Source organism: Balaenoptera physalus, assembly GCF_965194825.1.
Source record: "Balaenoptera physalus genome assembly, chromosome: 2".
In the NCBI taxonomy this organism is placed as follows: domain Eukaryota; kingdom Metazoa; phylum Chordata; class Mammalia; order Artiodactyla; family Balaenopteridae; genus Balaenoptera; species Balaenoptera physalus.
The window spans coordinates 72,740,770-72,812,858 of record NC_138883.1 but is presented as its reverse complement, the minus strand read 5'-3'; positions in this window follow the sequence as shown (position 1 = coordinate 72,812,858).

Below are 72,089 nucleotides of genomic sequence, written 5' to 3'. Positions count from 1 at the left end.
TGAGAGCATGGAGAGTGAATTGGAACAATTCTAAAATGTGTCTTTGAGTTTATTTATGCAGGTATAATATAAGCCCATGGAATCGTTATTTGATTGTAATTATATGTTGTCATTTAACAAACAGAAAACTGTCATTTCCTGCAAAATAAGGAACATGTTTCTTTTTTTTTTTTCCTGAATAAAAGAGATTTAGAAAAAATGACAAACTTTCTGGTTTTAACATTTTCATATGCATTATAAACTAAGGCAATCAATTTTTCTTTCTCTGGAATAGAGTGAAACAAATAAGAGCATCAAACAATGGTGAAGTGAAGTGACAGGGATCCTGAATGAGGCGGGGGTAGGGGTGTTGGGGGGATACTTGCTGTGGGAACTTGGAGACTGCCACAGAAGACCACAGGCTGGGAAGTTTTCAAGAGAAGGTGGGAGGAAAAAGAAGCTGAAAGTTCTCTCCATTTCTAGTAGTAGGTATTTTTGATAATGGAAGTAAATCTAGGCACTAGTAGCTTAAAAATTTAACACTAGAATGAAAATGAATTGTTTATGGACAATTTAGAGGTAAATTCATCCTCTTCTCTCTACAAGTACTTTTCAAGTGAGATGCGCTTGAATACAGCATACAGCAATGGACAAAAAAAATGAAGATTTATTTATTTTATAGAAATCCCGCAATACCCAGAAAAGTTACAACAAATAGTTTCAACCACTGTGGTTAGAGATCTATTATTAGGACAAAATAATTTTTCTTAAGCCTTAGTAAATATTGCACAGTAAGTTACAAAATGCTGAAACGAATAAGGGTAACTGAAATCACATTTCTCAGTTGAGAATAACGCTGCATAACGAGGACACACAAAGAAAAATAAGAAAGAAAACCTTTCATGTTTGTCTACCTTTTAGTTTTAATGAGATGACTCACTTGCTTATTTACTTTTAATTTGGTTTAATGAGATGGCCGTAAGGAACAGTCCTTACTTCACCTAAGTACATTTGGGACCTGAAAGTGCTAGTGACATCATTTCTGAGTCTTAATTTAAGAAAGTAAGATTTAGCACCTCTGTATGTAAAAGGAAAATAAATTACTGGGGAGATCATTTGATATTATTAAAGAGAAAAGGTACTATTTTTTAAGAGAAAGTATAGCTGTTATTTACCAAGAGGAATGAGAGAGCAGGGTTCTGCATAAAAAAGGCAGAGATGGAGGGATGGGGGTAGGGAGGAGACGTGGCATTGCTTCTGAGGGTTCAGGATGCAGAAAGATGTGGGACAGAAGTCATGTGGGGAAAAGGTGACGAGGAAAAAGGCGGTGGCAGCCAGAGAGGAAAGTTGGAGATGGGAGTGTCCTAATTATCTAATGTTGTGTATAAATCACCCCAAATTTAGTGACAAAATAATCATTTATTATGCTTGCAGATTCTGACAGTCAGGTTTGGTTGGGCAGTTGTCAGTGGCAGTTATATGCTGGCTGGGGCTACAGTCACCTGGAAACTTGACTGGGCTGGAGGACCAGCTAGCATAGTCAGTAAATCAGTGCTACCTCTTGGTTGGAGGCCTCAGTTCTCCACGTGGGCCCCTCCGTGGAGCTGCTTGAGCGTTTGCATAATGTAGTAGCTGGCTTTTCCCCGGACGAGCAATCCTAGAGGCCACGTTGGAGCCATAATGGCTTTTATGATTTAGCCTCAGAAGCACCACACCATCACTTTCCTCATCACTCAGAGCCAGCTCTGACTCAGTGTGGGAGGGGAATACACAAGGGCATAGATGCCAGGAAATGCAGATCCTTGCGGGCCATCTGGGAGGCTGGCTACCACAGGAGGGTACTGCAGAGATATTCCCTAGGGATTTAGAAGCCGTTTTTACATATAGTATACCATGTAGCCGTTCCCGAGACGCCTCACCCAATTTTCAGTAAATCTAAAACACTCACCAATGGTTCATAGAGTTGGATTTGTTTTTGAGTCTGGCTTTAAGTGGGTTCGAGATGAGACGAGAGGCTGCCTTCAGTTTTGGACACATCTCAGTTACATATATATATATTTGACATTTTTCCTTACATGAAGCAGTGAATCTGAATTATACTTATAGGAACTCTTGTAAAAATGGTGGGAGTATCTAACTAAGATTCCTTTCTTGTCCTCTTCCAAGGCAGACTGCCCTCATCTGCGTTGCCTAAGATTAAAGTGAGAACATCTAGTTATTTTCTTTGGGCAATGTGCTCCTGAGGGTGAAGAGATACCTTTCTTCTATATTTGACCTTTTATATTGAACCAGAAAAGCAGCGGGGGTGGGGGGTGGAATTCTTTCTAGCCCCATTTTGGCCATATTGACATCCTCAGAGGGCCTCTCCTTCCATGCAAGAACACTTTCCCTCCCTTCTCCTTCCCCTGACACCTGGAGGAGACTTGAGGAGTCAGAACAAGAACTCAGAAGAGTGAAGGAGGCCATGTCTTACTCAGCAGTGCTCTGGATGGGCGGAACTTCTTTCTCCCATTCAGTTTGTCTTCTGTTTCACGGGAAGATAATTAGTTCTGGAGAATGAGTTGCTCATCAAAAAAAGAAAATCAAGTGAAGACAAAAGTAGAGGGAACAAGCTAGATGCCATTGTGAAAAGGGCTGAGAGTCTGCCATCACTATTTCAGGTTTAGTCAAAGATGATATGAGCAGTTACTGGGTTTTATAAATGCACTCTGTGGCCCAAGCCTCCATGAATAGTCTCTCCCTAAACTGTTACTGTGAATTGATGAAATGCTTAATAGCATTTCCCTTTGGAACCCGTTTTAACAGAGCTATTATTGTGATGAAGAGAATATACTAAACACATAGACTATTATCCATTTGATTTTCTGCTGAGGAGAATTACTGCAAAGGTACCACAGCAGTTTGATCATCACAGGGAGACTTATTTTCAGCTTTGTCAAGCTATGTATTGAGTTGCTTTGCCTTCATTTAAACATTAAGTTCTGAAGTTAATTTACAGTACATCTAGGGAAAAGACTCCTTGGTGTAAAGCAAAAAGCTACAAAAATGTGGTAAATTTAGTTCCCTCAAGGACTTTGAATTAAATTTAAATTTAAATTCAATTAACACTTATTGAATGTATGCAGGGAGCATGGCACTGTACTAGGTACTAAAATTTGAAATAATGCAGAGGTTCAAGAGGGTTTCCAAGTTAGTTTTATGAGTTTGGGTAGAGAAAAATCAGAATCATTTAGACTGAAATCTTTTTGAGGTCTACGTTTCCTTGGATAAATTCTCAAAATACTGTTCAATTTGATTGGGAATTCCCTAGATATGGGGTGAGGAGAGCAGAAGCCATTCTTTCTTGTGCCTTAAACTTGGAATGAAGGGCTATTTCATACTGCTTCAGTAAATAGTTTAAATAATAGAAAAATTAGTTAAACTAAATTGAGCAAATGATAGTGTTACTTTCAGAAAGATACAAAGTAAGAAGACTCCTGCTATACACAGAAGTTAACATTTCTGATTTGGAACATATTTACCCTTTAAAGGACTGTTGTAAACAATAAGTTGAATAAAGGGTATTTCTTCTAGTATCACCAGGACCCAGGAATGATTTAGGAGGAGAGCATAGTAAGTCTTAGAACTGCTAAAATTTACCAAGAAACGTGCCAAAATTCAGCAAAATATGTCCACCTAAATGCCTCCGGAACTCTCCTTAACTGAAAATGTTTTACACACCTGCAGGTCCTTTTTCTGCAAAAATCAAAGATGGGCTTAAAAAGAAAGCAGATGCAATGAGTCCCTTTCTTAGAGTCAAAACCCACACCTTGTCTGCAACTGCTGGCAGCACTTGTCCCTAGCAGGTCCCCAGACACTAAACACTGTTTCTTTGTCTCTCTTACATTCTCTATTTGTCCTGTCGATACTATGGGATTCTTTTAAAGGGTTTTAATTTAATTTGAGTCGGTATCATTTATTGAAAAGAATTTTCTTTCCCACTACACTCTAGTGGCACTTGTTGTTGATTAGCTGACTGTAATGTGGGATTCTTAACCACTGCACCACCAGGGAAGTCCCAATTTTTATGATGTTTATTTCAAGTACAGCATCTTCATTTTTTTCTGTAGTTAATAATCATTTCATTTTTTTTTTCTTTAGTCTACTTTTCTTCAACTTAACACTGGGTCCTCCCACACTCTATGACAGTTTTGTAAAATGCCTCTCAATACAATTTTCCACCTGGTCAAATCTGTCAGTTAATCAGCTCCATGTTTTTCCTTTTTTTTTCCTGGAGACTGTTTGCATTCTTGCTAGGTATTTCTGGTCCTTCCCTTTGTCATCATTCTGGGAATTCCAGTTGCCTTCTCCTGGTTTCCAGAGGCTGTATCTGGTTCCTGGTTTCCATAGAGAACAACTTTAGCAGTTGCCTCTGGTGACCCAAGCTCACTGCATAGCAGGTGCCAGAGCAGGTCTATGGGAGCCTAGCTGGAGAAAGCAGAGGCTTGCCTGAGCTGAGGAGCTTTAGGACAGAAAGTGTGTAGGGGAAAAATAGGAAAAAACTGAAGAAAAATGGAAGCTGCCATGCTTCAATTCATGACAGTTATGAGGAGGCTTTTTTGATTAACACAAAATTCGGTCAATACCATATTTGAGTGTGTATTTTCCATACCACTTTCCAAAATGGCAGAAGCATATTTTAAAAGGTAAATTCAAGCAAAACATTTGTGGAGTCTCTGAAAATCACCATGATTTGTTAAACTTTGATTTCAGAATTATCAAAGACCCTGATGACCTTTCCTGTAAATAATGAATATCCATTTAACAAACAGTTATCCAGTCTTTTGTATGCCAGGCATTAATGAAGAAAATCGACATAAATCTCTGCCATCATGGAGCAAGACAAAAAGCATAATAAATAAGTTTATTCTATAGAATGATGGAAGGTGTTAAGAGATATAGGAAGGGTGTGAGCAATTAGGAGTCCTGGGCAGGATGCAAATGCAAAGTGCAATTTTAAATAAGGTGGTCAGGATGGGCTTCACTGAGGAGGTGATATCTGAGCAAAAATTTGAAGGTGACAAGTGAGTTAGATATGGACATATCTGAGAGAGGAGCACTGCAGGTGCGGGAAGCGTGTTTGGCGTGTTTGGGAACAGAGGGAGCTAGTGTGGTTGAAGCCGAGTGGAAAAGAGAGAGTACAGTAGTCCAGGTTCCAGGACCATATCCAAAGATGTTCAAGTCCCTTATATAAAATAGTGTAGCACAGTCGGACCTCTGTATCCGTGAGTTCTGCATCCAAGAGATGAGGTTAGAGAGGTGATGGGGGCTAACCCTTGTTGGGCCATGCAGGATATTATAAGTACCTGGGCTTTCAATATGAGTACAACAGGAGCCCTTGGTAGATTAGTAGCAGAGGAGTAACATGATCTGGCTTGTATTTCTTTATTTCATTAAAAAAATTTGAAGTGTAGTTAATTTACAATGTTGTATTAGTTTTAAGTGTACAGCAAAGTGATTCAGTTATACACATATATATATATATATTTTTTTTTTCAGATTATTTTCCTTTATAGGTTATTACAAGATATTGAGTATAGTTCCCTGTACTATACAGTAGGTCCTCGTTGTTTATTTTATGTACAGAAGTGTGTATATGTTAACCCAAACTCCTAATTTATCCCCCATACCTTCCCTTTTGGTACCATAAATTTGTGTTCTGTGTCTGAGTCTATTTCTGTTTTGTAAATAAGTTCATTTGTATCATTTTTTTTAGATTCCACATATAAATGATATCATATGATATTTGTATTTCTTTTTCTGACTTACTTCACTCAGTATGATTATCTTTAGGTCCATCTGTGTTGCTGCAAATGGCATAATTTCATTCTTTTTTATGGCTGAGTAATATTCCATCATATATATATGTATATATATATTTTTTTTTTTCACATCTTCATTATCCATTCATCTGTTGATGGACATTTAGGTTGTTTCCACGTCTTGCCTATTGTAAATAGTGCTTCTATGAACATTGGGGTGCATGAATCTCTTTGAATTAGAGTTTTCTCCAGATATATGCCCAGGAATGCAATTGCTGGATCATATGGCGACTATTTTTTTGAAGGGATCACTTTGGGTGCTGTGTTGATGAGCGACTGTAGGGGCCAAGGGCAAAAAGTTAGGTAGGCCCAGTAAGAAGCTACTGAGGTAATTCTGGTTGGTGGTTCCAATCAAAATGGCAGCAATGCAGGTGGTGGGAAGTGGCTGGGTAACACACCCCAAAACTTCGTGGCTTAAAATAATTTATTATCTCTTTTCTGTGGGTTGGCCAGCTGGTTCCTCTGATAGTTTCTTCTGGACACGCTCATGGGGCTGCATTCACTAGAAGGCTGAGTGGGTTAAAGGTCCACAACAGGTTTCTTCACATGCTGAGTGAGGATCCTTGGTTTTCCTCCACCCAGCTGCTCATCCTCCAGTACTAGACCAGCCCCCTTATGTGGAGGTTCAGGGCAGTGTTCCAGGAGAGCGAATGTGATGCTGCAAAATCCTCACCTCCAAGTCTCATAACATTCCTGCCACATCCTATTTTTTCAAACAAATCACAAGGGCAGTCCAGATATAACTGGTGGGAAAATAGATCCGTCTCTTGAGAAGAGCAGCAAAGTCACATTGCAAAGGGACCTGCATAGCAGGATAGAAAGGATTTGTATCCATAGTATCAATCCACCAAAACGCATTTAGTATTTTGAGTGTCTAGGTTGGGTATGTGATGTGGGAGGAAGACGCAGGAAGGATGACTCTGAGGTTTTGGGTTTAAGCAACAGGCAAAAAGGAGTTTTCACAACAAAGATGGGGAAGACCGGGTAGGTGAAGTCTGGGGCGAGAAAAGCAGGATCCAGACAGGGAAACTGAAGGGCAGGCTCCATGCATCTGCACTCAATTTGCAGCTTAATATTAAGTCGAAGTCTGTCCGAGGCAAGGTCTCCTGCCCTAGGCCACGGCTAGCCTTCGAGATGGGGAATCTGAGCAAGAAGAGGCTGATGACAAGTGGGTAGAGTTGGTTCAGTGGAAAGAGGGCAAGAGAAGGCCTCTGCCTAGAAAGTGAACCTACATGTAGATATGGTTTCCTGGGTGTGGACAGGAAGAGGCAAATCAGGCCACAGGCAGATTCCAGGATGGAGGCTTGCAAGAGGTTTATAAGACAACCTAGGGGTACAGTGCTGCAGAAACTGACAGAACGGGCTTGAGGGAAAACTGAGAGGAGCTCTCAGATAACTATTGCTCCTTGTTTCCATAGTAGTGGTTATCACATTTGCCTCACACTGTTGCTCCACTGTGGATCTAGAGTTCTTAACAAAAAAGAGATAGAGACGAGAGCATGGTAGGTTGAAAAAAAAAAATTCCCCACTGCCAAACCAGCGTCCACAGCAAAGCTGCTCCTGAATCTTCTAAATGTGGAATATGAACCACAATTTTTTTTTTTTTGTTAACTTTTTATTTTATATTGGAGTCGAGCCGATTAACAATGTTGTGTCAGTTTCAGGTGCACAGCAAAGGGACTCCGCCATACATATATATGTATCCATTCTCCCCCAGACTCCCCTCCCATCCAGGCTGCCACATAACATGGAGCAGAGTTCCCTGTGCTATACAGTAGGTCCTTGTTGGTCCATTTTATTATTATTATTATTATTTTTAAACATCTTTATTGAAGTATAATTGCTTCACAATGGTGTGTTAGTTTCTGCTTTATAACAAAGTGAATCAGCTATACATATACATATATCCCCATATCTCCTCCCTCCCGCATCTCCCTCCCTCCCACCCTCCCCATCCCACCCCCCAGAAGGTCACAAAGCACCGAGCTGATCTCCCTGTGCTATGTGACTGCTTCTCACTAGCTATCTATTTTACATTTGGTAGTGTATATATGTCCATGACACTCTCTCTCCCTGTCACATCTCAACTCTCCCCGTCCCCATATCCTCAAGTCCATTCTTTAGTAGGTCTGTGTCTTTATTCCCATCTTGCCACTAGGTTCTTCATGACCTTTTTTTTTTCCCTTAGATTCCATATATATGTGTTAGCATACTGTATTTGTTTTTCTCTTTCTGACTTACTTCACTCTGTATGACAGACTCTAACTCCATCCACCTCATTACAAATACCTCCATTTCATTTCTTTTTATGGCTGAGTAATATTCCATTGTATATATGTGCCACATCTTCTTTATCCATTCATCCGATGATGGACACTTAGGTTGCTTCCATGTCCTGGCTATTGTAAATAGAGCTGCAATGAACATTTTGGTACATGACTCTTTTTGAATTATGGTTTTCTCAGGGTATATGCCCAGTAGTGGGATTGCTGGATCATATGGTAGTTCTATTTTAGTTTTTTAAGGAACCTCCATACTGTTCTCCATAGTGGCTGTATCAATTTACATTCCCACCAACACTGCAAGAGTGTTCCCTTTTCTCCACACCCTCTCCAGCATTTATTGTTTGTAGATTTTTTGATGATGGCCATTCTGACCAGTGTGAGATGATACCTCATTGTAGTTTTGATTTGCATTTCTCTAATGATTAATGATGTTGAGCATTCTTTCATGTGTCTATTGGCCATCTGTATATCTTCTTTGGAGAAATGTCTATTTAGGTCTTCTGCCCATTTTTGGATTGGGTTGTTTGTTTTTTTGTTATTGAGCTACATGAGCTGCTTGTAAATCTTGGAGATTAATCCTTTGTCAGTTGCTTCATTTGCAAATATTTTCTCCCATTCTGAGGGTTGTCTTTTGGTCTTGTTTATGGTTTCCTTTGCTGTGCAAAAGCTTTTAAGTTTCATTAGGTCCCATTTGTTTATTTGTGTTCTTATTTCCATTTCTCTGGGAGCTGGGTCAAAAAGGATCTTGCTGTGATGTATGTCATAGAGTGTTCTGCCTATGTTTTCCTCTAAGAGTTTGATAGTGTCTGGCTTTACACTTAGGTCTTTAATCCATTTTGAGTTTATTTTTGTGTATGGTATCAGGGAGTGTTCTAATTTCATACTTTTACATGTACCTGTCCAGTTTTCCCAGCACTACTTATTGAAGAGGCTGTCTTTTCTCCACTGTATATGCTTGCCTCCTTTATCAAAGATAAGGTGACCATATGTGCCTGGGTTTATCTCTGGGCTTCTATCCTGTTCCATTGATCTATATTTCTGTTTTTGTGCCAGTACCAAACTGTCTTGATTACTGTAGCTTTGTAATATAGTCTGAAGTCAGGGAGCCTGATTCCTCCAGCTCCATTTTTCGTTCTCAAGATTGCTTTGGCTATTCGGGGTCTTTTGTGTCTCCATACAAATTGTGAAATTTTTTGTTCTAGTTCTGTGAAAAATGCCAGTGGTAGTTTGATAGGGATTGCATTGAATCTGTAGATTGCTCTGGGTAGTAGAGTCATTTTCACAATATTGATTCTTCCAATCCAAGAACATGGTATATCTCTCCATCTATTTGTATCATCTTTAATTTCTTTCATCAGTGTCCTATAATTTTCTGCATACAGGTCTTTTGTCTCCTTAGGTAGGTTTATTCCTAGATATTTTATTCTTTTTGTTGCAATGGTAAATGGGAGTGTTTTCTTAATTTCACTTTCAGATTTTTCATCATTAGTATATAGGAATGCAAGAGATTTCTGTGCATTAATTTTGTATCCTGCTACTTTACCAAATTCATTGATTAGCTCTAGTAGTTTTCCGGTAGCAGTTTTAGGATTCTCTATGTATAGTATCATGTCATCTGCAAACAGTGACAGCTTTACTTCTTCTTTTCCGATTTGCATTCCTTTTATTTCTTTGTCTTCTCTGATTGCTGTGGCTAACACTTCCAAAACTATGTTGAATAATAGTGGTGAGAGTGGGCAACCTTGTCTTGTTCCTGATCTTAGTGGAAATGGTTTCAGTTTTTCACCATTGAGGACAATGTTGGCTGTGGGTTTGTCATATATGGCCTTTATTATGTTGAGGAATGTTCCCTCTATGCCTACTTTCTGCAGGGCTTTTATCATAAATGGGTGTTGAATTTTGTCAAAAGCTTTCTCTGCATCTATTGATATGATCATATGGTTTTTCTCCTTCAATTTGTTAATATGATGTATCACGTTGATTGATTTGCGTATATTGAAGAATCCTTGCATTCCTGGGATAAACCCCACTTGATCATGGTGTATGATCCTTTGAATGTGCTGTTGGATTCTGTTTGCTAGTATTTTGTTGAGGATTTTTGCATCTATGTTCATCAGTGATATTGGCCTGTAGTTTTCTTTCTTTGTGACATCTTTGTCTGGTTTTGGTATCAGGGTGATGGTGGCCTCGTAGAATGAGTTTGGGAGTGTTCCTCCCTCTGCAATATTTTGGAAGAGTTTGAGAAGGATAGGTGTTAGCTCTTCTCTAAATGTTTGATAGAATTCTCCTGTGAAGCTATCTGGTCCTGGGCTTTTGTTTGTTGGAAGATTTTTAATCACAGTTTCAATTTCAGTGCTTGTGATTGGTCTGTTCATATTTTCTATTTCTTCCTGGTTCAGTCTCGGAAGGTTGTGCATTTCTAAGAATCTGTCCATTTCTTCCAGGTTGTCCATTTTATTGGCATAGAGTTGCTTGTAGTAATCTCTCATGATCCTTTGTATTTCTGCAGTGTCAGTGGTTACTTCTCCTTTTTCATTTCTAATTCTATTGATTTGAGTCTTCTCCCTTTTTCTCTTGATGAGTCTGGCTAGTGGTTTATCAATTTTGTTTATCTTCTCGAAGAACCAGCTTTTAGTTTCATTGATTTTTCCTATTGTTTCCTTCATTTCTTTTTCATTTATTTCTGATCTGATCTTTATGATTTCTTTCCTTCTGCTAGCTTTGGGGTTTTTTTGCTCTTCTTTCTCTAATTGCTTTAGGTGCAAGGTTAGGTTGTTTATTCGAGATGTTTCCTGTTTCTTGATGTAGGCTTGTATTGCTATAAACTTCCCTCTTAGCACTGCTTTTGCTGCATCCCATAGGTTTTGGGTCGTCGTGTCTCCATTGTCATTTGTTTCTAGGTATTTTTTGATTTCCCCTTTGATTTCTTCAGTGATCACTTCGTTATTAAGTAGTGTATTGTGTAGCCTCCATGTGTTTGTATTTTTTACAGATCTTTTCCTATAATTGATATCTAGTCTCATAGCGTTGTGGTCGGAAAAGATACTTGATACGATTTCAATTTTCTTAAATTTACCAAGGCTTGATTTGTGACCCAAGATATGATCTATCCTGGAGAATGTTCCATGAGCACTTGAGAAAAATGTGTATTCTGTTGTTTTTGGGTGAAATGTCCTATAAATATCAATTAAGTCCATCTTGTTTAATGTATCATTTAAAGCTTGTGTTTCTTTATTTATTTTCATTTTGGATGATCTTTCCATTGGTGAAAGTGGGGTGTTAAAGTCCCCTACTATGATTGTGTTACTGTCGATTTCCCCTTTTATGGCTGTTAGTATTTGCCTTATGTATTGAGGTGCTCCTATGTTGGGTGCATAAATATATACAATTGTTATATCTTCCTCTTGGATCGATCCCTTGATCATTATATAGTGTCCTTCTTTGTCTCTTGTAATAGTCTTTATTTTAAAGTCTATTTTGTCTGATATGAGAATTGCTACTCCAGCTTTCGATTCCCATTTGCATGGAATACCTTTTTCCATCCCCTCACTTTCAGTCTGTAAGTGTCTCTAGGTCTGAAGTGGGTCTCTTGTAGACAGCATATATATGGGTCTTGTTTTTGTATCCATTCAGCCAGTCTGTGTCTTTTGGTGGGAGCATTTAATCCATTTACATTTAAGGTAATTATCGATATGTATGTTCCTATTCCCATTTTCTTAAATATTTTGGGTTTGTTATTGTAGGTGTTTTCCTTCTCTTGTGTTTCTTGCCTAGAGAAGTTCCTTTAGCATTTGTTGTAAAGCTGGTTTGGTGGTGCTGAACTCTCTCAGCTTTTGCTTGTCTGTAAAGGTTTTAATTTCTCCATCAAATCTGAATGAGATCCTTGCTGGGTAGAATAACCTTGGTTGTAGGTTTTTCTCCTTCATGACTTTAAGTATATCCTGCCACTCCCTTCTGGCTTGCAGAGTTTCTGCTGAAAGATCAGCTGTTAACCTTATGGGGATTCCCTTGTGTGTTATTTGTTGTTTTTCCCTTGCTGCTTTTAATATGTTTTCTTTATATTTAATTTTTGATAGTTTGATTAATATGTGTCTTGGCGTGTTTCTCCTTGGATTTATCCTGTATGGGACTCTCTGTGCTTCCAGGACTTGATTAACTAATTCCTTTCCCATATTAGGGAAGTTTTCAACTATAATCTCTTCAAATGTTATCTCAGTACCTTTCTTTTTCTCATCTTCTTCTGGGACCCCTATAATTCGAATGTTGGTGCGTTTAATGTTGTCCCAGAGGTCTCTGAGACTGTCCTCAGTTCTTTTCATTCTTTTTTCTTTATTCTGTTCCATAGCAGTGAATTCCACCATTCTGTCTTCCAGGTCACTTTTCTGTTCTTCTGCCTCAGTTATTCTGCTATTGATCCTGTCTAGAGTATTTTTAATTTCATTTATTGTGTTTTTCATCATTGCTTGGTTCCTCTTTAGTTCTTCTACATCCTTGTTAAATGTTTCTTGCATTTTGTCTATTCTATTTCCAAGATTTTGGATCATCTTTACTATCATTATTCTGAATTCTTTTTCAGGTAGACTGCCTATTTCCTCTTCATTTGTTAGGTCTGGTGTGTTTTGACCCTGCTCCTTCACCTGCTGTGTGGTTTTTTGTCTTCTCATTTTGCTTATCTTACTGTGTTTGGAGTCTCCTTTTCACAGGCTGCAGGTTCGTAGTTCCCGTTGTTTTTGGTATCTGTCCCCAGTGGCTAAGGTTGGTTCAGTGGGTTGTGTAGGCTTCCTGGTGGAGGGGACTAGTGCCTGTGTTCTGGTGGATGAGGTTGGATCTTGTCTTTCTGGTGGGCACGTCCACGTCTGGTGGTGTGTTTTGGGGTGTCTGTGGCCTTATTATGTTTTTATGCAGCCTCTCTGCTAATGGATGGGGCTGTGTTCCTGTCTTGCTAGTTGTTTGGCATAGGGTGTCCAGCACTGTAGCTTGCTGGTCGTTGAGTGAAGCTGGGTCTTGATGTTGAGATGGAGATCTCTGAGAGATTTTCGCCGTTTGGTATTACGTGGAGCTGGGAGGTCTCGTGTGGACCAATGTCCTGAAGTTGGCTCTCCCACCTCAGAGGCACAGGCCTGATGCCTGGCTGGAGCACCAAGAGCCTTTCATCCACACGGCTCAGAATAAAAGGGAGAAAAAAATAGAAAGAAAGAAAAAAAGAGGATAAAATAAAATAACATAAAGCTATTATAATAAAAAATAAGAAAAAAAATTTTTTAAGTATAAATGTATTCAGAAAAAATTTTTTTTAATTTTTAAAAATAGATTTATTAATTTTTTATAGTAAAAAATAAGAAAAAAAATTAAGAAAAAATTTATTAAGAAAAAAACTTTTTTAATTTTTTAAAATAAAAAATATGAAAAATCTTATTAAAAAAATTTTTTAATTTCTAAAAATTGAAAATAAGGAAAAAATTATTAAGAAAACATTTATTAGGAAAAAAAATTTTTTTAAGTAAAAAAAACCAAAAAAAACAAAAAACAAAAAACAAAAAAACACGGACGGACCTAACCCTAGGACTAATGGTGAAAGCAAAGCTATACAGACAAAATCTCACCCAGAAGCATACACATATACACTCACAAAAAAAGGAAAAGGGGAAAAATTAATATATCCTGCTCCCAAAGTCCACCTCTTGAATTTGGGATGATTCATTGTCTATTCAGGTATTCAACAGATGCAGGCACATCAAGTTGTTTGTGGAGCTTTAATTCGCTGCTTCTGAGGCTGCTGGGAGAGATTTCCCTTTCTCTTCTTTGTTCGTACAGCTCCTGGGGTTCAGCTTTGGATTTGGATCCGCCTCTGCATGTAGGTCGCCTGAGGGCGTCTGTTCCCCGCCCAGACAGAACAGGGTTAAAGGAGCAGCTGCTTCAGGGGCTCTGGCTCACTCAGGCCAGGGGGAGGGAGGGGTACAGAGGAGGCGGGGAACCTGTGGCGTCAGAGACGTCGTGACGTTGCACCAGCCTGAGGCGCGCAGTGCGTTCTCCCGGGGAAGTTGTCCCTGGATCACGGGACCCTGGCAGTGGCGAGCTGCACAGGCTCCCGGGAGGGGCGGTGTGGAGAGTGACCTGTGCTCGCACACAGGCTTCTTGGTGACGGCAGCAGCAGCCTTAGTGTCTCCTGCCCGTCTCTGGGGTCCGTGCTGATAACCGCGGCTCGCGCCCGTCTCTGGGGTCCGCGCTGTTAGCTGCAGCTTGCGCCCACCTCTGGGGTCCGCGCTGATAGCCGCGGCTCGCGCCCGTCTCTGGAGTTTGTTTAGGCAGCGCTCTGAATCCCCTCTCCTTGCGCGCCACGAAACAAAGAGGCAAGAAAAAGTCTCTTGCCTCTTCTGCAGCTGCAGACTATTCCCCGGACTCCCTCCCGGCTAGCACCGAATCCCGAGCCTCAGCTCCCAGCCCCGCCCGCCCCGGCGGCTGAGCAGACAAGCCTCTCGGGCTGGTGAGTGCTACTCAGCACCGATCCTCTGTGCGGGAATCCTTCCGCTTTGCCCTCCGCACCCCTGTGGCTGCGCTCTCCTCCGTGGCTCCGAAGCTTCCCCCCTCTGCCACCCGCAGTCTCCGCCCGCGAAGGGGCTTCCTAGTGCGTGGAAATCTTTCCTCCTTCACGGCTCCCTCCCACTAGTGCAGGTGCCGTCCCTATTCTTTTGTCTCTGTTATTTCTTTTTTCTTTTGTCCTACCCAAGTACATGGGGAGTTTCTTGCCTTTTGGGAGGTCGGACGTCTTCTGCCAGCGTTCAGTGGGTGTTCTGTAGGAGCAGTTCCACGTGTAGATGTATTTCTACTGTATCTGTGGGAAGGAAGGTGATCTCTGTGTCTTACTCTTCCGCCATCTTGCCTGAACCACAATTTAAAGTCAACTTCTTTTTCTTGTTTTGAGCGGGGAGAAATCTCATAGAGGAAAATCTGATTCTGCTCTAGGCATAAAAGGACCATCAATTGTACCCAAGGAAGAGAATTGTGGGAAGGAGTGAACTCCATGCTGTGTGAATTTTTACTGCAAACCTCTATGTGTGTGAGGGGATGTGTAGACTGTGCCTGGGTGTATTTGTAAGTAAGTTCATATATTTGATATTGGCAACAGCTATGGTTGACCTTCCTTTAGATCAAGGACTCAGATGGTGAAGAGAGAAATGGGCTGATCCTCAGGTTGATGCACCTTTTGGCTACATTTGACAGCATTCTGTGCTGTCAAAGATGGAATATATTCTTCTCTAGCTGGCTTGACAGTCCACCCAAGAGTAGGGGGGTGAATTCTATGACCTTTGAAAGTCAATTTTCATCCCAAGATTTTACATTCCAATTATGTCTGATAGACAATTTAAATAAATGATGGTTTTTCTATTAGGAAAGAAAATTGACTAGAATGCATTCTGTTTGAGCTGCAAAAATTTGAAAGTAGGTCAATTCAATTATCCAGGGTAATAGGGAACATCTTGAATGGATTATCCTAAACCACAGGTAATTAGCAAAATGTGCAAATTAGGCACTGATTCATAGCATTCATTAAAATTTACATCTAAACTATTACTTAAGCAGCATACATTTATAGATGAGCAAATCAACATGGTAAAAATAATTTTAAGATGAATACAGGCCTTTTTTTAAAAATAAAAAAAAGATAGCATTGAAAATATTGCTTGACAGACTGGACGATCTGAAATATTTTGTATTCTAAAAATTGAAAACATTTATCTAAACTCCAGAGGACATTTGGCAGGTTTTATGATCTCATATTTGTAAAAGCAGGGGAGAGATCAATAGATGTTTTGCAACCCCTGGAAATTCTGCCTGGTGGCCCAGTGCCCTGGAACCACTCTCTGTGTGTTGGTGATCCGGCCTGTGAGGCCATCTCTCCCTGCCCCCCACTCTGACCTAAAAGCTGCACAAAGTCTAGAGCAAGTGGGGAAGTGAGGAGAAACTAGAGACATGAATAATAATAAGGCAGTCCTTAACTAATCATGAACACCAAAATTTTATTGCCAGTTCTGTATTATCCTTAATTTTTCAAACAAATCCACCTGGTCTAGAAAGATCTGTCATTCTGCCAAATTACTGTTAAATCTCTTAAATTACTTTTTGTTGTTCTAACATTATTTGCTGAACTAACCCATGATATTAGTGGTTTTGTTTATACTGATGATGATTTATTGAAACCTACAGCGTGCCCAACATGACACTGGGCCCCTTGCTAACATTATCTCCTCCCTCACTTCTTACAACAGCCCTGTACAGTGAGAATTACTCTCATTGTACAGCTGGGTCAGCAGAGAAGTTCAAGATAGCACATAGTAGAGCTGAAGTTTAAACCCAGGCCTGACTGTCTGATGCCGAAGCCCATGCTCCTCCCACTGGGCCCGTGGTTTTCAAAGTGTGCCCCTCTCCTCTCACACACCCTCCAGCCCCCATTTTTCCCTGACTGTCCAAGTGTACATCTCCTGGAAACTGGTTGAAAATTTAAATTCTTAGGCTTAACCTTAGACCTACTGAATCAGAAGCTCTGAGGTTGGGGCCCAGCAATCTGTGTTTCATGAATTATCATTCACAGGAAATTTTGATGCATGCTCAAATTTGAGAACCACTGTACTATGCCATGGGTCCTTATTATTAGACCTTTATTATTTTTAACAAGAGAAGTGGAATTAACTGCAACTCCTGTTAAATAAAGAGGGAAGTCAGTGGTCTAATTAAATTGAGCTTCTTAACTGGACTTTGTATCCAATTTCTTCCACTGTCTTACTTGAAGCAACCAAGAAAAACTTCCAAGTCAAAATCACTCAAGGAGTGGGACCTTCAAGATTGCAGAGGAATAAGATGTGGAGATCACTTTCCTGCCCACAAATACATCAAAAATACATCTACATGTGGAACAGCTCCTACAGAACACCTACTGAATGCTGGCAGAAGACCTCAGACTTCCCAAAAGGCAAGAAAATCCTCATGTACCTGGGTAGGGCAAAAGAAAAAAGAAAAAACAGAGACAAAAGAATAGGGATGAGACCTGCACTTCTGGGAGGGAGCTGTGAAGGAGGATAAGTTTCCACACACTAGGAAAACCCTTCACTGGTGGAGATGGGGGAATGGGAGCAGGGGAAGCTTCAGAGCCACGGAGGAGAGCACAGCAACAGGGGTGCAGAGGGCAAAGTGGAGAGAGTCCCACACAGAGGATCGGTGCCGACCAGCACTCACCAGCCTGAGAGGCTTGTCTGCTCACCCACCGGGGCAGGTGTGGGCTGGGAGCTGAGGCTCGGGCTTCGGTCGGATCCCAGGGAGAGGACTGAGGTTGGCTGCGTGAACACAGCCTGAAGGGGACTAGTGTGCCACAGCTAGCCGGGAGGGAGTTCGGGAAAAAGTCTGGAACTGCCTAAGAGGCAAGAGACCATTGTTTCGGGGTCCTCGAGGACAGGAGATTCCTTCTCTGTCTGCCCACAGAAGGCAGACACAACACAATAAATGAAGTTAAAAATTCTCTAGAAGGAATCATTAGGAGAATAACTGAGGCAGAAGAACGGATAAGTGACCTAGAAGATAAAGTAGTTGAAATAAGTACTGCAGAGCAGAATAAAGAAAAAAGAATGAAAAGAATTGAGGACAGTCTTAGAGACCTGTGGGACAACGTTAAATGCACTAACATTCGAATTATAAAGGTCCCAGAAGAAGAAGAGAAAAAGAAAGGATCTGAGAAAATATTTGAAGAGATTATAGTTGAAAACTCTCCTAACATGGGAAAGGAAATAAGTCCAGGAAACACAGAGAGTCCAATACAAGATAAATCCAAGGAGAAACACACCAAGACACATAACAATCAAACTATCAAAAATTAAATACAAAGAAAACATATTAAAAGCAGCAAGGGAGGGGCTTCCCTGGTGGTGCAGTGGTTGAGAGTCTGCCTGCCAATGCAGGGGACACAGGTTCGAGCCCTGGTCTGGGAAGATCCCACATGCCGCGGAGCAACTGGGCCCGTGAGCCACAACTACTGAGTCTGCACGTCTGGAGCCTGTGCTCCGCAACAAGAGAGGCCGCGATAGTGAGAGGCCCACGCACCGCGATGAAGAGTGGCCCCTGCTCGCCACAACTAGAGAAAACCCTCGCACAGAAACGAAGACCCAACACAGCCAAAAATAAATTAATTAATTAATTAATTAATTAATTAAAAAAAAAAGCAGCAAGGGAAAAGCAACAAATCACATACAAGGGAATCCCCATAAGGTTAACAGCTGATCTTTCAGCAGAAACTCTGCAAGCCAGAAGGGAGTGGCAGGACATATTTAAAGTGATGAAAGGGAAAAACCTACAACCAAGATTACTCTACCCAGCAAGGATCTCATTCAGATTTGACAGAGGAATTAAAAACTTACAGACAAGCAAAAGTTAAGAGGATTCAGCACCACCAAACCAGCTTTACAACAAATGCTAAAGGAAATTCTCTAGACAGGAAACACAAGAGAAGGAAAAGACCTACAAAAACAAACCCAAAACAATTAAGAAAATAGTAATAGGAACATAGATATCGATAATTACCTTAAATGTAAATGGATTAAATGCTCCAACCAAAAGACAGAGACTGGCTGAATGGATACAAAAACAAGACCCATATATATGTTGTCTACAAGAGACCCAAGTCAGACCTAGGGACACATACAAACTGCAAGTGAGGGGATGGAAAAAGATATTCCATGCAAATGGAAATCAAAAGAAAGCTGGAGTAGCAATTCTCATATCAGACAAAATAGACTTTAAAATAAAGACTATTACAAGAGACAAAGAAGGACGCTACATAATGATCAAGGGATCAATCCAAGAAGATATAACAATTGTAAATATTTATGCACCCAACATAGGAGCACCTCAATACATAAGGCAAATGCTAACAGCCATAAAAGGGGTAATTGACAGTAACACAATCATTGTAGGGGACTTTAACACCCCACTTTCACCAATGGACAGATCATCCAAAATGAATATAAATAACAAACACAAGCTTTAAATGACACATTAAACAGGATGGATTTAATTGATATTTATAGGACATTCCATCCAAAACCAACAGAATACACTTTCTTCTCAAGTGCTCATGGAGCATTCTCCAGGGTAGATCATATCTTGGGTCACAAATCAAGCCTTGGTAAATTTAAGAAAATTGAAATCGTATCAAGTATCTTTTCCGACCACAACACTATGAGACTAGATATCAATTACAGGAAAAAAAGTTGTAAAAAATACAAACACATGGAGGCTAAACAATACACTACTGAATAACCAAGAGATCACTGAAGAAATCAAAGAGGAAATCAAAAAATACCTAGAAACAAATGACAATGAAAACACGATGACCCAAAACCAATGGGATACAGCAAAAGCAGTTCTAAGAGGGAAGTTAATAGCAATGCACTCCTACCTCAAGAAACAAGGAGCATCTCAAACAACCTAACCTTACACCTAAAGCAATTAGAGAAAGAAGAACAAAAAACCCCCAAAGTTAGCAGAAGGAAAGAGATCATAAATATCAGATCAGAAATAAATGAAAAAGAAATGAAGGAAATGATAGCAAAGATCAATAAAACTAAAAGCTGGTTCTTTGAGAAGATAAACAAAATTGATAAACCACTAGCCAGATTCATCAAGAAAAAAAGGGAGAGGACTCAAATCAACAGAATTAGAAATGAAAAAGGAGAAGTAACACCTGACCCTGCAGAAATACAAAGGATCATGAGAGACTACTACAAGCAACTCTATGCCAATAAAATGGACAACCTGGAAAAATGGACAAATTCTTAGAAAAGCACAACCTTCCAAGACTGAACCAAGAAGAAATAGAAAATATAAACAGACCAATCACAAGCACTGAAATTGAAACTGTGATTAAAAATCTTCCAACAAACAAAAGCCCAGGACCAGATGGCTTCACAGGTGAATTCTATCAAACATTTAGAGAAGAGCTAACACCTATCCTTCTCAAACTCTTCCAGAACATAGCAGAGGTAGGAACACTCCCAAACTCATTCTACAAGGCCACCATCACCCTGATACCAAAACCAGACAAAGATGTCACAAAAAAAGAAAACTACAGACCAATATCACTGATGAACATAAATACAAAAATCCTCAACAAGATACTAGCAAACAGAATCCAACAACACATTAAAAGGATCATACACCATGATCAAGTGGGGTTTATCCCAGGAATGCAAGGAATCTTCAATATATGCAAATCAATCAATGTGATACACCATATTAACAAATTGAAGTATAAAAACCATATGATAATCTCAATAGATGCAGAAAAAGCTTTCAACAAAATTCAACACCCATTTATGATAAAAACTCTCCAGAAAGTAGGCAACTTACCTCAACATAATAAAGGCCATATATGACAAACCCACAGCCAACATCGTTCTCAATGGTGAAAAAATGAAACCGTTTCCTCTAAAATCAGAAACAAAGCAAGGATGCCCACTCTCACCACTATTATTCAACATAGTTTTGACAGTTATAGCCACAGCAATCAGAGAGGAAAAAGAAATAAAAGGAATACAAATCAGAAAAGAAGAAGTAAAGTTGTCACTGTTTGCAGATGACATGATACTTTACATAGAGAATCCTAAAGATGCTACCAGAAAACTACTAGAGCTAATCAATGAATCTGGTAAAGTAGCGGGATACAAAATTAATGCACAGAAAACTCTTGCATTCCTATACATTAATGATGAAAAATCTGAAAGAGAACTTAAGGAAACACTCTCATTTACCATTGCAACAAAAAGAATAAAATAACTAGGAATAAACCTACCTAGGGAGAAAAAAGACCTGTATGCAGAAAACTATAAGACACTGATGAAGGAAATTAAAGATGATACAAACAGATGGAGAGATGTACCATGTTCTTGGATTGGAAGAATCAACATTGTGAAAATGAGTCTACTACCCAAAGCAATCTACAGATTCACTGCAATCCCTATCAAACTACCAATGGCATTTTTCACAGAAGTAGAACAAAAAATTTCACAATTTGTATGGAAACCCAAAAGACCCTAAATAGCCAAAGAAATCTTGAGAAAGAAAAACAGAGTTGGAGGAATCAGGCTCCTGGACTTCAGAGTATACTACAAAGCTACAGTAATCAAGACAGTATGGTACTGGTACAAAAACAGGAATAGAGATCAGTGGAACAGGATACAAAGCCCAGAGATAAACCCATGCACATATGATCACCTTATCTTTGATAAAGGAGGCAAGAATGTACAATGGAGGAAAGACAGCCTCTTCAATAAGTGGTGCTGGGAAAACTGGACAGCTACATGTAAAAAAATGAAATTAGAACACTTCCTAATACCATACATAAAAATAAACTCAAAATAGATTAGAGACCTAAATGCAAGGCCAGACAGTATAAAATTCTTAGAGGAAAGCATAGGCAGAACACTCTTTGACGTAAATCACAGCAAGATCCTTTTTGACCCACATCCTAGAGAAATGGAAATAAAAACAAAAATAAACAAACAGGACCTAATGAAACAAAAGCTTTTGCACAACAAAGAAAACCATAAACAAGATGAAAGGAGAACCCCCAGAATCGGAGAAAATATTTGCAAACGAAGCACCTGACAAAGAATTAATCTCCAAAATATACAAGCAGCTCGTGTAGCTCAATATCAAAAAAAGAAACAACCCAATCCAAAAATGGGCAAAAGATCTAAATAGACATTTCTCCAAAGAAGATATACAGATTTCCAACAAACACATGAAAGGATGCTCTATATCACTAATCATTAGAGAAATGCAAATCAGAACTACAGTGAGGTATCACCTCACACTGGTCAGAATGGCCATCATCAAAAAATCTACAAAAGTAAATGCTGGAGAGGATGTGGAGAAAAGGGAACCCTCTTGCACTGTTGGTGGGAATGCAATTTGATACAGCCACTATGGAGAACAGTATGGAGGTTCCTTAAAAAACTAAAATAGAACTACCATATGACCCAGCAATCCCACTACTGGGCATATACCCTGAGAAAACGGTAATTCACAAAGAGTCATGTACCACAATGTTCACTGCAGCACTATTTACAATAGCCAGCACATGGAAGCAACCTAGGTGTCCATTGACACATGAATGGATAAAGAAGATGTGGCACATATATACAATGGAATATTACTCAGCCATAGAAAAAACAAAATTGAGTTATTTGTAGTGAGGTGGATGGACCTAGAGTCTGTCATACAGAGTGAAGTAAGTCAGAAAGAGAAAAACAAATACTGTATGCTAAGACATATATACGGAATCTAAAAAAAAAAAAAAAAAAGGTTCTGATGAACCTAAGGGCAGGGCATGAACTTGAGGACACAGCGAGGGGGAAGGGTAAGCTGGGACGAAGTGAGAGAGTAGCACTGACATATCTACACTACCAGATGTAAAATAGATAGCTAGTGGGAAGCAGCTGCATAGCACAGGGAGATCATCTTGGTGCTTTGTGACCACCTAGAGGGGTGGGATAAGGAGGGTGGAAGGGAGATGCAACAGGGAGGGGATATGGGGATATATGTATACATATAGCTGATTCACTTTGTTATACAGCAGAAACTAACAGAACACTGTAAAGCAATTATACTCCAATAAAAGAAAAAATCATTCAAGGAGAATCTTGTATAGTCTAAATCAATGTTCTCTGAAGTGGTCCGTGTGCATTCCAGGGGTTGGCAAGACTGTTCATTGGGCTGTAGGAAGAAAATATTAGGATTTGTATTTATATTAATTTTTCCCTGAAAATAAGAACAAAATAAATTTGCTAATATTTAATATGTGTTGAGAGTAACACATGAATTTATATAGGAATGCATATACGTATAGCCCTCACTCCTTGTGTCCTGGCTCATACACTCTTAGCTCACCTTTGTACTCCAGCTGTTGTGTGGCAACAACTGTGCACAGGCATAATCTGTCAGCCCCTTCAGCTATATCCCTCTCTCACCTGTAGTTCCGGGCTTTTTCTATCTCTCTCCAGTCATTCTGATGCATGCACAAATCTGGAAGTGTAAGAAAATTGACTCAGTGTGGGCCAGGAGTCAGTGGATAAATGCTTGCCTTTCCCGTGTCCCAGATGGATGACGCTGAAGTACATTCTGCATGGCCCCTCACAGGGTCCCCACATGACTGACCTCATTGATGCTTAATAGTAACCAGCCCAGTTGTGCACCTTTGGATTGACCTTTGACTCCTCCATCTTTTCCTTTATCCAGCGCTCATTTCCGTTCCCTTTAGTGGGATCATTTCTGAAAGCAAATTCCCTGCACAGTTGCCATTGTCTTATAGACTGTTTTGGGGAAGAATCCAGGCTAGGGTAGGGTGCCTGCTAAAACACCTTGGTGAAAGGATATAAGAAACATTTTGGAGATTACCGGTTTAAAGAGTTAATTATCAACTCTTTTTTAAAAAGGAAATGAACCTATCAGATGATATTCTAATGCTTGTATATGTGCTACATCTCTGTGAATGTGAGCCGTTTTCATGGGCATATTACCTGTAGCTCTACCCCATCTTTTCCCACTCCAGGAAGCATATTAGATGCAAGTCAGTAGGAGTATATTATGTGATATTCTTAAATTTACTCCAGTTTATAGATAGAGCCAATCATGTGTAGGCTTTAGTACTCTGTCATTAATACCAAATATTTTTTAACACCTCAAAAACTGCTTGTAATGCACAGATGTGCTGTAATCCTTCGGTTGAAATCTCTGTCTGAAGGCAAACAGACTAGGTTTAGAGGCTTTAACTTCATGCTAAAGGTGATTTTTCCTGTTTAAACAATTTCTTAACTCACCTATTTGTAAGCTGTTACATCTTTATGCTGGAGGATAAGGTAAGAACTTTTTACCATTTTATTTGTTGCTCAAAAACAGCTCAGAGATGTTATGAGAAGGGCACCTCACCTCTGTGATATTTTCCCACAAAACCCATAACCTTAGTCTAGTCATAAGACAACATCAGACAACACAAATGAGGGAAAAAGTGTCAAGATCCTGAAGAACAAGAAAAGGCGGAGAAATTGTCTAAATGCACTGTGGTATTCTGGACTGGATCCTAGAACAGACAAAGAATGCTAGTGGGAAAACTGATGAAATAGGAATAAAGTCTGTTGTTAATAGCATTCTGCCAATATTAGGTTCTTAATTTTCACAGATATACATTGGTTTTGTAAGATAACATTAGGGGGAGCTGGGTGAAGCATATATGGTAATACTCTGTACTATCTTTGTAACTTTTCTGTAAATCTAAAATTATTTTAAAAATTTTTTAATTTTTATACAATTTTTAAAGGTTACTTTCCATTTACAGCTATTACAAAATATTGGCTATATTCCCTGTATTGCATAATATATGCTTGAGCCTGTTGTACACACAATAGTTTGTGTCTCCCGCTCCCCCACCCCTTTATTGCCCCTCTCCCCTCCCCACTGGTAACCACTATTTTGTTCTCTATATCTGTGAATCTGCTTTTCTGTTATACTCACTAGTTTGTTGTATTTTTTAGATTCCACATATAAGTGATATCATACAGTATTTGTCTTTCTATGACTGACTTATTTCACTTAGCATAATGCCCGTCAAGTCCATCCATGTTGCTGCAAATGGCAAAATTTTGTTCTTTTTTTACAGCCAAGTAGTATTCCATTGTATATATATATATACCACATCTTCTTTATCCATTCATCTGTTGATGGACACTTAGATTGTTTCGTAAAAGAAAGTTTATTTAAAATAAATAAATAAACAAAACAACTCAAGTAGAGTGAATCCTGGCTCATGTGGGCAGAATCTTGCCTGCTGGTCACAATGAGGGAATCCTTAAGGAAGCATGGTCTGTGAAAGTGGAGGTATATGTATAGCGAAGTGACATCTACACAGGGAAATGGAAGTGCTCCACTAGGATTTTGTCAACACTATAGAGAGCCAGTTTGTACTATGAAGGCCCAAAGCCTCTTTTTTCCCCTCATGTAGAGACATTTTGGTACCGAATTACTGAATTACTTCAAGATGCCACTTGGCATTGCCAACAAATCTAGCTCTGTTTCTTCAGGGGATTAAATGGTGGGGTCATTGTCTTTTTTTTTTTTTTAATTTTAATTTTTATTTATTTATTTATTTATTTATTTATGGCTGTGTTGGGTCTTCGTTTCTGTGCGAGGGCTTTCTCTAGTTGTGGCAAGCGGGGGCCACTCTTCATCGCGGTGCGCGGGCCTCTCACTATCGCGGCCTCTCTTGTTGCGGAGCACAGGCTCCCGACGCGCAGGCTCAGTAGTTGTGGCTCACGGGCCCAGTTGCTCCGCGGCATGTGGGATCTTCCCAGACCAGGGCTCGAACCTGTGTCCCCTGCACTGGCAGGCCGACTCTCAACCACTGCACCACCAGGGAAGCCCCTTGTTGTCTTTTTAATTATATTTCTATTAGCAACTCTCAGTAAGTACTTCTGCTATTGCCCTTGGGATGCCAAGCACTTGAGAAATGTAGCCCCAACTCTAAAGATGGAAGCCCTATGTTTGAACCAAGCATTTAATGAGTGAGAATTCAGCAAAGCTGCAGAATCTGCCCTTGAGAACCCCTGACAACTAAATAGTCCGTGGTTTCAACTGATAATCATGCTGTCAGTTAAGCATTTTGTATTTTAAAAACAGCTGGATATTTTTTTTTTCTCTATGAATTTCTGTGAAGAGAGTTGGATGCAGAAATTTTTTAAAAGTTGTCTTTTCACGTACCAGGAGGCATCAACAATCACCAAGCTGTTAAACGGTAACTACCTGTTCTACCCGAATTGAAGGGTATACGTATCTTGTGTGAATCATTGCATCTCTCGTGAGCTCTGCCAGCTGTATTTTTTGACTCATTTCCATGTTAATCCCAAATATAGGCTTAAAACGCTTTTGGGGTCATACTTAATAATTATAAAAAGCAACATTTCTGAATCATGAAATTAGGTGTAATTGGAGATTAAACTTGGTTCAGATGAAATGTGTTTTCCATTTTAATCCTTCTTTTAGAAACCTGGCTGGGATAAATGCCAAGCAAGTCTTTGCCAGTTCACAGCAGTAAGAGCACAGAGGTGCCAGGTTAGTATAATGTGATCGTTATGTCGTAGGACTAGATATATGTAAACAGATCCATCAAAATCGGTCAGTACTTGGGTAGGTGACAAAATTTGGTGCCAGATTTTTTTTCCCCTTCTCCATCACGAAATTGATATCAAAGTTTGAGTGGAACTTGATTGTGGACAATTTTTAAAAGATGGAATTACGGAGAAGAAAGATCTTTTAAGTCAGAAATCAGATTTCTTTCAGACAGAACCAAAACTGAACTAGGAAAAAACTAAGAAATCTTGCCTATTATAATTTGTCTTATTTTATTTTATTTTTTTTAATATATTGTTTATATTGGAGTATATTTGATTTACAATGTTGTGTTATTTTCAGCTGTACAGCAAAGTGACTTAGTTATACATATATCTATTTTTCAGATTCTTTTCCCATATAGGTTATGATAGAGTACTGAGTAGAGTTCCCTGTGCTGTACAGTAGGTCCTTGTTGTTATAGCTTGCATTTTTAATATTTAGTGAACGTTTGGAATTAGCAAATTGAAATTTGTGATTCTGACTCATGGAAATCAAGAGTGGAGCTGCTGTGCTGCATAGATGAGAACGGCAACCTGGAATTGCACCACACAGCCCACCACTCTAAAGCCTGTGTCTCTCACATCTTATCACTGTGCTGAGGGACAGATTGGAGCCAAGGGTACAGTGGTGGGCAAGTGAGACTCCTTGCTCACCACCCAGCAACCCCATCTCAGATGACTTGTTATGTGTGTAGACACACTCAGGAAATGGTTGGACAAGTAGATCTAAAAAGAAATCCAATTGCTGGCACCAGAGATGGAAGAGAAAGTTTAGCAGCTGGAGGAAAACAGCTGTACAAATGAGTTGGGCAGGTTGTGAAGATCTCAGGTTTCATCCCTGACAAATGTCAAGAACTTGCTCTTCAGAACATAAAATGGTAGCATGTAATTTCCTTTGTTATCTAAGAAGACTACCAGTCAATTAGTGAGCATATATTGAACTGCTCACTATGGTTTTAGCAGGTTCTAGATGCCAAGGGTCGAGGGAAAGAATGACGAGAGATGGTATCAATCATTAAAGGGCTTCAAACATTTTGGGGGAGACAAAAGTAATCTAGAGGAGAAAATTCAGGTACAGTAACTGTGCTGTTGTAAGAGGCCAACCAGAAAAAAAAACCCACTGAATTAGGAGTCAGAGAGGTGAGTTTTACCTCTTACAATCATCCCTCTTTAATACCTTTGAGAGGCTAAAGGGCTCCAGCAACATGGGCCCCAGTTTAAACCCAAAACCCTCACATATCAAGCGCCTATAACTTATTGACTAGACCAGGACACCTCTCAGAGTGAAAGGGGGCTTCATGAATAATTATTCTAGGACAACTAGAATAATTGAGACTGTTCTGGGCAAACCAGGAGGCAAAGTCATCCTAACTCCTATACTTCTGGACCTCTGGCTGATCCTTTCCATAGATCTCTTCCCAGTGAAAATTCTTTGTCCTTGTAACACATGTATGCTTCTGTTGAGGATACATGGGTATATGCATTCCTTGCTTATACACCAGGAAATAAAGCTGGAAAGAAGAAAACCCAGCAACCCAAAATAGATACTTTGATCCAAGCAAAATCTTCTGGTTACTTTCAAATGCCCCGACCAGACAGCAACTGAGCAGCATATTTTAAATAATCACTGATGTAGATTCTAATAAACTAAATTCAAGGAGCTCACTTTTTAGCTTTTAAGTTGAACCTCCTCTTCCTCCCCACCCCACCTCCACCCCTACTGCAACACTCCCCCGCTCCCAACTAGAAGCAGTAGATGGAATCAGAAAGTCTGGAGTGAGTCGCCATTCTGCCTTTCAGCAGCTGGGCAAGTCCCTTAGCCACAGTACCCTCATCCGTAAATACCTACGTGCTTACTCTGCACAGGGGTTTTGCTATGTATACAACATGAACAAAGCTTATGTATGGGCCATGAAGATATGAAATTTGTTTTTTGAAAAAAAAAACCAAGTAAAATGGAGTAGCATATGCTAAGTGCTTGTTAGAGAAACCGATAACCACAGGACCTAGAAAAGGAAAGAGATAACTTGAACTTTACCTGGCCCAGGAAGGTGAATAGGGTTTACATGGGGTGGGTAGTGCGTATGTGTGTGTGCTGATAGGGTCGGTGGACGGCAGCCAGATTGTCTATTTTTCAGTTAATACCAAAGGACGTGAAAAATTCTGTTCTCTAATTTTGACTGGCCAAATTCTATACAATTTGAATCCTATTTTCCCCTCGTATTACCTCAGCCTGTGAAAGTTCAATCTGTAAGACAGATTCGATTAAAACTCCATGCACTTCATGTGTGTGTCACTCATTGAAGTAATCGTGCTCTAAGACAGTTGAGTAGAAATGCCTTTGTCTAAATGGTGCTCGGGCATAAAAGTGGCCTTGATGATGTGCTTCATATCGAGGTAGATTTGTAGAGAAGCTTCACGTGTGGATGTGTTGGGTAGTACGTCCACAGCCACCTGCAGATTTATGGGCACCGTTATCCTGTTGTACAGATAGCACCTCCTCTGAATTTAATGAGCTGAAATAGGTGAACAGTTCATTCTAATCTGCTGGTGCCTGGGACTCCTGTAGTCCCTGGAATCATAGAACATATGTTCGTCTCTTGTTTCAAAAACCAACGTGCCTTTCTGATAAACAAGTCTCTCTTGAGGGTAATGACATGGGAAGTCGTTTTGAAGACGTTTCCTTCGGTGCGTGGATCTGATGCTAACCCAAGGCAGCCACCTGCTGTGAAGCTGAGAGGTGATTTGTCAAACCCAAGATCCGTGGCAGATTTGCTTCAATTAATTCTTGTTCCTTTGCATGAGTTTATTACGTGGAGAATGCCTTAGATTCTCTCACCCACGTTTCCTTTACCATTAGGAGCAAACATCAGCAAGAAAACTCTCTTCTGTAGTGCTTTTCGTGATAGCTTTGAGCTGATTCTACTGTGTTTATTCAAAATTAGATAAAATGCTCATGAAAGACGTGTCTAAAACCTAACCAGAAGTTTTACCATATTTTTAAACCACTAATAAATGAATTCAGGTAAAGAAGTATAGGCAGTAGAACTTTTAAGGTCTCTATTAGAAGCCTTGAAGTTGTACAGGGCTGCATTTATACACAGAAAGCACATTGGTAAAGTAAAATAATTGGTATATTGCAATGGTGGTGCTCCTGGCACTTTGAGTGGGACATCGTATGTACGTGTGCATGTACACACATCTGTCTAGCTTATTGCAGGACTTTCTGAATCACCGGACTCCACACCCTAGATGCCAGGAGCACACCCCAGTTATTGCAACCTGCAAAACCATCCGGACACAATTCTTCAAATAACTCTTAAGGTATAATTCATTGTAGATGGTAAAAGAGTAAACACTACTTACATATAAGAAATGTCCTACTTGCAAAGTTTGTTTTCAAAGGTGACTCTGGTGGGTTAAAATGTAGAACACACTTTTCTATAATTTATGTAGAATTCTAATAATTATAATTCTATACTTTATAAAATGAAAGCTATAAAAGGATAATCATGTCCCTAGGCTGCTGATACCCTGCCTAGCTTCCTCTACTCATATCTACAACTCCTTCCCCCAAGGTCTTAGACTAAACCCGTTTAATTCCAACATTTAAATCTCTTTTCCTCTTCCTAAATTAGATTCTGAAATTAGATGCTTTGTAAAGTCTCTTTATAAGGAGTTCTATTTCAGGAGTCTGTTGACTTACAACTAGATTTTGGCCCGATGAGAACTTGTTACTGGCTCTAGCAACTTAGTTCTTCTTTCTTGCCAGTTACTGACATGATCCCTGTCTAGCCCTCATATGCTTTCTATCCTGCCTTGCTTCTCTATTTGCTGCCACTGCCAGACTCCTAGATGCTGGTTCCCACTGGCAGATGGGGCCATTTGTTTGCTGCTCATTGTGGAGCCTTTTTGCTATCAAACATCACGTGGACATCTGGTTATTCCTACTTCCAGGCTGAAGATACCACATCCACCTCCTTATCATTTCTTCCTAAACATGGTTTTAGGTGCTTCCTCACTTACTTCCATTGTTCTGACAGGTCTCCAGCTCCTGCCTGTTCTAGGATGGGCTTGCCTGAGCACCACGCTCAACAGCTGTCTCACTCTACTGCAGATGTGGTGCAGCTGGAATCAGGGACCCAGATGTAAGAAACAGGGAAGCAAGGCTGTTGCAGTACCGTAATTAAACAAAACTGAAAGCAACTTGAATAAGAAATAGTTGCTTAATCTTGAAAGCTTGTGCTTAGAGTAGTCTTAATTAGAGGAAAAGAGGAGATACATGAAAATTATTTTAAAAATTTGAATTATCTGAGCCTCGTAAGGCAAGTTCTTCAGAAATAATGGCAATGACTATTACGGTTAATTTCCCTTCGGAACTTATGGATTTACTCTTCCTTCATATGGAAATATCATTAGCACTACTCTTAGGCTGATCAACCATAATTAGGATAATCTTTCGGCTTACAAATGAAAAGGTTTTTTCCCCCCTAGGATAACTGGGCCAAAAAAATAAAAAAAAGAATAGCGAGTGGAACGAAGAAAAGCATTAAAAATAAATGTGTATGGGTGAGTGAGCGAAACTTTAAGAGCCTGATGGGAAGATGGGACTAGCAGATAATGCACCTAAATATTTATTGTTTGGGGGGGAGGAAACATCTTGTTTTATTCACTTAATATACGTCCATGTTACAGAAACCAAAAAAGACAAAACAAAAGTAATTAAAATGGACTCTCCTTTACACCTTTTTACTCCTGCTGACCCAGCTGCCTTCCCCATTTGTTAGATACACAAGAAATCTAACAAATGTTAGATTTCTTGTGTATCTTTCCAGATAAATTCTATGCATATACTAGCATTTGTAGGTATGTAAGCATTAATACACACATGTGAATTAAATATGTGGATGAATTTGTGTTTAATGGGTATTGACGTCTCTAAGGACTGGAAGACTCTTGTCAAGATATTTAGTAAAAACAAACAAACAAACAAAAAAAACGATGTTAGGCTTCATTGTAAACCTTGTTAGAATCATATTTCTTTATAGTCTCATCTTTCAGTTACAGCCCTATGCCATCGTTATTGTGGATAACATCAGTGAAGTGATGGTTCCATTGACCTTACCTCTGTCTGCCTGCTCCCTCTGGAGAGACAGGTGCCTCCTGATATGGGGCCTTGTGCCATCTTTGGCCACACATTTTCTAATGAGTTTAATTTGAACTAGTTTCCCTCCTTACTTGCAGTACAGCTGTTATCCTGGGATTCCTCTTTACACATCACCCTGGAAATTATCTCCACTGTTCTCTCGGGTTGGATATATTATTTCTTATGTTTTGTATATTCCTCTTAGTTTACTTCTGCATTTTGGTGGAATACTATGACCAGTGATTTCCTGAGAAGGGATATGTGACAGATAATTTTGATAAATTTGAGATCTTGTATCTCTGTATATGTCTTTAGTTTACTTTTCTACCTGACTTGTATGAATTTATGTTGGAAGTTATTTCCTTCAGAATTTTGAAGGTGTTCTATTATCTTCCATGTCCCAGTATTTCTGATAAGTCAGAAACCATTCTGATGCTTATTATTATTTGTATGTGACCTGTTTTTTTTTAACTCCAGAAAGCTTTTAGGATCTTCTGTGTGTTCTCAGTGTTTTGAAAGTTGACAATGATGTGACTTAGAGTGGGTCTTTTTTCCATCTGTTGAGCATTTGATGATTCCTTTCAATGTAGAGACTCAGGTCTATTAGTCCTGGGGAATTTTCATGAATGATTTCATTTATGATATCCTCCCCTGTTTTTGCTCTCTGGAACTCTTACTCAGACTATGCTAATATTTGGATATTACATCAACTGTATTTGTTCTTCAATTTTTTCCCTCTCTTTATTTATTTTTTTAAAGAGAAATATATATATATATTTTTGGTTAATTAATTAATTAATTAATTAATTTATGGCTGTGTTGGGTCTTCATTTCTGTGCGAGGCCTTTCTCTAGTTGAGGCAAGCGGGGGCCACTCTTCATCGTGGTACGCAGGCCTTTCACCGTCGCGGCCTCTCTTGTTGCGGAGCACAGGCTCCCGACGCGCAGGCTCAGTAGTTGTGGCTCACGGCCCCAGTTGCTCCGTGGCATGTGGGATCTTCCCAGACCAGGGCGCGAACCCGTGTTCCCTGCATTGGCAGGCAGACTCTCAACCACTGCGCCACCAGGGAAGCCCCCTCTCTTTATTTTTTCTACTCTACTTTCCTTGTGAATTTCTCCAATGTGTCTTCTAGTTATCCTATTGATTAAAAATATTTTTTTGTTATGTTTTTAATTTCCAAGAGCATGATGCTTCATGGATGTAATATCTCCTTATTGTTCTGAGGATATTAACCATAGATTGATTGTAAGCTTTTTTTTCTCTCTGAAAAATCTCTATTCTAAGTTATTTTTTCCTGTTTGTTTTCATCTTTATCTTCCTTGTTAACTGATTTCATCAAATGTTCGTTGATCCTTGGGTGTCTGCTCAGAATTAAAAGTGAGCCTACAGTTCTTATTGAATGTGTGGGGTTTTGAGTTTCAATGTAAGGTGATTTGACCCTTATGTCCTTGTTACCTTGTTCTCTGAGATTACCCAGAGAAGCTGGCCCTAGTTGGCTCCTGCTTGGAGAGTAGATGTCTGGCTTCCAAAGTTGTGGGAAAGTAAAGCCAGGGGGCTGAAGGTCTCAGCACCTAGAACAAAGAATTCAATATGCCTTTGGTACCTTAATTACCCTTTATGTATGGTACCCAATGCTTCAGTTGTGCCCCAGTCAGTCCAAGGTTCAGAAACCCTGACTCACCCTCCTAAAGATAAAACTCGAGGATTCTGCTGGTATTAGGAAGAGACAGTCATTTGTCAGCATGCTGTGGGGAAAGGGTCTAATTGTTGCTCAAACGACTGTAATAAATTTTTCCTTATTTTAGCCTCTGTCTCCATTGCTCACATTTCCAGCTGTAGCTGGAATTTACAATGCAAATTATGTTGTTTATCAGCTTTCCCCACTATTGACTTCAGGTTCCCCTGCCTTGGGCCTGTAAGTCAGTTTTGTCTCATGATCTGTTTTCCATCTTCTAAAATTATGTTACTGTTTTCTCCAGTACTTCCTATTCTTGTGGATTTATGTCTTAAAAAAAAATCCCTTTATTGTAGTTTAATGGGGTTGGATGAGGAAGTGAAATTATATGTATGTATTAAAGCTTCCATCTTAACAGGGAAGCCCATTGGTGGTTATTTGGGATGGTGGGTTTGTGTTAGAATTCATTTTAATTTGCATATTTTGTATTCCAAATCTTCTATACTTGTTAAGGTTTTACTTTAGTATAAAACAAAACACAATCCAATAAGTATTACTTTGAAAATTATAAAAAATTTTCTACTCCCAAAGATAGAAATTATTTAGGTAAAAAACACAGGGTTACATGTATGGAAAGAGTGGAATCACTGTAGGATCTCCTGGGGAAGAAATGAGATGATTTGGGGCAGTCTTTGTAGATACCACTAGATGATGCCATTGACCAAAGTCAGCTTGGTTGTGGTTTAGGTTTCAGGGAGAGGGGCAGGGGTGGTGTTTTGAGGTCTGTCAGGGTTGAGGGACATCACATATCAACAACCTTTCTGTGTACGGTCCTTATGTAAGTTTGACGTACTTTTTATTTTGGTATATTTGGTCTGTCCATTCTCAGATACAGAATGAGTTTTGGTGGCAGTTTCTCTGTTGTTGCTTGTATTAGCTGCTCTGGGATTTTTGCCTTGAAGGTAAAATTTAAATGACCTGTTACATTCAGCAGGAACACTCTTAAATGTGTTGAGAGAGCTTCTTTTGATTAATCATGGTGATAATGAATGCAGGAGAAAAAGCTGTTATAAATCCACCCACAATTCTTAAATTCTCATTTGTTAAAGTCTGGTGTTTTCTCTCTTGATTATTTTATTTATTTCTGCTAGGGATACCAGGTGGTTCTTGAATTGCGCAATGATTGAAAATACCTCAGGTGAAGGGAAAACAAAAAGCAGTGCTGCTAGCTGGTGCTAAGTATGATCTGAGGCTTATATCCTTAAAGTAAGATAAACACCCAGGGTTGGGAGCCCAACTTCTCACTGTCTTTACAGATATCTTTTTATTTGCTTTGTTAAAAGCTTCTTTTTGTTAAAATAAAATCAAGATAGCTCTCGGCATTTGTTTATTTTTAACCAATTTTCATTTGGTTAAATGCTGGTTTAATTAAATGTAACTAAAGTTAAGTTTATATAAATCCATACAGGGTCATTGAAAGGGCTCAATACCTGTATAAAAAGGCCATGACTGAGGCTGACCATTTCAGGCTCAATTTTATAGACGCTGATAACAATATGACTCACGTAGATTCACAGAATCCTCTGAATCTCAACAATTTCTAAATTTCCCTTTTAATTTTTTTCCCCATCCTATTCTTTATGGGAGAATGAGCTAATGTAGCTAGTAAGAAACAAATTAGCTAAAAGGGGTGGAAAGCAGGTTATAAGAATGCAGGTAATACTCAGGTGCAGATTGGACAAAACGTGTCTGGGAATACACAGACCAAATAACATATAAGTGAAGGATGAATTGAAAAATTTGAACACGAATTGTGCAGTTTATGTGGTTTATTGAAACTATGGTTTTGACTTTATCCTTTTCCTTGCTCACCTTCTCTTTCACGTTTAAAATGGAAATTAAATATGAATGAAATGTTGGTCCAGGTCTGTCTGAAATGAATTAGATTGAAAGGATAAGAAAGATATAGTTCCTAAGTATTTCTTGATTAAAGCTTAAAGGAAATGGGAACCAGGGAGAGGAATGGGAACAGTATACTTGGTGTCTTGTGTTATATGAAGTTTATTTACAGATTATGCTGTTGTGGTTCAAGGTGCAAAATTTTATCCCCCAAAATACCACTACCACTTGGCAGATATGCTTTATGACTGATTTCCTTACATTTTTCTTATATTGTCCATCTTTTTACCTTATTCTACTTTCTGGGAGAATATTTAAAATTTATTTTCTATGCAGTCTATGGACATTTTTGTTTCTGCTATCATATTTTTAATTTTTAAGAGCTGTTCCCTGATCTCCACCCACCCCGCATAGCATACATACTCTTCTGACTTCATCTGAGGATATTAAAGGGCTTTCTTTTGGGTTTTTTTTGGAATTTTCTTTGTATCCTTACATTATCTCTTTTCCATCTGAATTCCTTATATGTGTTCACATATAAGGAATACATGTGTGTGTGTGTGTGTTCTGGATTTTATCTTTTCTCACTCTACTGATGATTCTGAATGCTTTGCATCCAGAATCTCATTTAATCTTTACAACAACCTTATGAAGTAGAAATCTTACCGTTCTATTTAACAGATAAGAACAGTGAGCTGAAGAAAGGCTAATAAACCTGTCCACAGTCACACACTTAGTAAATGTTGGAATCAGGATGTAAGCCCAGGCCCACAATTGCAAACATCTTGAGTCTTGTCTGCTCATGTGTATCGAAGTATGAAGTGCCAAGACACTATGTGAAAACTGTGTGCATAGCTGGAGCCCCTCAGATGCTGGGCTTCTGTCAGGGTACAGGGCAGGAACCAAATGATCTCCTGAAGGGTCCTGTCCTGGCACCTGTAGACGTCTCCTCAGAGAGAAACCCTTTGGTTGCTTGTGTTGTGGGATTGCGTGTCTGGGGAAGGGGCTAATGTCACCACTGTTCAGTATGCAGATGGCTTTTGGCCTAGTGGTTCACTCTTTCCCTCCACTGTGCCTGGTTTTCCCACATTTGGAGGCTTCCTTATCTTATTTTTCTAGAACATAAAACGTCGTGCTTCTGTGGTGATGGGGGAAGGGTCGTCACCTGACTACATAGGGTGAGAGGGGAGAACTGGGGGTCCACGTCTTCCATATATAGACTTTCAATTGGCCCCATTTTCTTCCCATCCCTCAACCCATCTTTAGTGGTGTGTGCTGCTCCTAGTTCCTGAGTCTACCCTAAATTCTGAGGTGTAAATTTGTGTATTAGTTTCCTATTTCTGGTGTAACAAATTACCACAAACTTAGTGGCCTAAAAAGGCACAGATTTATTATCTTACAGTTCTGGAGGTCAGAAGTCCAAAGTGAACCTTAATGGGGCTAAAATCAAGGTGTTGGCAGGGCTGCATTCCTTCTGGTGGCTCCAGGGCAGAATACATCTCCTTGCTTTCTCTGGCTCATAGAGGCTGCTTGCATTCCTTGGCTTACGGCCCCTCATCACTCCAACCTCTGCTTCCCTCATCACATCTCGCTCTGCCTCTCCTGTCTCCACCTGGATAATCCAGGCCACTATCTCCATCTCAAGATCCTTAACTTAATTGCATCTGCAAAGTCCCTTTTGCCATGTAAGGTAACATATTACAGTTCTGCACGTTAGAACGTGGATGGGGGCGGATTTAGTTTCCCACAATCCGCGGGCTTCTGACTTTCTCCTCTGCAGCCAGTTTGTTTACATTTTGCTCGCCTGCGGTCAGGTACCGCTTGTCTATTTGCTTTTCATCCTCCGCAATGTGGTTGACATGTCCTGTCTTCTGTTGTCGCCTCTTCCTTACTCTGTTTTTATGGGTTTATACCTTTAACAGTCTTCTACTCTCACTTTCCAGGCGTGTCAAATTTCCATTTTTAACTGGAAATCCTCATTCACTTTACGGATAAGAAATTTCAGATGCAGAGACATTACATGACTTGCCTGAAGTCATAAAGATAATTAGTGGCAGAAATGAATCTTTGTTTAAGAACAGAAACAATTCCAGTAAGGCAAAGAAAACGGAACTTCAAAGTTGAAATAGCTCGCTGGAAAGAAACCGCACTCGTGCCTATTGAAAGGTTTAGGGTGTTATTTTCCTAATCAAGAGATTTTTCAGAGCTGACTTCTTTGTTATCATTTCAAAGATGGGAATGTGGCTCATGTCTCACAGAACTATTGAGAGTTAATGATAAAAGTTTCTCTGAAAGACTTAGAGTGCTTCTGTATAAATATAAGCAAGCCCATTGTTATTCAGTGAAAGCTAGCAATATCTTCTTGATGTTCATTTATAAAAAAAAGTCAGACAAATGTGAGTTACATATGGGCAAGAAATAACTTGGAATTCAATTTAATTAATTCCTAGAACATTGTTCAGAGGACTGTGAATCTACATTTTCAAGCCAGAATTGACTAACTTCTCTGTTCCATAATTCAATAAATAAACTAAGCTTTCACTTGAGAGAAAGAAAGCTGTAAAGTGGGGAGGAAAACAACAAAAAGTATTTCCAGGCATCTGTTCACTTTGGTGTGTTCTAAAATAGAATTTCCAGGCAGACAATGCAATTATAATTGGTAAGGGTATGTAGACCCCTATACTGAAGAATGTTAACTAGCTTTCTCCCTTACCCGAGTGCCTTTCAGTCTAAAATGAAAGACTTATGTCTTTATATGCCTAGGGATTTGTAAAGAAGGGGAGATGAAGCCAAACATAGAAGTAGAGAGGTAGATACTGTAATTATCTCTATGAATGAAAAAGAGTTCATGAATTTGCTCTTAAAATCAACCTTTGAGTTTGAACGTCTTTATCACTCTCTTAATTAATGATTTCTCCACAACAAGGTTCATTCACTCTTCCTTTCCCGTCTCGGATGGGCATTCTCACATTCTAGAACCCGTTTTTGTGCAGCAGGAGACCACGGTTCAGAGCACAGTCACTCACTGCGGAGAAGGATAAAGCCTGGGAGTCCTGGGCCGACAATTATTTTAGTGTCTTGCTAAGCGCATATTCCATGGCTCTTAGGTTATGGCCGTAGATTATTACTAGTCACCTAACTCCTGTCATATTCCAAAAGGAATGACCCTAGGCTTCAAATTTATTTCTAAGTTGAGACTTGACTCTGCTTTTTTGTTTAACTGTACCCTACAGTTCTTGCACTGAACTAACAGATGAGGAAAAGAGAATACCAGCATGCTGAGAGGAAGGAAAATAAGTTCCCCAAAATCTCCTGGTTTTTACTCGAAGTCCATGTATAGATGAAGGCAGACACAAGGGCTGGTTTGGGTTTCTCTGTGGAAATAGAGGTAGGTGGTGGGCTCTGCCCAGCTAACTGGGATGTGATGGAGTTGAGGACTCACTACCCCAAAATATGGCATGTTGGCATGTTGACTATTTTATGCTGAAGGAGTCTGAGAAAATGGCAGAAGCAGGAAGGTCACCTTGACCTTCTCCTCATCCTTCTCCCCTGAGACAGGTCATAAAACTCTCAAGTGAGAGGTGCCCTCCCTGGAGGAAAGTAACATCCTTATTTCTGAAGACAAAGGGACACCAAGAAGAATCTAAACAAACAGGCCTTTGCTAAATTTCCCACAGTTTGCTACACTTACGTCATGCTATGTGACCTATCATATTGCTACATGACTATCCACTCTACATTAACCGAGCATAAATAGTCTCAGTTTTAACTGTTCCTTTAGGTCTTCATTTCCTCATGAGGACTCCATGCCATGTAAAACATATGGGATAAATGTGTATGCTTTTCTCCTGTTCATCGGTCTTTGTCAGTTTAATTTGCAGACCCAGCCAGGGACCCTAAGAGGATCAAGGAAAACTTTTTCACTCCCTGTAGGTGAATCTTTGAGTCAGGGCACACTTGGTATTTTCGAAGATGTAAATGCTTCTGACTAAGGAAGAAAGCAGATAAACACAGGAAAAGAATGCCCAACTTTCAACACTTTTCTGTAGAACTAGCCGTTCTTTGACTTGCCTTGTCCCATTGACAGATTGAGCAAGCACAATGAGTTTATGTGCTTAAAGTTGAACAGAATTATCAAAAGAGCTGTTTTATCTACATACATTTTAAGAGCAGGAATGCAAGAGTATCAGGTTATTTAATGGTTAGTCTTTAACTTCTCTTCCCCCACCCCCTTTGGTCCAGGCTTTCTGTGTGTAAGTTAAAAAAGCTAGTTTGCTGTAGCTGGGAGAAGAGATTAGAAAATTTTCCTTATAGCTCTTCATGTCTGCAGACTCCGTAGATAAGAATGATAATAACTAATAACACACAGCGCTCATCATGGGCCATGGACACTTCTAAGGTCTCTGTTTCTTGTGACAACCCCATGGAATATGTCCAGATAATCCCCCCTTTATAGAGAGAAAATGGAGGCAAAGAAAGTTCATTCCCTTGCCCCAGGTCACACAGCAAGGACATAGCAGAGAACAGATTTGAATCCAAGCATTCTGTCACCTGCAACTTTGCTTTTGACCAGTATCCATACAGCCTTGTTAAAAGAGGGAAGAAGTAAAGCAATATTCTTTCACAGACCTGATGCTTTAGTCAAACTTGATTAGATGTTCTTCCTGTACACATCTTATAATTTCTCAACTCTGTACCTTTACTCATGTTTTTCCGTGTTCAAAATGCCTTTTAAATTATACTTTCTTCTGTTCTGTTAACCACCGCCCTGCCCCGAACCCCAGCTCAAACAGTATCCAGTTCAAGAGCTTTCCTAAGCCCCTTAGTAGGAATTAATCTCTTTTTCTGGATTTCTGATCCCTGGATATTTTCAGGGCATTTACATCTTCGAAAATACCAAGAGTGCCCTGACTCAAAGATTCACCTACAGGGAGTGAAAAAGTTTTCCTTGATCCTCTTAGGGTCCCTGGCTGGGTCTGCAAATTAAACTGACTAAGACCGATGAACAGGAGAAAAGCATACACATTTATCCCATATGTTTTACATGGCATGGAGTCCTCATGAGGAAATGAAGAGGCATTTTATGTTTTCCTCTTTACTAGGACTTATTATTCTCTACTTTTTATTTATTTGATCTTCCCTATTAAATTGTAAATTACTTGAAAACAGAGCCACTTATTTTTGCATCCCTTTATGTTCCTGGCATAGGCTGTGCCCATGGTAGATGCTCACAAGTTTCTTTGATATGACGAATAAACATTTCCAAATGGTGCATACTTCGCTTTAGGGAAAGTTGAAGCCACAGGCGATGATTCACAAACACCTTTTTGTGTGTCTAGACATGATTGCTTCCTGTATAGTTGTCTCATTGGGTCAGTGATGTTATTTTCAGAAAGATGTCTGTGGATATAGTTACAAGCCTGAAGTTTATTTAATGGCAAAAAATAGATTTTCTGAGATGGGTATGTAAGGCAAGAGAGAACACAGGGATTAGACAGAGATGTGGCTTCCCCAGTCTTCCAAAATTTCCTACAGGGAATGGCTCTTTTACAGAGCATGGAAGAGGTGGTAGGGGAGGCTTGTAGGGACTGCTCAGTTGTTCTCCTGTTGTGCGGAGTGTTGTCAATTAAAGCAAGGAAATAAATTTTGGCCAAATGATGAAACACTAGTAAGAACGAGCCCTGGCCTGCTCAGTTGTTGGCTTCATTTCATTCAACCCATGTTCTTGCCTGAATATGCTTTTGTATTTGCATTTGCTTTTCGTTTCTCCTTCTCTCCCTCCCATTTCCTTATAAAACTTTCATTTTCATTCTAATGAGCTTTCCTCCTTATACCCAGTGTTTATTCAAAGGTCTGCCGCTCTTAGGACTATTTTGTCTTTCCAACATCCTGGGAACGTTTTCCTTCTCTGGTTTTTCTCCTGCTTCAGTTGTCTTTTTTTGGTCCCATTTCATTATTTTTTTTTTTTTTTTTCAAGATTGTAGCCTGAGTCAATAGTGGGAACACTTTCTTCTTTGCATCTTTCCTTCTTCCCTCAGAAAAACATCTCCTAGTTTGAATATGAACAGGATCTGCAAAGAAAAACCTGTAACTTCAAAATATTCAGGAAATGAGAAAGAGAGAGCTAGATGTTGGTGATCAGGAGGGCAAGTAAACAACATATCATGCTGAAAAACCTTCAATAATCTTTGAGCAAGTGCCTATTTTGTGACAAATGACACTGAAGGAAGTAGGAGAGAGGGTACTTAACTCTTAAGATATTGTCTCCTTCCAAACCATCAAAAATGATAGACAATACAGTCTTGTCTATGGAAAGGAGATGATTTTGTTGCATAATGCAATATGTTTTTGTCTAGTGCTGTAAGCCTTCTGTGATTTTAAAAATGAATTGTTGCTTTAGAGAAATTTGTTTTGAATGGTCCTACTGAAAAAAGCATCCATATAACCAGTTTCTTTTTTTTTAATTTTTATTTTATATTGGAGTATAGTTGATTTACAGTGTTGTGTTAGTTTCAGGTGTACAACAAAGTGATTCAGTTATACAAATATCATATGATATCACTTATATGTAAAAAAAAAAAGATACAAATGAACTTATTTACAAAACAGAAACAGACTCACAGACTTAGAAAACATGGTTAACCAATTTCTTCTTTAATCAGATCACTTTTCTACCATGACTAGAGTATATAAGTTTCACCTTATAGCAAGCATACTTCATTTTCCACTATGGTAGAATTCTGTATGACTTGGTTTCCTGCATGAAATTGGCTACAGTTTAGTTCAAAACACCTGCCTAAAATGAATACATCACAAGTAATAAAAGTTTGACGTCATATGACTGGCTTTCCATTATGTTTCTCATTAGAATTCATTATACAAAGCTGTTTAGGAAGAGTCACAAATTCGTGTTTTAGACTCAGGCTTTTACTGGCCATTTTTCAGGCCTTAACTCTTGGCTGTGCTGGTGCTCAGGGGCACGTGGAAGTCTTGCTTAACGTGGTCAGTGAGACTGGAGAAGGAAGGAGACATCCTTCATTCTTTCCAAATATTGAATACTTTAGGGAAGTGGGCGAGTGTAACATCTCTACATATGCCACTTGGCATTGCCAACTGTATTTTTTTAAATACACAAACTAGGTTGGGGTTAACAGATGTAATCTTCTATATATAGAATGGATAAACAACAGGGTCCTACTGTATAGCACAGAGAACTATATTCAGTATTCTATGATAAACCATATTGGGAAATAATATTTAAAGAAAAGAAAAAATATATGTATCTATAATAGAATCACTTTGCTCTACAGCAGAAATTACACAACACTGTAAATCAACTATAGTTAATAAATACATACATACATACACAAACTTGTAAACTGTTACCAAGAGATGGGTTTCTTATGTTTCAGTGTATATACTTTAGTATACACTAGGAATGAAAGCATGTAACTCAGATTGGGACTTGAACCCACACACTGGGATTCAAACCCAGCCAAAACCCAGATTGGGACTTGAACCCACGCTCTTTTAACTGAGATCATACCTGGTCTCAAGACTTAATGAAGTTCAGGTTCTTGATGTCTCATTGCAGAAAGAATTCAGTGAGAGACGAAGTGATAGGTAAGAAGTGAATTTATCTAGAGAGAAACACACTCCACAGACAGAGTGTGGGCCATCTCAGAAGGTGAGAAAGGCACCAGGGTATGGGGTTGTCAGTTTTTATAGGAGTGAGTAATTTCATAGGCTAATGAGTGGGAGGAATATTCCAGCTATTTTAGGAAGGGGCGGGGATTTCCAGGAATTGGGCCACCTCCCACTTTTTGACCCTTATGGTCGGTCTTGGAACTGTCATGGTGCCTGTGGGTGTGTCATTTAGGTGATGTGTTTCCATGAGCATATACTGAGGCTCAAGGTCTAGTGGAATTCAACTTGCCTGCCATCTTAGATTAATTTGGTTCTAATCAGTTTATGTCGTGTCCTCGGGCTATGTCATTCTTTTAAAGGTTGTGCCCTGCCCCCTTCCGTCCTGTTTCAGGAGTATATGCTAGAAATGAGAAATCTCTCTTCACTTTACGGACCTAGGGGTATAATTTTAATTGGTAGGAACAAAATAAGACTGGCTGAAGAATAGAGTGAGACCATTTAGCACAGCCAGATGGATGTTTCCGGTTGGATGTAAAAGTCAAAGGAGTGCAAGTAATATTTTCAGGGCAGCCAATGAAGCCAATGACTGGTGTAGGCCTGGCCTGAAATAAGGAAAAGGAACCCAAATGTAGGTGATGAAGAGCAGTGGCTGTGCAGGGCTTTTAACTCTGGGGTGCCTGGCTAATTTTATCAGAGAGAGTGAGAGGCAGGTACTCAACAAATACTGAGTTCAGAATCAGATTTCCACAAGACTGGCTGGAACCTTTATCAGGGTTCAGGAATCGACAGAACTCCTTTGTAATGAGAGACATTGACAAGTTTTATACCATTTTAACTGAAGTCAGAGGTCACTTAGTGGTCTAAAACTCTAATGAATAAAAACACACTCACAAAGTACTTTTAGTGAGTATCTCTTATATTTAAAAACAGTCCATTTTCAGGATTTTACTTCATCATGAACGTTACAGATTTTGGAGAATCTCATCATCCAGATGTTTAAAAAATTTTCTTTCTAGTATTAAAAAATTTTTTTTGTGCGTATATGTGTATGTAGATATTTTATATATTTTATCAATTATTCTTTAAATTCTTTAAATCCTACACATTTAGGTTGATTTTTGACTTTTAAGTGTTAAAACTATGATGGCATGAGCAACATTTTGCATAAAGCTTTGTGTTTAAAATTATTTCTTTAGGCAGAATGACTATAAATAGAATCATTGCTTTAAAGGCTATAAGCAATTTCAGGCTGTTGATGCATACTGCTGTTTTTGCTTTCCCAGAAAGGGTAAATTAATTTACGCTCTATCAGCCAAAGAGAATTGCCTGCTCTACTGTACCCTTATCAGCAGTGGGCATTATCTTCTTTTTTAATCTGTGCTAATTTGGTTATTATCCTTTTAATTTGCATTTTGTGTTCTTACTTAGATTGAATATTTTTATATACGTTTATTGTCCCCTTACATTTCTTTTTTGAAAAATTTTACTCCCTGTTGAAATGTGGGAAAATGGTCCTGGTACATTTCATCTGCTCATTAAGAGTTCTTAGTTTTTTGTTTTTTTTTTTTTTTTAAGAATAGGAAGACTAGTTCTTATAATGATTCTGCACATCTGAATATAGTGAGGACTTTAGCTTAATTCTGATTGATGTTACCTTAACTCTCACAACAATTACAACCCATCTCCAGGATGATCAAAAGCATGTGTTAAATGCCTGGCTTCACGTGGCATTGTGTTAGGGGCAAAGTAAAAGCAGTTTATCCAGCCACATGTCCTGCCAACTCCCAAGCTTGGTCCTTGTTGAAATAATAGCTGCTAAATTACTGCATTCATTTTGAAAACGAGTTATTCAGTGCCCAGTATCTGGAAATATAAATGAGTACTTTGGTGACCTTGAGATTCAAGTGACTTTACATACTTCCCTTATTTTTCCCCTGCTTTTCAGCTTTGCCGTACAACATTGTACCCTGACAGGCAGGTGCAAACTGAAAACCATCCGCCAGGCATCCACAATTTCGTGTCAATTACCCTCCCACCTAAAGATATGTTACTCACCACCCAGAATGAATCAGGAACCCCAGCTTTAAAGAAAAGAATTTTTTGTTTCAACTTTGACAACGCTTCCCACTTAAACATTCCTCCATACCCACTCAGTTGAATATCCCTCTGGATTATGAGAATGTTACTAGGTTCCAGCCCCTTGACTTTGGGCTCTGAGCTTCTTCAACCTTGAACTGAAAACTTCCTCTGGGTTGTTGGCTAGTGAATGTCTTTCCAAAGCCATCCAAGCCGTGCTGCCACATGAGAGCTATTTTAAGGTCTCTCATAGAGTCCACGATGTATTTCTGTGCTCTAGCAGACACTCTCAAAGCCTCTGTGTTTGTGGCCAGACAGGTCACCCTGTGCCTGGGATCCCATATCGTTCATGCAGCGAACAGAGACGCTGACCACCCTGGGGTGAGCACACCAGGGCTGCTGGCCCGAGCAGGGACCCACTGAGCCAGATTGACCCGTGCCCCGACCCTTGTGACCATAAGACTTCAGCCACATCCCTTAGTTTCACTTTCCTTATCTGCAAAATAAGGGAAGCAGGAGGAGATGGAGCAAAGGTTTCTCCCATCTGTACAGATGAATGACTCTGACTCTGCTAGCCTTTGTAAACTTAATTTTTTTTTACTTCTTAATCCTTTTACCCCAGAACATTAGTAAATTATTTTAATAAACATTTTAGACTTCCTAGTGTGTGCCAACCATAAGCATAAATCAGGAATTTACTCTTTCTTCTACAGAGCAAATAAAAATTTCCTTAAAGTATAAAGAATCAGAGAGGCTCTGCAATCACATGGTGAAGTCATAGTTCTCAGCTTTGGGCTGTGAGGCTGTGAACCTAGATGGAGGTGGAGCCACAACAGTAGATAACAGCCAGAGAACGTTCAGGTATCGTGGCTGAAATTCGGCCTCTGTACACGGGTACGAAATTGAATCTCGGAGACAGTTTTGGGTGAAGTAGAAAAGAATAGCTCTATTGCTTTGCCAGGCAAAGGGGGCCACAGTGGGCTAATGCCCTCAAAACTGTGTGTCCTGACCTGGAGGGGGTAGTGAGGAGCTTTGTGGTAATAGTTCAAAGAAGAGGGCATGATCAGCTTGTGTGAGATAATTGGGAGTCTGCATCATCAACCTCCTGGTTCTAAGTGGTCTGGGATCTATGTGCTTGTGGGCAGCATACAGTTAATTCCTCTCACCTGGTGGGGGTTTCAGTATCTACAAAACAGCTCAAAGATATTGTTATGCAGATCCCTTGAGGGGGAACCAGGACCCTGCCCCAAGGTTGCGCTATTGTTTCTTTTTTTTTTCTAATCTCTTTATTGGAGTATAATTGCTTTACAACGTTGTGTTAGTTTCTGCTGTACAACAAAGTGAATCAGCTATGTGTATACATATATCCCCATATCCCCTCCCTCTTGAGCCTCCCTCCCACCCTCCCTATCCCACCCCTCTAGGTTGTCACAAAGCACCAAGCTGATCTCCCTGTGCTATGCAGTAGCTTACCACTAGCCATCCATTTTACATTTGGTAGTGTATATATGTCAATGCTACTCTCTCACTTCGTCCCAGCTTCCCCTTCCCCCCTGCAGAACACTCTATGACATAAATCACAGCAAGATCCTTTTTGACCCATCTCCTAGAGTAATGGAAATAAAATAAAAAATAAACAAATGGGACCTAATGAAACTTAAAAGCTTTTGCACAGCAAAGGAAACCATAAAACAAGACGAAAAGGCAGCCCACATAATGGGAGAAAATATTTGCAAACAAAGCAACGGACAAAGGATTAATCTCCAAAATATACAAACAGCTCATGCAGCTCAATATCAAAAAAACAACAACCCAATCCAAAAATGGGCGGAAGACCTAAATAGACATTTCTCCAAAGTAGACATACAGATTGCCAACAAACACATGAAAAGATGCTCAACATCACTAATCATTAGAGAAATGCAAATCAAAACCACAATGAGGTATCACCTCACACCAGTCAGAATGGCCATCATCAAAAAATCTAGAAACAATAAATGCTGAAGAGGGTGTGGAGAAAAGGCAATCCTCCTGCACTGTTGGTGGGAATGTAAATTGATACAGCCACTATGGAGAACACTATGGAGGTTCCTTAAAAAACTAAAAATGCACTATTGTTTCTTGACTGCTTCTCCCTTGTCTCTGCATCCCCTCCCTTCCCTGATTAGCAACTGTTTGAACCTGCCCTGGAACTCAGGGAAGGTCCTGGAGACTGAATGAAGCCTATTTCCTGCCAAAAAGTAACAGGGGACACAGAAAGGCTTTTGTGCCCAGGAGCCCTACAGGGTCCTGCTAGGGTTCAGTATGAAGGGGCCGCAGCTTTCATAGAGAAGGTGTTAGAGGAGGACATCGAGAGGATGTGACTGATGGTTGGCCCTTGAGCTGGGCCAGGGCAATTAGACACCCCTCACCCCTGCCCTTGGAATGTACAATACATTCTGCCTACCAGTGCCACACAAGGAGCTGTATCCTTGAGAGACTTGTTGTCAAGACCATCTGGCTGAATATATGACTGAACCCAGTTAAGGACGCTATGTAAACCTTTAAGATTCTGGTGCGTGGGTGCAGAGATCCAGTGGTCTTGTGGTCACACAAAACAAGCCTCCTATGTAAGTTCCCTTGTTTATTAAATCTACCACTTCCAATCTGGAGTGGTCTGCCTCTTTCTTTGGTCTCTCCCTCCCCTCTGTGTAAGAGGACCAGTTTACAAACCAACAGCAGTGCTGTATTTTCTCATTAAGACAAGGAAGTTTTGTATTATAAGACAAGATATTTTGTCAAAGTACAGGACTGGCAGCTTTCCTCCCCAAAGCTGTGACAAAAGCAGACGTAGAGGTACAGATGACACATTGGAAACTAGAATAGCACTGGGAAACAGAGCCAGTGACCTGATGACAGAACTCTACAGTTTATTCTGAATGAAGCATGAAATGATTTGAAGCATTTAGGTGTGTAACAAGTTTGTAAGTAGTTGATCTAAGGTGTGGTTTGGTTCCTTCGTTTATAAACTGCCAATGATAGAGTTCTATTTAAATATAGTTGGAGCTGAAGAATGTAAACATAGGTAGAAGCAACCGTCTGTCTGGTTAGTATTCTAAGTTCCAATAATGACCGACAGACTGTAGGTATCTTGGGCACTAATGTTATCCAAATCAGGAACCCTGCTTAAATGGCATCTGCCAAGATGCTCCCATGAATCTATCTGTATGCCCACTTTACCAGGTTTATCTTGTCAAGGCAATATTTGGAAAATTGGTCGACTATGAATAGGAATCCAAAGTGTAAAATATCTGGTGGATAAACAAGTGTTTCTCTTATCTGTACTTCTTATATATCTGTTGCCAAGACAGTGAACAAGCGTGGATTGCTAGCAGTCTCTTTGCATTCAAATCAACCCTGAGGAATCTACAGATGTGAGAGAGAAATGGAGAGTTCAGGAACTAAGAAAATAAACATGAGAAACCCTCAGAGAAGTCAAAGTCTGTATTGAGCTGGTACAAGTGGAGAGAGCTTCTGAGGATGGAGGGCTGCAGAAGATGGGGAGAGCATGGGTGAGAGGAAGCTTTTTAAGTGCAACTTTGACTTTTCCCTGCATTTAAGACTAAGGCTACTTCACAGAAGTCAGTGGCTGCAGCCAGACACGGATGCCCTGTGCCCCCGCTCCAGTGTCCAGGCAAGCACCAGCTCTGCTCGTTGAGGAGTTGATGAGAGCAGATGCTGGGAGCTGGAATCATCTAGAGACTCATTCACTCCCGTGTACGATGGTCGATGCTGGACTCTTGGCTGGAACACCAGCAATGTAGCCTGGACTTCCTAATAACATGGTGACTGGGTTCCAACAGAGAGATCCAGGCAGAAAGTGCGTTACCTCTTCTGGAAGTCAGACATTCTGCTCTGTTCTATTTGCTGAGACAGTTACAAACTTCTGCCCAGGTTCAAGAGGTTGGGAAATAGATTCCACCTCTTGAGGCGAGAGTGGAAAAATTCTAGGAGAGTCCGTAGAATTGGAAATATTATTGCAGACATTTTGGGAAGATAAACTTGCCATATTCAATCTCTTCTAAATAAGGACCAGAAACTAGACAACAATGTCATCTATATCAGGGCGTTAGAACCCATAGAAGAAGAATTTAAATTTAAATTCAGGGGCAGAAGCCCACCGGAAGTCTATTGTAGGTGAGGAATTCCGACATCTCCTAGGAGAGAACTGATTCCAAGGGGAGAACGTCAGGCAGACAAACTGCTCAGGAATATGCGACTCCCCACGGTGATTAGAAGCTACTTTTGAACACAGTTTCATGGATTGTTCTTGTCAAGGATAACTCAGGGATAAAGCATCTAGAGAAGGAAAAAAAGTTTACTTATTAAGATTGCAAGGAAGATCAGGCTTTAAAAGGACTGGCTCACAAACTTAAGAATACAGTGAGTATTTAAAGAAAAAAATCCCCACGAGGTTATCAAGGTGACCTTGTTTATCAATTAGCTCTAGTCAGTATGCTGTGCTACAAACTACTACAAATCCCAATGGCTTCATAAGCATATGAGCTGGTCAGCTGGGGCTAGTTAGCTCTGGTTTGGATTTGGCTGGTGACTCCAAGTTTTAATATGGGCTCAAGTCTGCTCCAAGTGTCTCCTATTCTATCCTCCTTGATCCAGTGGGCTAGCCAGGACATGTTCTTCTCAGGTGATGACAGAAGTTTGTGGGTGAGTGGATGTCTCTCAAGGACTGGGGTCTAAATTGGCAAACTGTCACTTTCAACTCATTGGTCAAAACAAGCTATGTGGCCATTCCCAACATCAGTAGTGCAGGAGAGTATACTCACCTTCAGAGGGTGAAACTCCAAAGCCACATGTCAGAAAGTAAGGATGGAGGGAGGGATGAAGAACTGAAAACAGTAGTGCATTCTACCACACTGACTGTTCATGGTGGAAAACAGCAATTTTTCCTCACCTTATTTCCAAACCACAAACGTTGTGGTGCGTGCAGACACACACACATAATTTCTAGACATCAGTATTGCAAAAGCAACAAAGTACATTGTTTTAGTTAGTGTGTCAGTATCTTGTGCTCAAGGCTCAACGTTTCACTTATTTTGGAGTCTAGAACTAGACAAGGAAATCCTTTTTACATGTTTTCTTTCTGATTTCCTTTGGAAGTTATTACTTTTTTTTCCCCCCCGACTATGCAATGTGTTGGTCATGCTTCTCCATAAACGTAGTAGGTACCTTCTGTTCCACGCAGAGAATGCCTGTCTAAACCTGACATGGGGGTTAGGGGCAAGATAACATAAGTCTGGAAGAAAGTTGGCTGGAATCAGGTTGTGACTTATATGTGTGTCAGGCTAAGGAGGTTGACTTTACCTTCTGAGAAGTCATCCGAAAGCTTTGACTACATCAGATCTGAATATATCAGGTTTAAGTTTTAGAAACCTGACCCTAATGACATTTGAAGAAAGACCAAGTGTAGCTTGATGGAAGGTAGATGATGTTTATTGTTCTAAAAGAGAAATACAGCAATGGGAGAGCTGAGAGCAGAGAGATTAATCCCAACTGTGAGATTTTGTGGAAGACCACTAAATAAGACAGGAATCAAAGGACTTTGATAAATTGAAAACATGTGATGGGAGAGAGAAGGCAAGCAAGGAAGAAGGTAGAACATTCATTTATTCAGCAAATATTTAATGAGTGCTACTAGGTTCTGGGCAGTGTGTTAGGTATGGGGAATGTAATTTTGAACAAAACCAAAAATATTTTCTACCATTAAAGAGTTTTATATCTAGTGGAGAGTTAGACATTAACCAGACATTAACACAAATAAACTTAAAACTGCAACAGTGGACTTTCCTGGGGGCGCAGTGGTTAAGAATCCGCCTGCCAATGCAGGGGACATGGGTTTGAGCCCTGGGCCGGGAAGATCCCACGTGCCGTGGAGCAACTAAGACACAACTACTGAGCCTGTGCTCTAGAGCCCGTGAGCCACAACTACTAAAGCCTGCGTGCCTAGAGCCCGTGCTCCGCAACAAGAGAAGCCACCGCAGTGAGAAACCTGTGCACTGCAACAAAGAGTAGCCCCCGCTCACCGCAACTAGGGAAAGCCTGCACGCAGCAACGAAGACCCAACGCAGCCAAAAATAAAAAACCAAAAACCAAAAAACTGCAACAGTAACAAGCTCTGTGATGGATGGATACACAATGCTAAGGGATTCTCCACAAGGAGTTTGCTCGGGTTAGGTTAGGGAGATCAGGGAATTCTTTCCTTAGGAAGCAACACAGAAGCCAAGATCTGAGGCTTAGTAGGGGTTAACTAGGTAAAGAGAGGAGAAGGGTAACCATGTGCCAGATGTTTCCTAAATGCTTTACATGTATCAAATCTTGTTATTTTCAGAGTAACTCTGATACGGACTGTTATTTATCCCCATGTTACAGATGCTGAAACTGCCATTCCCAGAGAGTTTAAGGTTATACAGCTAGTAAACTGTGCACCTGGCATATGAGCCCCAATCGCTGTTGCAATGCTCCAGTTCTCTCTGTTATTATATCATCTCCTTAAATAAGGAAGAGAATCCAGGCAGGAGAAATGACATGTTCAAGGCTCTGGAAGAGGCATGCCTGTCTGGAGTGAGGAGCTGAAACTAGACCATGTGACACAAGCAAAAATAGCAAGGAACAGAGTGAGACAGGAAAGGTCAATAAAAACCACTGATCCAGGGCTTTGGAGTGTATGTGAAGGACTTTTGTTTAATGAGCAATTGTAAGATATTGAAGCATTTTAAGCAGTGAAGTCATATTTTTAGGTATTAATTTTTAAAATATTGTGACGAGGGGATGGGGGAACAGGGTAGATCCAAATGGACCAACTTGATGGTTGTTTTCATTTGTCAAGCAGGAAGTGATGGTAGTTTAGAAAAAGCTGCTGTTGCAAAAGATGGGCAGCTGTGGGTGGATCTTAGCTTTTTAGCAGGTAAAATTGCCTGGGCTCTGTGAATTGAGTATCAGAGGGACAGGGGAAGGGGAAGAGGAAGAAAGGTATTAAGAATGACTTCTTGTTTCTGGCTTGGGCAACTGAACACTTGGCACCAATGAGGACAGGCTTGCTTGATGGATTATTTTGGGGACTGGGGCGAGGTCAGCTCGCATGTGTGGGGCTGGGATGTGGGGAAATGAGAAGCAGTCTAGGATGACTGTGGCAGGGAGTGCCCTGATTGTCTGTGGCTTTTCCTCTTACTGCTGCAGATTGGCAATTGACAGTTGTCACAAAAATATAGAAGCAACTAAAAACAGGAAAAGAAATTGCCTTCTTCTGGCTGATAAAATTAGATATAGAGATAAGAATCACTTTGCTAAGCTCAGGTATATTGCTAGATACATTAGATTTTCTAGTCTTGGTAATGTAATCCAAGCAGTAGAAAAACCATAAAGCTGAATAATGTCAAGTAATTTTGATTCAAATGTGAGTTATATGTTTTCATTATCTAGAGCTTGATGAAATATACGGTTCTGGGATTAGATGGTATCTCAAAGGATTAAACATTCTTCTTTTTCTACAAGGTCAAATGCATTCGTATTGCCACAGACTACCTTATTTTAAAAATAAGCCATGGGAAAAAATAGCCATGGGAAACTATCATTTATTTACTTATATGCAAATAGTATTTGCTTTCCAAAAAGGAGAAAATAAGTTTTGCAAGCTCTTTTTTGTATGAAAATCATATTGATTGGAAGAAATATCTTGCCTTAAAGGGCAGACCTGCTGTTGCAAAAATTTAATTAAACTTAAAAGTGCCATGAAATGCAATTGAACATTTCAAGCAAGTAGATTGGAAGAGAAGCTTCAGGTAATAAGTAGGATACTAAATGTATTGATATTTCAAAATGAAACTCAGATATAAAAGAAACTGCCCCACTAGAAACTATTTTTAATTAGGCTTTACTTTTGACTCACTTGTAAGCGAGTTAATAAGGGTATTTAAACCCATAAATTTAATTTTGCTTTTGCGCCCTATTCGAGACAGTAAATTATCATAAACTGTTAACACATGGAAGGTTATTTTCTAACTTTTGATTATATTCATTGTTAGAACTTTACAACTCAATGAAAAACACAGCCTAAGCAGTTTTTCAATAAATTTGGGTCACACAGACAGATAACGAAGATGATTTAGGCCATTGGTTCTCAACAATGCCATTATGACCCCCAAGGGATTTTTTTTTTTTAATTTGAGGCAACATTTTAGGTTGTTGCAATGACTGTGGGACCCTCCTGGTGTTTGATGGGTGATGCCTAGATGTGCGATATCCTGCGAAGTCCAGGACAGTTTTATAAACATATAATCCCCCCATATATAGCACTGCACAACCACTGAATATTCTGTTGGTCATTCACATAGATGTGAACCCCCTATATAATTATCTTGGGCTAGAATGTAACTCAATTTTCTGTATCAATGCAAAGTTTGATTTTTTGTTTGTTTTCAGAGCTTTAATATAAACTGAATTCTCCAGAAATGCTACTGTAGTGTATGTTAAAGAAAAATTGTATACTGTCTTAATTTTGCAAAGATGTGATTTCCACTTTGATAAATCATGTCCTCAGTGGGAATGCCTGCTGCTTGTAGTAGCTAAATTTGAGCAACACACTTCAACCCATCAGTATGCACTTACTGCTGTTCCCATTCATGGTGATTCTATGTACAGGAGCAAGACTTCTTCATTATGTCTTCCAGGGCAGTTGCAATATTGCAATGTAGTTGTGCCTAAGAACTTACATTTTGAAATACCAGTTAGTTTATTGAATGTTGTTTTCTTTTTGATATATATATATATTTGGTAATGATAAGTATATGCAAATTATTTTGTCTATGCGAGTGTTCATAACAGAATGTATATTATAAAAGGGGAGTGTTAGGTCCAATAAGGTTCATTGAGTTTGAACATCACACAAGCATATACGTGAATTATATCATTTTCAAAAGGCCAAGAAGAGACATTTGAACTCATGGTAGTCAGGGATTAGGTTACAGGCGGTATAACAAAAAAAGTGAGATTGGAATATGGGTATTTGGTTGACATAGCATATTCAAGTAAAAAAAAATAGCAATGTTTTACATTGTACCATATATACATCAGAATATTTTAAAGGTGAGATAATATTTGGCAAATCATGCATAAATCTGCAAGTACTCAAATTTCTACCATTAAGTAGACACCGTATGTAAGTTTGGTTTGTACACTTTGGGTTATTTTTAAAGCAGTTTATCTAAAGTTAAAATAAAACTGATTTTAAAAAGTTTAGTGTTTGACATATAAGAAGAATATTGAAAATGTTAGTACTTACTTAAAAATATATTTTTGAGCACTTGGAGCATTTTTTTTTTTTTTTTATAAATTTATTTATTTTATTTATTTATTTTTGGCTGTGTTGGGTCTTCGTTGCTGGGCGCGGGCTTTCTCTAGTTGCGGCAAGCGGGGGCTACTCTCCGTTGCGGTGCACGGGCTTCTCATTGTGGTGGCTTCTCTTGTTGCGGAGCACGGGCTCTAGGCGCGCGGGCTTCAGTAGCTGTGGCACGTGGGCTCAGTAGTTGTGGCGCACGGGCTTAGTTGCTCCGCAGCATGTGGGATCTTCCCGGACCAGGGCTCGAACCCGTGTCCCCTGCATTCGCAGGCGGATTCTTAACCACTGCGCCACCAAGGAAGCCCCTGGAGCATTTTAATTGATATAAATGTCACACAACACCAAAGACTTTGGAGGATGAGTCTTTTCAGCCAAATTGTCCAGGTTAAATCCTGACTTCATAACTTAAATGTTTAATATACATTATTACATATATTATACATAATATATTTTAGTTTAGGCCATAGATTTGGAATATTTAAGACAAAAGTCTCCATTCCTTGTGCCAAATTTTTCTTCATTAAATTAACCTTACTAGTAATCTCAATGTACACTTTGCTTGCCTAGAAGATTCAGGTACTGAACAACTGGGTGGGACAAATGGGTTCTGAAATTTAAGAGCTGAATTATGTGAAATTCTACCAAAGCTAATATTCAGACTGATAATAAATAACTCTTTGTAAAATAATAATATTGTAATTATTTAAGAAAATATGTAGTTCTTAAATCTCATGTATTCAACAGTTGTGTAATCAATGTTGATATAATCAACACCCCTAAACTTCCTTTCTTACGCTAAATTCACAATTTCAATATGTCAGGTGGACGATCAGTTTTTCAAAATGTTACACAAAGGTGACCAGTAATTATGTCATCTTTCTAAAGGTTCATCTGCTTACTAGCTGTGAAATCATATGCAATTTACTTTAAGCTTCAGTTTCAAATGGGATAATTACAGCATCTCAGAGTGTTGCAGTATTAAATGGATTAATGCATGCAAAGATGTTTTATTCAGTCCTAACATAAAATAAGTGCTCATAAAAATATAACATTCTGAGTATTAATTATTAGCAATAGCAAAGGTCACAATTATTTGGGTATTTTATTTTGCCCCTCTAAGAAAAAAAACAGGAATAACAAAAAATGTTCATATTCTTGCTAAATAGTCTCACAAAATTGAAATAACTCAGACAATGCTGGAAATTATTAGCTGAAGCCTTAAAGTGCTGGGTCTTTAGCTTCAAGCTCACATTCTTTGAACCCAAGCTCAGATCCACATACACTGAATTCACATGTGAAGGAAAATAAAATTAGAGGTCATATATAAAATATTGAGGATATATTTTTAAATATTATTTTTGAAAAATAATGTATAATTTGTGATTTTATAATATTTTTAGCTCTCAGAGTGAAACTTTTCTCCTTTCAATATCAAATTTTAAACCATTTTTTCATGTTTTCAAGGAATGTATGACATATAAAAACCAGGAACAGCTTGTAAACTCTAACTACTAATATTCCTTTTTATTTTTATTTACTTATTTTTTTATTTTTGGCTGTGTTGGGTCTTCGTTGCTGCGTGCGGGCTTTCTCTAGTTGTGGCGAGCAGGGGCTACTCTTCGTTGAGGTGCGCAGCCTTCTTATTGTGGTGGCTTCTCTTGTCATGGAGCATGGGCTCTAGGTGCGTGGGCTTCAGTAGTTGTGGCACGTGAGTTCAGTAGCTGTGGCTCATGGGCTCTAGAGCGCAGGCTTAGTAGTTGTGGCGCACTGGCTTAGTTGCTCCGTGGCATGTGGGATCTTCCGGGACCAGGGCTCAAACCTGTGTCCCCTACATTAGCAGGCAGATTTTTAACCACTGCGCCACCAGGGAAGCCCTCCTTTTCATTTTAAACTCATGATTGTTCCAACAATCAAATTCTGTTGCTATTAGATTTGAATATACAAAAGGAACCAAGATAACATACGTGTGCAAACAATTTCTTTGCAAAAATTAAAAAAACCAGCTTTCAGATGATGTTATATAGGAGATCCTGTTTCTCATAATCCTACAGCATATTATTTGGAAATTCTATATTTTACATAATGTGAAGCTTTCAAAAGCTTTAAAAATTTTATTTAGCTATTTCTCAATTTGCTTTTATCTTCCTGAGGTATGAAGATGGAATTACCATTACAATTCAAAGCAGTACATTTTCCCCTAGGAGTCTGGTTCTACATGGCTTCCAGTGTGCCAAATTTTCCTTTATATTTGCATGCACTAAGAGAGTCTATGGAAAATCTATTGAAACCTTTTCATATAGTGACACTGGAAATACTCTGATTCTTCAAGTCAAAATTCTTACGTGGCAATTTAAAAAATTGCTGAGAGAGACAATAATCAATTATGTGTTATCTACTCATTATTTAAGTGAAAGGACACAATCAATGTGACTTACGGTCCTATTGGAAATAATGTAGTTTGACATAGAAAGTAAATGGTCAAGGTTTAATCAGTGAGCCTATTTCTAAGGGCTACAAGCAAATAGACTGACTTAAAATATGGGACATCAAACAGAGATGGAAGAACAAAAGTCAGAGTTGTTAGCTATCTTTGGGGGATGAACAGCAGAGATGATTTTGAAGCTGTCATTAACAACATAGTGATCAAATGCTGGCGGATTTTCAGTGTATAGAAATGAGAAAAATCTATTTCATTGACTCTGGTGTCTATGTTTTGTATTTTAAAGCATAATTGACTGAGGCAATTCTATACAATGTACTATTTGTAAACTATTTTTTGGTAAGAATTAAATTTTCCTAAATAGGATCTATTCCAACTTTTGTGTACTTTTCCTCCATCCATATGTGTGTAGGTGTTGGAGGCCAGTGTGAGGATTCTGCCAAGAGCTAGGCATGTCTACTTCAGTTGCATTTTCAGGAACTGGGGATGCAACCACAGGGTCATCCATGGACCCATGGGGCCCAATGCAAGAAGACCATGAGGCAAAACTCCAGGTATCACTGACTACTGTTAGCCCCGACTTCAACTGGTAGACCAGAGCGGTGCTTTGGGTCCTAGGAAACAGTGTCAATTCAGAGTCTGTGTCTAGAAACCCCTGAAAGGTCTTGGTATTTCCCTTTCTCCAATATGTGGCCACTTTAGAAAATGGCCTGCAATTACCATAGGGAGAGACTCAAAGGAAGATTTTCAGTACATATTTGTGCAATGTTACATGATCCTTCCTCAAGGGGACCTGTCATTTTCCTCAGTCAAGAAGTTTGAAGTCCATGAACTAGCTTCATTGTAGAAGCTGGATGAGAGGACTTTCAAGTCTGGTTTCTGGCTTGAGTTCTTCTTTATACAGATCAGGTAATATTTTAGAAGTAAGCTGCCCATCTGTTTCATTCCTAGAGAAACTATAATCACTGAGCCACTGTCACATCCATTAGTCAAAACATTCACACTACCATGTTGTCTGTTTTCTGCTGCCCATGATGGAGATTATGTCCTTGCTTCTGGTAGTTAACCACTGCCACTTGGCCTTTGCCTCTCCATGATCCCATGATGCCTCTCCAGGATCTCATGATCTCATCTAAAATCAGAGAGGAAGTCCCAATAATGGCATATTCCACCTTCATCCTGACCTACACAGACAAGTCCCACAGAACTTTTTAAAGATATCTGTACTCCCATCAATGATGTATTTCTCGATGTCTTAATGGAGGAAGTATCTTTTGATCTTTTCAGAAACATACAGTGGTTTTGGGAGGTGTTCAAATCTCACAAGATAAATTTACTGCAGCATCCCTATATTCTTACCTTTTGGTTTCCTTCCTTTACGTTATGCTAAGGAAGTTCTGGTCTCTCAGCCCTACTAAGCAAACTGCTACAGGCACTTCTAGCTACTAGAGCTAGCACATAAAATCCAGAATCTCTGGCAGTGCACTCATATCAGTAAGCTCAACCTGATCCAATGTTATATTCCATCCTCCACTGCTTAACACTCTTAGAATCCATTCACTTGTATATCCTCAGGTTTCTGCCAGTATAAATTGGCATAACTTTGCAATTCCTGATTTTTTTTTGATGTGGACCATTTTTAAAGTCTTTATTGAATTTGTTACAGTATTGCTTCTGTTTTATGTTTTGGTTTTTTGGCCACGAGGCATGTGGGATCTTAGCTCCCTGACCAGGGATTGAACCCACACCCCCTGCATTGGAAGGCAAAGTCTTAACCACTGGACCGCCAGGGAAGTCCCTGCAATTCCTGATCTGACTCTACTTATTCATCTAGTGGCCATGAGGAATGTTGTGAGCCTTGAGAAGAACAGGCATCCTTTTTTTTAGGATGGGACTGGAAAGCGAGGACCAAGACCACATGTAGAAGAAGAGCTGTTGTCTTGTCTTGGCAGCTTTCTCTTTATTCTGGGCAGGGACCCTGGCCTCTGAGCTCATTGAGGTATCCCTGGACCATAGAAAGGGAGTCTTAGAGACTTGAGTTTCCAGCGGATCACCTAGATTAATAATGACACAAATCTTTTGAAACAAAATCTAAAAGGCTGACTCTACTGGCATTGTCAAAGAAGATTTGTTCTCACCTGCAAATAATTGGCTTTTAAATATCTGTGTATGTTAAATTCACCTACAGCTCTATTAAAGGCTTAGGACCTGCTGATTCAAGGAATTTTAAAATAATAATAATGTAAAGCATGTCCTTATAGAAGGATAATGTAATTGTCATCAACTAATGTTCATGGTGCCCAGGGAATTTAAAGCACTGAGGCAGGTTTGAAGGAATACATCAAAGTTGCCTGGCTCAGACACTGACTGGTTTTGCATGTGACTTTGGGCAAGTCACTTAATCTGAATCTTAAGTTCTTTTTTTTTCATGTCAGATGGATAAAATAATACCACCTGACTACACACAAGGCAATTATAAGGATAAAATAAGTAGAAAGTTTGCTTGAATGGTACACAACACAGGGGAAGAGTTTAAGGATGAAAAATGTGAACATCTACAGATAAGAGCTGTTCTTGTACTTGTTATTTTCTGGTGCAGGAGGAGAATGAGTTTCATATATGATTGCAGTAGGCATGTACTGATTTTATTTTATTTAAAAAAATACAGCTGCTTGTTGAAGCATATTGGAGTTTGTTAGAATACTCTGTGTACCTTATGTATGAATTTTACATGATAAAAATTTAAAAAAAAACACAGGTTCCTAATTTAGAAAATTTTGTATTTGGAATAGTGTTAAGGAAAAAGGCTTTTGTTACAGAGTAAAAATGATTGGAAACAAAAAAATAAAAGACGGAGGGATAAAGAATGGGTCAAAAAGTAAGAGTTGTACTTAATGCTGGAAAGGAGTTGAGAAAGGGCAAGAAGAAAGCTAGCAAACGGAGTATTTTTGGTAAAGAAATAAAGGGTAGAAAGTAGTGGTGAGAGGAAAATAGGAGAGAGGAAATAGACAATGGACTCACTAATCTAGTAGAAGAACAAGGAAGAGATTCCTCACTCATGCCCAAGACTTCTGCTACTCTCTGCATATGGATGCGTTGAAATCTATGTGATGGTAACTCTGACTGTGGTGTGATGGTCCAGACCCACGTGCCTGTTGGCTTACTGAACATGTCCTCTTAGAGTCCTGCAGCCCTTCACACTCAGCATGTTCAAAGCAGCAATTATTTCCAATCCCTCCCTGCCCCAAACGTACGCCCTCACCCTCTCCCACGCACTCACTTCCTTATAACTATTATTCTCCCTCTCCTGGTTAATGCCACCCAAACAGCCACCCAAGTCACACACTTCTTTCTTCTCCATCCCTCCCCACATCCAACTGGTTGCTAAGTCTTATTGTTTCTGCCTTCTGAACATCTCAGATCAGTCATATCCTTAATTTGTATTCTTTCCAAGATTATTACCGAATTCTCCTGATTTTCCTACTTTTAGTGTTACCCAACCTAAACTATCCATAGTTCTGCTGCCAGTGATTCTACTAAAGCCCAGATCTGATAGTGCTGCACCCCTGCTTAAAACTTACACAGCTTTGCTTTACATATTAGGCCCTCTATGGTCCCGCTCTTGCCTACCATTTTGGTGTTATTATGTGGTGATCCCCACTTGTCACTTTTCCGCTCATGTCAGGCTAATTGCAGCTTCTCAAACACAGTACGCATATTTATGCTTCTGTGCCTTTGCACCTGTTCTTCCTTCTACTTGGAGTGTTTTTCTATCCAGCTGATGGACTTTTTTTTTTTTTTTAATGGCTGTGTTGGGTCTTCGTTTCTGTGCGAGGGCTTTCTCTAGTTGTGGCAAGCGGGGGCCACTCTTCATCGCGGTGCGCGGGCCTCTCACTGTCGCGACCTCTCTTGTTGCGGAGCACAGGCTCCAGACGCGCAGGCTCAGTAACTGTGGCTCATGGGCCTGGTTGCTCCGCGGCATGTGGGATCTTCCCAGACCAGGGCTCGAACCCATATCCCCTGTATTGGCAGGCAGATTCTCAACCCCTGCGCCACCAGGGAAGCCCCCAGCTGATGGACTTTTTGCTTATACTTTAAGAGCAGGTTTAAGAACTCCCTCCTCTGGGAAGCCCTGCTGACCCACACGCTGTGACAACACAAGCACAGCACAGTTAATATCCCCGCTAAACCAACCGTTGTCCCTCGTACTTATCATTGTTATGATGCCTGATGTGTGTGTCTCATCTACTAGATTATGAACTCGCCCAGGAGAGCGATCATGTTTCATGCATTTCTGTGTCTTCAGCAGCCAGCTCAGTACTTGGCAGGTAAAAGGCATGCAGCAGATGTTTAATGAGGAATGAGAGAATGTGTACCTGAATATCTGGTTACGAAAGTTTGACATTAGCAGATCCTGTTGGTGTTTCTGTGCTCTGATCATAGTGTCATCTTTGATGAGTCCAGTATGTTGCCCTGAGACCGAGTCCACCTGCTTCCATCACTGGCAATCCCTGGCTGCGGTTTCTCCACGGAGGAAATAACATACATTGTATGGACAGTAAAGGTCTTACATAGTGAGCCCTCAAAGCTAAAACCCTTTCACTGCTCCTCCTACCTATCTCCATGCTCACTGATGGGTGACTGTTTCAAGTTATTTGAATCTCTTGCCTCTCTCATTCAGCGAAAGTGATGATTTATTGTTGATCCAGGTTTTTGCTGAGGTAGGGAGAACACTCATGTTTAGTTACAGAAAATGAAGGCTGTGCAGATAGCCAGAAGACAGTTCCACATCTAATAGTTTATAGTACCCCCTCACCCAAAGTTGACCTCAGTTGTGTTGAAATGCTTTGCTACATTTCCCTAGCCCCACTGGAAATGTTAATCTAATCATTGATGTTGTAGCTCATCCTGCCTATAGGCATATGTGCTTTTCAAGTTAAGTTCTAGAATGCTTTTTCAAAGGACAGCTAAAGTAACTATGGAAAGGGTTTTGTTTAGCAAGTTGGATATACTCCTTCCCTGTGCTTTTTCTGATTTGAGTGTATCTGACTTCGTAAGCAAAATTAGCATGAAATAGGACATCTGTCCATTAACCGTGGTATCTATTTTATGAGATGCTCATTCAGTGAGGGTATATTTTGAAATAGAGCTATTTTCCTATAGTAGCTCTAGTGTATGTGCTTATTAAAGGTATTTTCTTCATAGTATGAGTATGTTCCATGTTTGGTAATTGCAATCATTGTTGCTTTTGTTGTGGTCATCCATGTACAATGCTTGGTGTCAGTCTATTTATCTCTTGTAAAAATAAAATACAGTGTGTGTGTGTGAAAAAAAAAAAAGTATTTTCTTATTTTGCAAGATGAAGCATTTGGATTGATAAACTGATGCCACCTGGTTTGGATAATCACCCTCTGTGAAGAGATCGTACAATACCCTTAGAAAGTACAGTTGTGGGAAGCTAGTTTTTGGGTTTTTTTTTTTTTAAGGAATTTGTTTCCTAGGTAACTAGTTTTCAAAGCAGAATTATTTGTTTAACCAAAGACTTTCTTAATAAAAATAAGACTGTGGTGCATGTTAATATTTCAGTTCATGTATTCTTCTTGGAAACACCTAGCTAAAATTTACCATGGAAAGTAATCTTGTCAAAGATTCTGAGTTGGAAAATATGGAAACGTTTGAAAATATGCAGAGAGCAATATACTCTCTAGCTAAGACTTTAGATAAAGATCCAGGAAATAAGGTGGCCTTTTATAGCCTTTAAGTTTATTTAAAGACATTTTTAGCATACAGTGCTTTGAAGAAGCAGAGGAGAAATGTGGAAGAAAAATTTGTTAGAAAATCTCTTCTAACTAATGGAGGGTGGTATTAACAAGTGAGAATGCAACGAGGATATTACTTATGAATCTAATCCAAAGTGAAGGGTAAGAATTCATAGTGCATACTCAAGTGATGTTCAGTCTTTTCCAAGGAAGGCATCTTGACTCAGTTCTGCAGAAGTTATAATAAAAGCTCAGTTTTATTAAAATCTGTGGTGTTAAGGATGCCATGTTGCAGTATTTATGGTCTCACATCCCTTTCCAGAGAAATAGGAGAGCAGGACACTAGACCTAAGTTGAGTCCGGATAGGCCAGAGTGGCCCTAAAAATGCACAGCAAGAACAAACCAAGACAGATGCCAGGGCAAAACCTAAAGAGAAAGCACCATAGGAAGTGTAGCCTAGACATTAGTCCACAGGAGTTAGGCTAATAGGAAACCAAAGTTTGAAGCCACTGGCAGAGGCCAGGGATGTAGAATGAAGGGTAGGAGTCCATTGAGAGTCCCTCAGCTATGTGAGTAAAGTCGTCAGTGAATTCTATAAGGATCCCTTGGATTTGGGTGGTATATGGTGATATATGAGGGAAAGATCCATAGCCACTGAAGATATTATTATAGTACAGTGAAGTTCAACTGAAAATTAAACAACTGGTATCATTTGCAATGTGAAATCTCATAGTGAAAAGTGTAGACTGTTGAGAATAACAGTAACAGCAGCCAACACATATAGATGCAGACTCTGTTCCAGGCTCTGATCTAAGAGCTCTATATGTATAAACTCATTCAGTCTTCATCAGGTGTACTGGTAGTAGCCCCCATTGACAGCTGAGGCACAGATGGATCATAAGGTCTTACAGAGGTGGCAGAGAAGGTAGTCAGATCCAGGCTTTAGAACCCATGCTTTCAAACATTTCAGTACACCATTGAGTACAGAATTTCAAATCCATGACTATTATTCCAACGACCACCAATACTGACATATATCCAGTTCCCAAATGAATTATGTTTCCCAATTTTCTCTTTCCCTTTTCTCATCACAACTGAAGGTATGGTTTTTAATAGTTATAATCATCAAATTTAATGCTTAGTCTTATGCTTAGATATGCCCCCTGATATCTCACCCCACTTCAACATATGCTTGAAAATAGAACCTTTTGTGCACAGAGTAGCATTACAAATAGACTGAGAGAGTTAGCTCCAACTATAGAGAGAGATGAACAGTGGCTTCTGGGGTCAACTGGATGGAATACTCTAGAAAGTTAGAAGCAAATTCTAGTAGAAAGACTATTCGAAGTCCCAGGATCTAATCTCATATTACTTAGTAGAGTGTTCACTTTAGCAAGTCACTAAACCTCTTATCCAATATTTCTTAAGACCGTAAATTGTGTTTTAATCATCCATTCAGCAAACAGTTTTTGAGTTCCTATGATGCACAGGAGTACATTATACAGATCACATTTGTGCCCTCATTCAGCTAATGATCCAGTTGGGGAAGACAGAAAATAAATATGTAAGCAAGTAATTAATTTCAGAACAAGACATACTCTGAAATAAATATGAGAACAGTGGGATGAAGTGGCCAGTGGAGGAAATCAGGGATGGCTTCCTAGTTAAGTGAAATGATGTGAAGGAGCTGGCCACGTGATGAGCAGGGAGAAGAAGACTATGCAAGCAGAAGGAATAGCCAGGAAAAAGGCACCAAGGTGGTGATGAGCTTGACACACTCAAAGCAGAAAAATAAGGCCAGTTGTCTCAGATGAAGTGAACCAGAGGGAGTTTGGGGTGAGGGGCAAGGTTGAAGACAAAGCCAGAGGTCAGATAATATCAGGCCCTGTAGGACATGATTCAGGAATTCTTATCAGGGGGCAATGGAAACCACTGAAGGATTTTAGTGAGAAGTTAGGGAAATGTATACTGTGAAATCATGATATTCATCAATGAATCTACAGGGCATGGGACATGGTATATTTCTTAACAATTTTTACAAAATTTGGAGAGTTGGAAGGAGCGTGAGATTGCACCAACCTTGCTTGTATGCTGGGATCCTCTGTGTAGCATCAGAGGTTCTTTCATTTACAGACTCTATGTCTCTGACATTGAGTATTTATTGTTGCTGCTGCGTATACTATTATGTTTATTTTGCATGTTTCCTGTTGTAGTGCTTCACAGAATTCATAGAATTTTAATACTGAAAAAAAACTTTAGGGATCAGCTGGGCCAGTGTCTTAATTTTACAGATGTGGAGACAGAGACCAGAAAGAGAAACTTTGCAGCGCTCTTTGCGTTACCCCATGCAGCTTCTCCCTAGTGTGCTCTGCAGGTTTTGCAGGAGTTTTGTTCTGTTTATGATCTTTTTCATCTTTCCCTGGCATTTCCATATCCCCTGGGACAGGCATGCTGAACACTGATCCTTTCAGGTATTTTGCAAACTCAATTCCCATTTTAAAATGGGATTACTAGAGCAGCTGTTCCCTGAACAATCTACTTGCTTCTGTTGCAGCTGCTTCTGGTCAAGTTCAGTCAGTCATCTTATGACTGGTAAAATTCCCAGTGCCTTGAGGCTGCCCCTTTCTTCCCAGCTCTCCTCCACGATACTGCTGCTCAGTGAAGGCAGAGCTCATTTTTGTAGATGCCTGTGAGATTTATCAACTTTCTGTAGGAAAAGTTTGTATTCCAACTTTTGCTCTTCCTGTCTGAGCTATGAGCTATAAATTGTTGTATTGGGTTGGCCAAAAAGTTTGTTCTGGTTTTTCTGCAATAACATCTTATGGAAAAACCAGAATGAATTTTTTGGCCAACCCAATCAATACCTAGTCTCTGGCCCAGGTAGTGAAAAATAAAGCATCTCTTCTCATCTGTTTAGTCTGACTCCAGTGGTTTGCAGATTCTGAGTGAAACATTGCTTAGCTTGTTTCTAGTTTGTTTTTTTGTTTGTTTTTGTTTTTGTTTTTGGCATTGCCTGAAAGACATAGTCCAGGCAGGCTTTTTTCCATTATTATTCTTTCCCTGGTTCTACCTCGTGTTGAAGGGAAGTCGACATTGACGCCAGTGTAATGTCCTGCAAATGGAACTGTTGTTTGGAAAGTGTTTCTCATGTATGATGCTGGACTCATTCTACCTGATGAACTTTTCTAAACCACGTGCTTCAGGCTCAATCCTCATGCTTGCCAAATAGAGAGTACTGTTCAAATGACTCTGGTTCTGAACCCAACTTTTATGGGTTTCTTACAAATAAGGGATAAAGACCTTGAGCATTACTTGATATCTAGTACACTTCGTTTATCAGAAGTGAAATCTTATAGAAAACTTGCAAGAAAATGAAATGATATGGAATAGGGGGAACATGATGGGCCCATGTGGGAAAAAACCTGATGTGGTCGCTCCTTCTCAAATCGTTTTTCAATTCCACTTTGCATCTGCCTCTGCATCTTGTTTTAGTGCCCATAGGAGTTAGAACAAGAAATGTTTAGTTAAGTAGTTAATTAAGGATTGGAATTTTAATTTGTCAGATAATCTTTCTTCTTTTATTTAAGTTTTGTCCATTCTGCAAGGCCTGTGAAAAGGGCTTCTTTTATAGAGCTTTTCTTAACTGCTTTGGTGCTTCTGTGTGGTTATTGAAGTATTTTTTTTTGTTTCTTTTTGTTTGTTTTTATTTCTTAAATGCACAAGCCTCTCTCCCCAGTTAAAATGTAAATTTCTGTAGGGCCCATGCAGAAAGTGATCATAACTTTATGCCTTAGATGTATGAGGTCCTGTTGTAGTTGGTGCTCAATAATGCCCATTTATAATGAAAAAGGAACATGAAATAAAATAAGCAAACAAACTAAAAGTTGTACCAAGTAAACTCTGGGGATTAGAAGGAATTTGAGACATACATTGGGTGTTAGTGGAGCGAACTGTTAAGAAAAAATTCAATTACAAAAGGTGATGAAGAGGACTTGGACCAACTTGATCATAGTTGGGTTGACCCATCTCTTTAGTTAATAGATGGTGAGTGCCAAGATATTATAGGAACCTGGGAGCAAAAGCTGTTCCCTGTGCTGGGAATTCTGTTCAAAGTATACTTATTTTGGAATGAAATTGGATTCAGTGACTCGTGAGGGTCCTTTTAACTTCTCAGTATCAGTTATTTTATGAATAAACCTACGTCTAATTTTTTTTCTCTATGAGAAATTCAGGTGTAATTTTATTTTTATTTTATTTTTAATTTAACTTTTGAAACAATTTTTAAAGGTTACTTTCCATTTACAGTTATTACAAAATATTGGCTATATTCCCAATGTTGTAGGATACATTCTTGAGCCTATCTTACACCCAATAGTGTGTATCTCCATCTCCCCCACACTTATATTGCACCCCCAGTTTGTTCTGTATATCTGAGTCTGCTTCTTTTTCTGTTCACTAGTGTGTTGTATTTTTTAGATTCCACATATAAGTGATATCATGCAGTATTTATCTTTCTCTGACTTATTTCACTTAGCATAATGCCCTCCAAGTCAATCCATGTTGTTGCAAATGGCAAAATTCCCTTCTTTTTTATAGCTGAGTAGTATTCCATTGCATTTATATAACACAGCTTCTTTATCCATTCATCTGTTGATGGACACTTAGGTTGCTTCCATATCCTGGCTATTGTAAATTATGCTGCTATGAACATTGGGTTGTGTGCATCTTTTTGAGTTAGTGTTTTTGGTTTTTTTGAATGTATATCCAGGAGTGGAATTGCTGGGTCATATGGTAGTTCTATTTTCAGTTTTTTGCAAAATTTCAATACTGTTTTCCAAAGTGACTGCACCAATTTACATTCCCACCAACAGTGTAGGAGGGTTCCCTTTTCTCCGCATCCTCGCCAAAATTTGTTATTTGTGTTCTTTTTGATTATAGCCATTCTTATAGGTGTGAGGTGATATCTCCATGTGGTTTTGATTTGCATTTCCCTAATGATTAGTGATGTTGAGCATCTTTTCATGTGCCTGTTGGCCATCTGCATTTCCTCTTTAGAAAAATGTCTATTCAGTTCTTCTGCCCATTTTTTAATCGGGTTGTTTGTTTTTTTGATGTTGAGTTGTATGAGCTGTTTATATATGTTGGATATTAATCCCTTATTGGTCATATCATTTGCAAATATTTTCTCCCATTCAGTAGGTTGTCTTTTCGTTTCATTGATGGTTTGCTTTGCTGTGCAAAAGCTTTTAAGTTTAATTAGGTCCCATTTGTTTATTTTTGCTCTTATTTTCTTTCCTTTAGGAAACATATCCAAAAACTATTGCTTTGATTTATGTCAAAAAGTGTTCTGCTTATGTTTTCCTCTAGGAGTTTTATAGTATCCAGTCTTACATTTAGGTCTTTAATCCATTTTGAGTTTATTTTTGTATATGGTGTTAGAAAATGTTCTAATTTCATTCTTTTACATGTAGCTGTCCAGTTTTCCCAGAACCACTTATTTTATGGTTTTATGGAGACTGTTTTTCCTCCATCGTATGTTCTTGCCTACTTTGTTGTAGATTAATTGATCATGAGTGCATGGGTTTATTTCTGGGCTTTCTATCGTGTTCCGTTGATCTATGTGTCTTTTTTTTGTGCCAGTACAATACTGTTTGGAATACTGTAGCTTTGTAATATAGTCCAAAGTCAGGACACATGATTCTTCCAGCTCTGTTCTTTCTCAAGATTGTTTTGGCTATGAGGTTTTTTTGTGTTTCCATATAAATTTTGAAATTATTTGTTCTAGTTATGTGAAAAATGTCATTAGTATTTTGATAGGGATCGCATTGAATCTGTCGATTGCCTTGGGTAGTATGGTCATTTTATCAATATTGATTTCTTCCAATTCAAGAACACAGTATATCTTTCCATTTGTTTATGTTGTCTTCAGTTTATTTCATGAGTGTCTTATAGTTTGTCTTTCGTTTTTTTTTTTAGATTTTTTTACTCTAGCCTAAGTTTCTTCCCCTAACTAAGAACCCTAATATGGAGCATTGCTTTTCCATTCATCTCCCTTGGTTGGCTAAGGCTTCTGTCTTGGTTATGATAGACTGACATTCCACTCCTGTGTTCCCTCTGAATTACAGTGTAACTTTGAACATGTTCCTCTAGTGGTCTTTTCTGTGACTTCCTTTTCTCACTCCTAAAATTCTCAAATCCTTCAAATACTTATCCTAATGTTGACCCAAATTGACTTTTATAAAAATTTTGATCAATAAGTTTAGCAACTATATAATGAATACCCATTGAGTGTGTACTTAGTGCAAGTCTGTCACTTTAGGATATAATGGTACTATTAAACATTATAACTTGGAGGAAATTAAAAAGCACTCTATAAGCTACATTGATATCTCTGGCATTTCTTGCAAATTCTAATAATAATTTCCTCTTATGTTAGAGAAATATGAGGGATGTTTTCAGTGTGCGATTTATAGTCCAATGAGTCCCAAAATCAAGGGGGAGGGGAAATTTGGCATTCGTTGGTAAATTTTATTGATGTCAAGAGACAATTTGTATCATTTGGAACTCAAAAAACTATGTCCTCTGTTGGACTGATTTAGCTGACCGATCACTAGAAAAAACATAATCATTACTAATTAGAGAGCCCAGCCAAGCTAATCTCTAATAAAGGATTTTGTGGTCCTGAAATTTAATTAGTTGTTTAATGTCACTGGCCTAACTGGTGAGAGCAGTTTCCTCCTCACCTAATCCATCTTCAGAAGCATTCTTGGAAAAGCTAAGGGGCCTATGATCTTGCTGGTAAGAGCTTTGCTGTTGTCTTTTTTTTTTTTTCCCCTCCTGTTTTGGGAATATGTGTGGTCCCATTTCTAGAAAGAAGAGGTGTAAGATGGGTTTTTTCTTATATGAGTATTTCTTTTTGTGTATGTATTGTACAGCTACATGTGGCTTAATAGAGAGATACAGAATTTGAGTACTTACAAGAGATACTTATTGTGTGTGCTTGTGTATTTATAAACTAGATACTATTTCAAATGCTCTGTGTGTGTGTTCTATTATTTCCTCTCTACCAGCGATATAAGGTAGATGCTGTTATATGTTTTGTAAAGATAAGGAAACTGAGGGATAGACTGATTAAATAGCTTACCTGAGATCACATATCTCAGTTTGGCAGGGTGGCTTCAGTGCCTGTGTTCTGAATTTTAGATGCTTTTCTGGACTCTAATATTTGTTGTTTTAAACACCCGTTAGACTGCTTGTATGCAGATTGAGTTCTAGCTGAACTCCATGTCTTTAGAAAGGTTAAGGTTCACCTTTGTGGCAGTCATTCACCTGTTCATATAGTTTTGGTGTAAACTTGACCTTAATGTCATTCTAAGATCAGAGACTGAATTGGAATGACAGCTTTCTCATAAGGGAATCTGAAGCAAGAAAGTTAGTGCATTTCAGACATGGCCATTGTTTCATCTGTCCTAGGGCGATGTGTATGAAGCTGGAGTTTCTTTCTTTTGCAAAGGAATTTACTTGTATAGTATCTGCTCATCACTGAGCTGCAGTGACATACCCAGCTACGGTGACAAACTCAAAACCACTACATGCATCTGACAAATGTCAGTGGACTTCACTGCCTCTTCTAGGCTTAGGAAAACAAAATAATATTTTAAGAATCTTTATTCCAACTGCAAGAATTCTGAGCCACAACAGCAGAACTGGGTAACTGCCAGAGAAAGCTTCTCTGTTTTAGCAAAATTCTTCATTTGCCTGAAACTTGCCAGCATATTGCTATATCAGGTTCAGGCTAGGATCAGAGTTTATAATTGGAATCAATATGCCTAACATTGCTGAAATTGCAATTCCATATAAGACAACCTGATTTATCAATAGTCTATTATTTAGTAAGACAACCCCACCATCAATGTCATCTAAGAGTTTATGGAACCAATTACTCTTCAGAGATTGTCACTTGTTTTATACTGTGTGCCTTGCAGTAAAGTTTGGGTGAGAATAATTTGTAAGTCGATATAAATGTGGTAGTATGGGTATTTCAGCTCCCTTGAGAGCTTTAAAAAGTACTAATTAATCTGAGAGGAGATCGCAACAGTCTTTGAAATCTCCCAGGTGATTCAAATGTTCATCTAGGGTCAAAAAACAATGCTTTGAAGGCTATTTATAGGTATCTTACTTTTGAAAGATCAAAGATGTGGGCTATAAATAGAGACTTATATTGACTTTTGTCTTAGTAACATTTCAAAATCTTTGTTTATTGTGGAAGTCCTTAAGAAGAAATCTAACATTATAACAATGAGAAACCCCAATACTTTATATTTGGCTAATTTTTTCAGATCCTGTCATATTTTTATGGGGGTGATATATTCTGTAAAATTCTTGATGACCCTTGCTTACTCATCGTAGCTATGAAAGAGATTAAAGAAAACTATCACTCTTATTTTAGATAGAACTGTTTAAAGGTTGTAGCTTCATTTCTTCATGTTAATTTAAACAGCAGCTGCCTTGCTTTTTATTTTCCTTTCTAAAAAAGTAAAAAGTCCTCTTTAGTATTTACATGATGTGAAAACATCTCTTTTGTGTAGATAAAAAATAACTTTCTTCAGTTTTCTTCCTCAGGAATTTTTTAGTCTGCCACAAATGCCAGGTAGAAAAAAATAATCAACCTTAGGAAAGTTTACTTTAAATGTGTCTGAGGTCAGGACACACTAGTATCCTTCCATAATCCCTGGAGCGTAGGTGGCAGCATCTGTAACTCATCTCTCCTCATCCCCTGTCTGAGCTCATCTCACTCTTCACATGGAACTCTCAATGTGCCCTCTCATGTACACTTAACAGCTCCCTAGGGAAATGTTATATTTCATACATGCTTATCCTCCACTGTGTTCCTAGGCACATTGCAGTCATGGAATAAATATTTGTTGCATTAATTAACCTCCCCATCCTGCCCTTTTTAAAGGTAAAGGCAGGTGTTCCTGTAATTGCGATAGCCAATGTACTAAGGAAGGTCCCAGACTTTAAGAGAAAGAATATTTCTTTTTAGAGTAGCAGCTGATAAAATTTAATGCAAATTCTAAGAAACCAGCCAGTAACAGGAGCTGCCGCTTGGCCAGTTTGGGTCAGTTCATTGCTTCTATAATGTAACCAATGCAATTAATCAAAATGAGGTTGACTCTCAACAGAAGTCTTGCAAGAACTAAATAAATAGAAGCAAAGGCCATTGAGCTTCAAGTTGCTAAAGCATGATCTGGAAAAGTATGAACCCAAGGAAATTAGGCGACTTTAAAAAGGCTTAGGACTTTTTTTGCAGCATCACTAAGAGTCTGACCCTTGGTTTCAGAAGATACTACTTCCAGTACATCAGAGACGTGTGGGTGGACTGAGTCATTCTCATTCCTTTCCAGTGCACTCCCCAGTCTCCAACCTCCCCCAACACCCATGAGCAATCTGCTACTTTCTGCCCTGCAGAGTGCTTCTGAAGACAAATTTGAAAATCTAACCAGGTGTATGAATCCATAGCAAATGAGAATTTATTAATTTGCCTTAAGTTTGCATCTGTTAGCTCTGCTTTCTTTTACTACTTTAAGCTGGAATATTAAGGAAGGTTTAGACACAGCAACAACGATAATGCCAGGCCATTTTTAGGGTTAAATTCTGCTATAGGTTAAGGAGAATGAATAATGAAGCAGATCAAACCTGGTGCCGGATGCTCCTTTTTTTA